This window comes from Ambystoma mexicanum, chromosome 2q (assembly GCF_040938575.1).
Source record: "Ambystoma mexicanum isolate Mex_15411 chromosome 2q, UKY_AmexF1_1, whole genome shotgun sequence".
Lineage (NCBI taxonomy): Eukaryota > Metazoa > Chordata > Amphibia > Caudata > Ambystomatidae > Ambystoma > Ambystoma mexicanum.
In genome coordinates, this window is record NC_090924.1 from 913,576,738 (window position 1) to 913,648,826 (window position 72,089).

Below are 72,089 nucleotides of genomic sequence, written 5' to 3' on the forward strand. Positions count from 1 at the left end.
GGTAAATGGTATTACCGGCACTTTTAACAGATACTGGCAGACTCGTAATGACTAAGTCCGGTGGATTGTGAGCACACATTGTGGACAGCATATTGCCTCACAGCCAGACAGGAACTGCTTGGATGGTCTCACAGACCTTGTAGCAGGTGGTTAATTGTTTTAGATGCCTACATCTGGCAGTGTGTGGCATCCCCAAACGACAATCTATGATCATAACATCCTGGAACTGTACACTGGATTTCTGAAGCTACAGGAGTAGTCTGCAGCTTCCATGACCTAATAAATCAAGTGGTAGGTTTGTGCTTCTAACATAAGACAGTGGACCATCAATGAGATCAGTCATATTTCCCAGAGATAAAGAGAGAGGATTGTCACAAAATGTAGATGACATATTAAAGCATATCACTAAGCTCAATTCAATTAGGAGACCTTATTAAATGTAGCTTAGTTGAATCGAGGAACACTTGACATCCTGTGCTGAGGAACCCATTCAGTGCGAAGAAGAAGGGAAAACCCAATAGCACCACTGAAAAGGCCCAACAGTTGCTTGTTGTGTGTTTTAACAGAAGAAAGCAACCAAGCAGACAGATAGATCATGATTGATGCTACATCCACAGTGGATGATGGGACTGAGGCTGGAGTAGAGCCTCTATGGCTATGCAAGAACTCACAACATTTACTGTAAAGGCTAGTACAAATCTTAGGTATAAGCAAGAAATGGACACAGTAAACGGTCAAAACATTGAGGCAAATCAAAGGTTTTTGGCACTGGAGGATGAAGTGAAGATGCAGAGACATAAGATTAATCGATTGTAGTCATAGCGGGCAAAATATGCAGTCATCTGATTGATGTTGAGGACTGTATACATAGAAACAATGTTCGTATGCTGGGGTTTACAAAGGGTGCAGAGTCTAATTTTATGGAATAATTTTTAAGACATGAATCTCTTGTTTTCAATGTCAAGTTAGTATTATAGTTAACAGGTTTAAAACAATCAAAGCATGCACACACCACTTTACACTAACTACACAATATACAATTCTCTATACATTTTAAATGTCCTTGCAACAATTAAAATGGCCCCAATGCTCATGACACTAGAGCATAACAATATAGAAGGGAGATGGATTTGGGGAAAGGAAAAATAACAGTTCAGTATTGTCATTAACGGACGGGTGTCAGCATAGTATGAACATATCTTTAATGCACAATGATTTCGATAGACACATTAAAAACCTTAATTTTAAAAAAAAAAACAGTAATTGTAGGGGATGTTAATCTGCCACCAGACTACATGCATTTGATCAGTTCTAATTCTAAGGAGAAAGACAGTTAGGACATGTTTAGCTAATCCTCATATCCATCCATTTATGAGCAACTGATGCTTGGAGAGAGAATGACTCCACCTCTGGTGATTACACATAGTTGTCCCTCATTTCCAAATGCATAAACCCTACCTGAAAATATGTTTCTGCAAGTATCCAACAATGTCAATCATGCAATGGCTGGTGTTTAAATGAGGGAATGTTCATATTACTCAGCATTCACCACTCAAATTGATGGTAACACATCCCCCAAAGTTAGAAATAACTTTTTTACGTTCTCATCAATGAAATACTAAAGGTGTGGCATGACTTGTTGGGTATCTTGTGGAACAAACAACCATTCACACAGGGCTACTGCAATGCAGAGGTAGTCAAGGTTAAGTGAAAGATGTCACCATCATTCCAGAGTCAGTTGGCTATTGTCCAAAAAGTGAAACAACTTCACTGACGGTCAGAGGGCACAAGTCGCTCAAACCTGAAGGATATCCTGCTGAATGGAGGACGCTGCCCACAGGATAAGGCCCTGTCAATACTGGGCCAATGTGACATTAATTTTTTGCATCAAACAGTTCCTGAGGGGATATTGGCTGGCGTATGTGACTGTGGCTCAAAAGAGCAGCAGAAAAGCAATCATAAGTACACGTGGAATGTACAACCTTATTGGGACTGTTCCCAAAGCTGCTCTCAAGGTCTTAAAGTATGAACAAGACTGCAATCTATTCATAGAGTACAGGATCAAGATGTGTTCATCCCTGAGTGCCCAAATTGACATCTCTCTGTAGACTTGAGTATTCCCCCACCTCTTCTCTTAGTCCTGCCAACCTCCCCTTCTCCATCTTCAGGTGCCTCCCAATGAAGCAGTGCCATGTGGGCTTCCTTTAAGGGCATCTAAAGGGTTCCTGAAAGCAGCATGCTGGCACTGCCGAACAGCTGTGTGATAGGTTGAGTGTTCCTTTTTTTTGTACTTTCATCTGATTTAGCTAGGTGATTTTCATTTCCACTATGAAGGAGTTCTTCAGTGGTTAATCTCTGTGCTTTTTGGGCATGTCCCGACTTACAATCACTATTGCCAGGCTGCATGGAGGAGCAGGTGGTGGGGATAATGACCGAAACAAAATTAAAATTCATGGGGCAGTGTAAAGGAGCCAGTAGAAACAACCCTCTATCAAATTTTAACTTATTTTCGCCGAAATACCAAGATGCCCCAGACCCCAAAAATAATTTTTATTGTTATTATTATTATTATTATTATTATTATTATTATTATTATTATTATTATTATTATTAATGTTAGTAATATTGATGATGATAATAATAATAATAATAATAATAATAATAATAATAATTATTATTATTATTATTATTATTATTGTTATTATAATTATAATAATAATAAGTAGAGAAGTTACAATTTACAAAATCAACAGAAAAGAGCATTTGTGGGGTCGAAGCTTGACTGTACAGAAGGGGACCTGACATTTTTACTGATGAGGGATTTCAGTGTCTGATTTCACCATTTCCTCTATGAGCATGGACTTCCTAGGAGGAAACCAATTACATACTAGTTAAATGTTCAAGGAACGGTTTCAGCCAGTTTGCTTAGATCATGGTTGTCCTGCCCAAATCTGTGCATCGGGTTTAGAGAGCATCACTGTAAGGGAGCCCTTATTGCATACCTTGTTTAAAGACTGAACTGGAGGTTTTCGACATTATTCAGGTATACACTGCCATTCTACCTTCACTCTGCTTTCATTGAAAAGGCACAAAACCACCAGTGAGCTTTCCTCATTTTGATAGCAACACCCTATTGTGCTACTCTGAACAATAGATTTTGAGGCAGAGTTGGAAAAATGAAGGGAAAGGAGCATTGGTTGCTTAGTGAGTGTGAACTTTGAAAGATGCCACAGCCATATAGACGGTAGTTGTAGCAGCCCATTACAGATCTCTTTTCCCAGCTCATGCATCTTTTAGTCAGATACTATGTGACGATTCACTAGTGTCCCATACTTCCCCCCCAGACGGGGCGCCCCACCCTAGGAACCTAGGGTGGTGAGGTTGCTACCCAACAGTCCCCCTAGGGTTTGTAATATGTGGGAGCACCTAATAGAGAGGAACTCCCCTCCTGGGGACAAGGACATACACCTGGGGAAAAGCCTCCTTGATACCCTATCCCAAAACCGCTTACCCTGGTTGTCTCCTCCCTCCCCCAATTGACAGAAATACCATGTGTGATGCTGAGACCACGACTGTCACAAGTGTAGAGAATACTGGGACAAGAAAGGGAGGAGGAAAAATATAACTGGTGGAAGATAGATTGCCTCAAAAACAATTGGAGACTACCAAAAAGAGGGATTGGAGGTGGGCATTGATATTCAGAAGTTTGTGCGACAAACAAAAAATTATTTCTGAGCTTTATAGAAAGAATCACCAAAAGTCAGTTTGAAGAACTCTTCCAGGTTGGCCAGGAGAAGGGAGTCATTCCCTAAACCAAGAGACAGCTGTGGAAACTAGACCGAAGTGGATCACCAGAAGAAGGAAGTCATTCTCCTGGTGTGGCTTGGCGCATTTTACTGAATATTGTTTATGTTATTTAGTTGCATGGGCAGAGTAGTGGATTTGAGACAGAGGAATGTACATAGTTTGCTTTTGACTGACATCCTTACGTGCACCCAAGGTTTCCCTAGATTGAGCTAGGGAAAATAGGGAAAGATAGGTTTATCTGTTTTTTCACTAACGTTTACAGCCCCAATAATGACTCCTCCTATTAAGAGTCCTTACCCTGCCTTGCTACAACTGCTCTGTTTTGCACATGTCATGTTGTGATATGATATGATGTGATATGGCATTTATAACGTGCCTATACACAAGTGTTTCAAGGTGCAACGAGGCAAGGGAGGGGGAACAGAGGGAAGACATACAACAATCCTACTAGGCTAGGTGTCATTCAGATCGCACATGTGCACGGGAAAGGGGAAGTAGGTAAAGTGCGGGGAGGAAGGGGGAGAGGACAGTGCAGTACATGGCATAAGAAAATAAATAACAATAAGTAAGTACGGCAGCAGGTGGCAAGTGCAAGGGTAAGTGCAGACATCAGGTGTCAAGTGCTGGTAGTGGGACTGTAGGGATACAGAAAAGAGTCCCCAAGTGCAGGGTTGCCAGGAAGTCAGTGCAAGAGAGTGACTGGCGGGGGGAGGGGACATAGGCCCGAGAACAGAGGGTGGCCAGGTCACCAGAGCAGTTTCAGTGTCAGCCAGGAAGTCAGCAAGGAGAGGAGGAGAAAAAGCAGAAGCAAAGAGAAAGATTTTGAGGATCTTCCGGAACCGAAGATGATTCTCCTCAGGTTTCAGGGAGGCAGGGAGGCTGTTCCAGAGGGAGCCCCCACTGAGGAGATAGATCTACCCCCAACTCTCTGCTTGGAGAAGCGTTTGACCCTAAGAGAGTTGGTGGTGGATGAGCGGAGAGCTCGTGAAGGAAGATGTTTTGGAAGAGAAAAAGGGAGGTAGAGCAGTCCCAGGTCCCAGAAAGCCTTCTGGACAATGCAGAGGGTCTTGAAGTTGATCCATGCAGCCACAGGGAGCCAGTGAAGAGATTTCAGAGCTGGAGAGATACGGTCCCTGGGCTTGAGGCCAAGGAGAAGTCTTGTAGTCCTGTTCTGGATAAGTTGTAAAGGTCAAAGTGTAGAAGCAGGAAGATTTAGAAAGAGCCTGTTACAATAGTCCAGCCTAGAGAGGACCAGAGCCCTGGAGACAGTGAGCTCCTGGGGAAAGTGAGAAAAAGGAATAATACTTCTGAGGAGGTGCAGCTGATAGTTTGACATCAGAGCTGTGAGGAGAGAAGGAGATGGTGGAGTCGAATATGACACCAAGGTTCTTAGCCTCACATGAAGGAGCAGGAAGAGGGCCCATAGTGGGCACCAGAGAGAGGGGGAAAAGAGGGAGCGGCTTTCCCAATGAGGAGGATATCAGTCTTACTGGCATTAATGCAGAGATCATTGCTGGCACACCATTACTGAATTCCGGCCAGACAGTCTGGTATGAGAGAAGAAGCAGAGGTGGCTGAGGAAAGCCTGAAAGAGAGCTGAGTGACATCCACATAACATTGAAAATTGGAGCATAAAGTAGTGATGCGGTGGACAAGAGTTGCCAGGTAGTGGTTTAAGGGAGAGAGGCTAGACCCCTGGGGAACGCCACAAGTAGAGAGAGAGATAGAAGAGAGGAAAGACCCCAGTGGGACCTAAGAGGGCTGGTCAGTGAGAAAGGAGATCAACCAGGCTAGGGCCTGATCAGTAATACCAAGGTTGTCCCAGAGATGATTGAGCAGGATGGCATGGTTGACCGTGTCTAAAGCAGAGGATAGATCAAGGAGAATGAGGGCAGAAGGGAGATTAGGGTCATGATTGGAGAGCAGGTCTTCACGGCTGTTCACGAGAGAAGTTGCCATGCTTCTGGCAGATCTGAAGCCAGACTGGTGGTCATGGAGGAAACCAACAGATTCAGTATGTAGATTAAGCTAAGAGATGGCCAGATTTTCCAAGAGTTTGCCCAGGAAAGGAGTAATGGAGATCAGGTGATAGTTAGCCGGAGAGGAAGGATCGGCCGAGGGCTTCTTTAGAAGGCTGTGCACACTAGAGTTCTTAAGGGGGAGGGGAAAGTTCCAGTGGCAAAGGAGTGATTGCAAAAATCGGCCAAGGCTGGAGTAAGGGTGTCAATTTGGTCCTTGATAGTTATGGATGAGCAGGAGAGAACCTGCTTTGATGAGACTTTCATAGATTGGACTTGTCTAGAAACATTGCCAGGGGTGAATAGGGGAAAGGAGGAGAAAGGAGGAGGAGTGACAGCATCAGACAGTCCAGGAGTGGTAGAGGAGGAAGAGGAGGTAGAGGAAGAGAGGGTGGACAGGATGTCATGAGTTTTAGTAGTAAAATGTGAGACCAAGGCCGTGCAGAGGGCCTGGGAGGGAATAGGAGAGGTAGAGACTGCAGCAGGATTGGCTGGCTCCTTGCAGATTTTGAAATGTTTGGCCGAGTTGTTAGATACCGCATAGATACAGGCCTGGATGTAGGCTCTCTTCTTAGAGAGGACAGAGATTCTGTACTGCCTTTGTAGCAGGTGGCAGGCCAGTTTTCCATGGGGTGCACCTGAGGCCCTCTACATCCTCTCTGCTGCCCTACACTTGCGTTTAAGGGCAGCAAGGTTGGAATCATACCAAGAGTTGCACTTGGATTTGGGCTTCAAGTGTGCCCTGCAGAGTGAATCAAGCAAGAGGGAAGAATAGAGAGAGAGAGAAAGAAAGAGAGAAAGAGAGAGAGAGAGAGGGAGAGAGAGAGAGAGAGAGAGAGAGAGAGAATTGCAGAGGTTGCGAAACATTTCTGAAGAAAGACTGGTAGCATCCAGGTGGATGTTCAAGTCTCTGAGAAGGAGAATTTGGGAGGTAGAGGCAAGGAGCAAGGAAGAGAGGTCAGCCCACTCAGAGAGGAAGAGGGCGACCTGGCCAGGCGGTTTGTAGATAGTGCCCACAGTGAGAGAGAGGCCAGGAGAGATGGAGAGCATGCAGACCAGGCATTCAAAGGAGGTGTAGTGCTGCATTAGAATGATAGAAGCAGGAATCCACTCTGGGAAAATCAAGTCTACACCCTTGCTGGGATGGTTGGTTCTGTGTTTGGAGAGGATCTTGTCGCCATCGGAAAGGAGAGTGTTACCATTTGTGACAGAGTTGGCCAAGTCTCGGTGAGACCGAGTACATCCGAATCAAGCACTTCCAGAATAATGGCAGATGTCAGAGCAGTGTTTGACAGAGGAACGAGAGTTGAAAGTGGCGATGTGGAGCAGGTTGCCACCTTTGAAGGACTTCCCTGGAGGGGTACAGGCCAGAGGTGCACCCTGTGGAAGTGTTGGAGGTGCCCGAGGATGGGCAGAGGGGGAAGGAAGAGAAAGCAGGGTAGTCAGAGAGGGAGAAGAGAGTGCCAGAGGGGTGGCAGAGGAGGGAGGCTTTAGGGTGGCCAGAGAAGCATCAATGGGTGCCAAAGAGGTGGCAGAGAAAGGAGGTGGCAGAGGAGCCAGAGAGGGGTAAGAAAGGAGAGGAAAGGAAGTTGATAAGGCACGGGAAGCGTTTATCTAAGAGGAGGAGATTGGCCTGAGGGCCCTGGACTAAGATGCTGCCATTTAAGTAGGTATTAATGATGGTCTTAGAGGAGTGGAGGGGGGCCTGGAGCACCTCCCACCGGGTGCCACCATTAATGGGAGAAATGGAATAATGGAGAGAGAACAGAGACCATATGGGGGGTCCATAGGTCTGGAGCGGGAACGACAAAGAGCAAGTCATTAAGGATCTGTCTGGAGCAAGCACTGGTATAGGTATCAATGGTAGGGAGGCCTGGGGTGGAGACCATAATGTCCCTTTTGAACTTCTTCGTACCAGACTTAGTGAGAGGGATAGGATAATCAATAGAAAGGCAGCTTGAAAAGATATGTGAGACAGAGAGCACCATAGGGGGTGCAGGGAGGAAAGAGGGGGATAGGGAGAGGGGAGCCCAGCCAGGGATGGGGGTAGAGGAGTTCACGCAGGCAGGGGCAGACAGGAGGGAGGCAGGGGGGGACCGAGAGGGAGGGGGGCACAACAAAGAACAAGAACAATAGACCTACAAATCAGAAAGAAAAGAGCACAACTGGGAACCTAGAAGTAGAGAATCCAGATGTAATAGAGAACCAGGCAAACCACAAATCACAACAGGAAAACTGGAAGTAAAGAAAGCAGATGCAATACAGGACTAAAAACAAAACACAGAGGTCAGCAGGGTACCTAGAAGCGAAGAATGCAGGTAATTGCAATGTGATGCCACACACTGTGGATAGCAAGACAATATCAAGAACTGTAGAGGGCAAACACCAAGTCAATACAATCAACAATACAGTCAACAAGGCACAGAACACAACAGGAAACTAGAAGAAGAATGCAGGCAATGCAAAGTAATTCCAGAAAAACAGTGGAGCATGAAACAGTGTCAGAATAGTACACAATAGATCGAAGAAGGAAGGGCTGGGATGCGAGAGGAAGGAATAAAAATGAAAGAGGGGGGAACTTCACCGGATGTGGGGATCTACGATGTGAGGGAGCGCATGCAGCCGTGTTGCTGGCTAAGTATTTGAGCACAGCACAATACAACAAGCACAGATTAAACTTTCCCAAAAGGGGGGAAAAAGGCTACGTTTTTGAGCACAGCACAATACAACACACACACAGATTCGACTTTCCCAAAAGGGGGGAAAAAGGCTACATTTAGCACAGCACAATAAAACACACACAGATTCCACTTACATGATCAGTCGCAGCAGGTCGACGGCTGGAGGCTATGTGCCGCACGCGGACACTGGCAGACACCACTGGAGCTGTCCTTATCCTCTGGTCCTTTGCTGAGGGGGCTTCCATGGCAGGGGGTAACTTGGGTGGCCGATTTAAAGGGGCTTCCAATCAATAGGAACGCTGTGGGATGGAGGAAGGGCCAACAAGGAAGCAACCGGGACAAACGGAGGGGGGAGCGTCACACACGCTGCAGTGCGAGATGACAATTTTAAGAAATGCAAAACTTACTGCGCCACAGAGCACCTGTTTTCACCACAGCACGGGAGAAGTTGACGTTGCCTGATGATGGTGGGGATGGTCTGTGGGGACAAAGTGAGAAAACACATGTTGGTGCATGCTTACTTGCTCTCTGAGCAGGGGTTCAGGCCCTGGGTCCTCCTGGTCCAAACAGGAATTGCCCTTTTCTTCGCCTGCCCTTTGCTTCAGATGTCCAAAAGAAAGAGGCAGGGCTTAGAAGGTGGGTGGGGCGTAGGCCAAGTGTCCTAGATCCAATTACACCTGCTCCCCATCTGCAAAGGAACAGAGGCTGGAGGGCTGCTTAAGTAGGGTGAAAAAGAGTGGCAACCAGGAAGGCTCCAGGTGGGCATGGCTTAGGCCAGGTGACCTAGATCCACTTGCACCTGCTCCCCCATCTGCAAAGGAAAAGGGGCTGGAGGGATGCTTAAGTAGGGAAAAAGAGCGGCAACCAGGAAGGCACCAGGTGGGCGGGGCTTAGGCCAGGTGACCTAGATCCACTTGCACCTGCTCCCCATCTGCAATGGTCATGCTGGAGTGTGCAGAAACGATATTGGGATGCCCCCAGATAAAGGTGATTGGCTGCATAATTCTGGACATTCTGGAGTTTGCAAAGAAGGGTTCGGTATGTCCCTAGCTAAAGGCCATTTGCTGAACAATCCTGGAAATTTTGGAATTTGCAGAAAATATATTGTGATGCCCCTATAGAAAGGCTATATGCATAGTTCACAAGGAAGAGGAACAGTGTCATGGTAGCCTGAACTTAATGAGGAAGACCCAGAAGGGGAACATGCGCACGCTACCATCAACCAGTAAAATGAGTATTTCACTGCTGAGTTGCTTTACTGTGATACTTTGAGATAGGAGTACAGGATGATACATAGTTTTCTATTAAGCAATTGCAGCAATTTCTGACCCTAACACAAAAAATATGTGGGCATAGATTACTTTCACATCACACGCCGATTAAGGGAGGAGATACCTACCATGTGCTAATGATATCACATCTCAACTACATGTGCCATGCATGGTTATATTTCTCGTCAAGCACCAATCACAAAGCTTAAAACATTTATCTTGACATCCTCTTGCCAACAATGCTCACAGTACGGTTTCTAAAACCTTTGGAGAGAGCTAGCACTAATTACATCGACATAATGAATAAAGATGTTATTACTCCCAGACAAGTATTAAAAACACACACACGCACGCACGCACGCACGCACGCACGCACGCACACACACACGCACGCACGCACACGCACACACACACACACACTCCATACATGTGTGCAAGATGGTTATGTTAGTGCCTGCGTATGTAAAACTAAATGTATCATCTGAATGTTGCAATGAATGCATTTTTAACATAAGTGAAAGCTACTGCTGCTGTTTTCTGAATTTCCTACAAGAGTTCTTTGCATCCCATACCGTTGATGTAATTACATAGAGTTTATTTGTTTATTTTGAGGCACTTACTGACACCGATTAGCCACAGTTTACCCTTTTGTGGACATGAGAGTGATTTTAACCCAATCTGTTATTAAGAATTCCCTAAAGAGAGTGCTGAAAAGTAGCTGCGTGGAAGACCCCATCCATCTGCCCCACTATCCATCAACAATGACAGGTGCTGGGAAACGCCTGCTGTTTGCATCAATTTGCTGAGTTCTACAACACTGGGAGCTTCATCATGGCGGGGGCCAAGACCTTTTGTCGTTATTCATTCTTGTTCGGAAAATCATGAGTGCACCCACTGAAATTGACTAAAAGGGAGCTCATCTTTCTTCATCGAGCAAGCCGTAAAACATCTGGGTTAGTTTCCTACTCTCGGGAACGGCTTCACCACTTTGGTCTGGGTGTTAAACATGCTTGTCAGAAATGAATCACAGTAAATTAGGGTATGCACGTCTTCAAAGCCCTTTGTAATAAGCACGCATCATTTGATGAGAACGCATTTTTTGGAGGCATAAACAGAATTTTATAGACATGCACCTGTGCGCATTATACATAGACCAGCCAAATCATCATATAACCAGGAAACATTTCACACAATAGAATGAGAGAGTCCCTCTTATTTTAAACCAGAAGAAATATTCTGATACATGGGCACATGCCTGCCAGAAAAGACAGCGTAATAAATAACATCCCACAGAGGGAAATAAGAACATCTTGGAGAACAGTGCACTTGCTAAAAACATGACCGCTCAAAGAAACAGCAATGACACCAAAACAAAATCTACCATCCAAGCAAAGGAATCCCGGCACAGACTGTTATGCATGGATATTGCTCCTCAGTGCAGGGTGCACTGAGCTAGAATGTGGTTGTAGACCCTCCTGAGTGGAAGAGTGGAAGAAATTCAGTACAACACGGTACTTGACCCATATTCGTTCTCTGTAGAGGGGCTCCTCATCTATCATAGAGGGAATCCTCCTCCTCTGATTCTGAGGCGCAATGCAGCTCCTCCTCATCTCCTCCCACCGTCTCTCCTTTCCTTTCCTTTCCTGTCCTGTCCTTTCCTTTCCTTTCCTTTCCTTTCCTGTCCTTTCCTTTCCTTTGCTTTCCTTTCCCTTCCAAATGCTGCATGTGCGCCACCACTAGAGAACTGCACTGATACTGGTGCTAGAGGTAATGGTGAACTTGACAAACATAAGAAAATAATCAGACACTGAGAACCAAAGTATGAAAACAAACCACCTCAAACAATTAATAAAGACAACAATGGACCAGCCGTGTCGTATTGCAGACCACCGAGTACGGACATTATATAATATCTTGCCGCAACTGCGAAGACTCCTAATCAAACATTATCACAACTTACCTGATATGACCAGATCAGAACTTTTTCCAACATAAGCCTCAGAGGCAGAGCTAGGACTGCTCGAAACACGTGTCAGGCTGTACACTGGTTCATGCAAGAAATCTGCAATCTAAGCAGTGTCTTATTACTTATTGTGTTGGCGCAGTGAGACTGGAAAACACCCTTCAGTACATTTCTTAAAGAGACTCCAAATCTATTATTGGCTAAATGAACTTGACAAATCAGCCTGAGAGGGATCGGATTGGTGGGACAAATTCCACGAATAAACCTGAGATTTGAGGCTCCCATTTGGATGACCAAACATCACATTAGACCAGTAAGTCTCTCAAAAGTTCGACCCGAGACTTGTCTGTGCTAAAATCTATCCAGAACTTGCTGTAAAGAAATAATCTTGCCTAACAGATCGGACTGGCCTTTCGGTCTGTATTTTTCAAAGTTCATTCAGGCATACTCTATCTGGACAAGTCTTTTCCAGGAGAATTCAGCAGTTGAAGCCAGTGGACAGCAGCAACTACCAAAGTAAGTGTGGCATGGGTTGGGAGTAGAGCAATCACTCGACGTCAGAAAGCCCTGCCACTCTACATTACCTTACCTAAGAACATAGCTTGCCAGGCTAATATCACCTGCATCATTCCCTCAGAGAACACTCAACACTGGCATTTGCCCATTACACATGTATTCTCATGTATAGGTATATGAAACCATCTGTATGGTAAAAAACGAAACCTACTGTATTTTATTCTGAAACCTGCTGCACTGCGAAACCTAGGCCTTTCGCCCAATATACAGGACTCAAAAACCTAGGCGTAGCCTTCATCTTATACATGGTTAATATACCATTAACCATCAGCCTGTGCCGGACCCAGACAGAACCGTGAATGTTAGCAAATGCCACACTTACACTTAGATAGATTTGTGAATGCTAGCAAATGCTGCACTTAGATAGATTTTTGAACATCGGCCTGCGCCAGACCTAGACAGTATTGTGAATGTTAGCAAATGCCACACTTAGACAGAATGGTGAATGAAAACGCCACACTTGGATGGAATTGTGAACATTAGACTGTATTGCATCAAGATAGAATTGTGAATGTTAGCAAATGCCATACTTAGACAGAATTGTGAACATTAGCCTGTGTCGCACCCACTCCACAGGACTCTCAAATCTAGGTGTAGCCTCCATCACTGTCAACCACAAGTTGAAACCCTCTGATTGTGGAACCTAAGCATCTCTCCCCCACTAAAAAGAACTTTCAAATCCAGGTACAACCTCCACCTTTGTGCACTATGTGGTGAAACGTAAAGTATTATGAAACCTAGGCCTCTCTGCCACTTGCAGGACACTCAAATGTAAGTGTGGCCTACATCTCTGTCTATTTTATGGTGAAGCGTAGTGTATTATGAGACCTAGACCTCCCCCCCACTACGCAGGATTCTCAGATCTAGGCATTTAGACATACTGCAAAGGTTAGCTGCCAGACAAATAACCCACTAACCAAAAAGCTCAAAATGTCTCCACACTTAACTCACACAAAAACTCACACAACCACATCTCGCACAGCAAGCCGCACACACTTCACCACATCGCAAAAACTAACAAACAACACATAAGCCACACCAACAGCACACGAGGACTGACATCGATCCGATACTCGCACCGAAGCTCAGCGCACAGTGTATACCGAACTGAAGTTGCCAACAGGACACCACTACTTTCACTATCCTAATCCCTCTTCACCTTACTAACCGTTCTCACCTTCTCGCTTGCAGATGCGCTTGCAGATGTGCCGGTGTGCAGTAAAATACCTTTAACATTCATCATTTAACATTGTTATGGTGGATTTCACCCACCTGCAGTGTCAAGGCCCTATAGAGAACTGCTGGGTAGGAAAGCGGGAAGACTGTTTCCCTTGGACATTCCTCCACCAGGAGAATGAGATGGTTTGCACCTACGTATACCGATGCATACCTCAGTTAATGACAGTATAATAATTTAAAATTAATGGCATTTACAGCTTTAGATGGGGACAATAGTGTACAAAATGTATTTTCTCTTTCTAACAGAGCCTATACTGCAGTAACCTTGAAGAATGTTTCAGGAGCATGTACTATATTAGATACCAAATTCCAAGTAAATGGGAAAAGCTAAGGGTAGCCAAATACCCTAAATATTCCAGTTTGAGACTGACTGCACAAAGACATTTACAGACTTGTATCATTAACAGGGAGCTGCCTTGAACCAAAGTGTTTGTATTTCAAAACAGTTATGTCCTGCCTTAGATTCCTCCCACTTCTTCTATACCTTTATATGTCTTGAACTAGCAACTGGGATAACAGATAGCATGTATCCAAGATAGCCCTCACGCAAGAGGTTACTAAGTGCCTTCGCCATATGTTCAACTTTTAAATACATTAACATTAATGGCACACTGGGCCTGGTGTCACCTGAACCTGGAAGATGGTAAAGGTCCATAACTCTAACTCTGCCTGTAGTAGATGCTTAGTTACACCTTTCCCCCTGAGATAGCTGCTAGTTAGTTTGGCTAAACCAGTTCTCACCCTGATACATTCAGCATTTTACAAATCAATATACTGAAAGCCCTCCAAATTACTAAGGCCTGCTTCAGCACTTCTCATGTCCATCATGCAACCACACAGCAGCTACATCTAATACCATGCATTGTATGTTCTAGATATTGGCATCACAGAAAAGCCTTTGCTTTGAACAGAGCTGGACATTCTTGAAAAGTTCTATTCAATTTACTGATAACTAATTAAGGAATAATCCCTGAGCGGGGTGGACATTACTGAGTCAGGTAATGCCCGGGGGCCCATAGTAACAAAAGTCCCGGGTCATTACCTGACTCAGTAATGCCCCCCCCCAGCAAGGAAATTATTACTATTGGTACCCTGGCTCGTTGGACCGGTGTACTAAAAGATTCTTTCTTCCTTTACAGTGTTTTTGCAAAGGTAGTAAAAGTAAACAAAAAAAATGGTCACCAAGGAAAGGGAGAAGTGATTGATTGATTGATTGATTGATTGATTGATTTTGACATTTCTAAAGTGCAACGTTCGCCCGTAAGCATCTTGGTGCTGGAGAGTGAAGGACCATTCGGATGAAGCCAGAAAAAAGCCAACAGCTAAAACAAAAGTGTCTACTACATGTAGTCCCTTCTTCCTTTCCATGGCGGCGTGTCACAGATCGGGAGCGGACGTGCTGGGGACAGAAGTGTTTCCAGCGCATCTGCTACCGAAGAGGTCCACAAATGCTTTTAAGTGGAGGGAACAGGGGGAGGGAAGGGACATCTGTGGGGGGAGAGGGAGGAGGGGCCAAGAGGTGCACTTACCTCATTCCCCGGGTGGGGAAGATGGCGGCCTCTAGCCCTGAGGAGGATCAGAGTGGCGGGATTACTATATGGTAATGTCCACGTTCCGAGCATTTGCATGGGCTGAGAGGCTGCCACCCCCTCTCCCTCTGCGTGGTACTAATCACAATTAAATAGGTATCCCTACTTCCAGAAACTTTTAAAACCCCCCCTCTGCCCCCACTTGATTTTTTTCCCTCTGATTTTGTTGGATTTGTCAATTGTCAAATCCCCTTTCATATCTCCGAACCCCACCACCTTCTTCACTATCCAAAGACTAAGCTTTAGCAACACCTTAGCCAGATCACAATACGCAGCATCTCGGACAAGGTCAGGTGCCAACAGACTAGTGGTGATGGGTGCAGTATATATTTTGGACAACTGCTTCTTGAATCTGAAGAACATACACATGCACTACAACATCAGAGGATTGTAACGAGTGAAGAATGCTAAAAGGAACAACCGTTGTTTTTTTTAAAATCAATACTGAAAAATATTAGGCACATGTTTTAAGGAAAAGAATTAAGTGTAGTACCTGTAAAGGTGACAATTCTATGTCTCAAATCTTGCACTATTATCCTAAAGGGGAAACAAAAGAAACAAGCAAGCTAAACGGAGAAGAGGTACATTACCACCATTTTAAATGCTAATAACATTTTCAGAGAGACTACAGCTGAATACAATAGAAAAACAAATAGCCAGTAGCCTTCCAACATCACCAATAGAATATACTCTTCGTTCAAAGATAGGAACAACGCATACTGTGTTTTCATGCCGTACGTACAACGCCCAGAGCGCAGAAGGCTGCATGCCGAATGCCACACAGGAGGAAATGGCGGCAGGGGCCAGGCAGTTGAGGCCAGGAAAGCTGGGGCGTGGTGACAAAGGGCAGCTGACTTATAAATCAAGGGTTGGGGATTGAACAGACACAGGCTAATAGTTGGGCAAGTGAGTGTGGCAGAGTGACTTTTTTCTGCCTCAAGGGGTCATGCTCCCCAAAAGGATGACATGCAAAGGTTGTGGCTAGGTGGGTGGAAGTGTAGGGAGAGCAAGCACCCGTGTGGCCACCAACATCACGGTCGTATTGAGATGGCATTTACTCGGTCAATGGTAAAAGCTGGCATGTATCATGCAACATTCAGATAAGGGCTTCATTCCAAGTTTGGCTGAGCAGTCAGATAGTGGTGGTAATTCTGTCGTTTTTTGGCAGTAACAGAATTACCACCATTTTTACAGCACTGCCAAAGTTTGCCATTAAAGTGGAGGATTTACCTACAGCATCATCCACGTTAAAGGCAAGAATTGGCAGTAATTCTGCCCAAAACCCTACGGAGTCCTATGGACTTCACATATGGGCACTAAAACCTGCCCTGCCACCACTTGTAATCCGATGGTGGTAACAGTGATTGATTTTTGTGGTAATTTGGTGGAATTACCACCACATTACCTCCAAACTCTGAATGAGGCCCTAGATCTCCAAAATAGGGATTATGTGCCTTACGTTTATGAACTGGAGCAAAGTAGCCAGGGAATTGATATTTGAAAACGTGCATACTTTAGCAAAAGAGCCTGGATTTAATGATGAGGTCATCATATGCGTAAACTGTGCCCAGAAAAGCATAGTGCAATGACGCTTCTAGTACATTTTAAATACAAGTTCTAGTGGCTTGTATTTTGTTACGATCTGCTATGCTCTAATATCACGGGACGGCAGCATTAAACCAATTTGGATCTGAACTCAAGCAAAATAGGTTGGTGTACTTTTTCAAGGTCGCTGGCGCACTTTACAATGTTTGTTCACTGCTTGATGGCTGTGAAGCTACAACATCATATATCTATTTGTATTTATTAACATTTATATAGCGCTTTACGCCAAAGCGCTGCACACTGCCTTTCTAGGCAGTATGTATTTCGGGCTTATAGGAAAGAAGTCACATCGCCACTCTCTTCGCGCTTGCTCTGTGCAGTCTATGGCGCTTCTTCCGTGGTCTCTGCTGGATTTTCACAGAGACTGTGGTCCAATGGACTTCTATGTACTGGCGTTTATTTCCACTTGCTGATTTTTCTTCCCTCCACAGTTGCACCTGTGAAGAGTTTCCCATTCTTGAAGACAAAGAAGGACCGAAAAGCAGGCTGCTTCCTCAAATCTGATAGGTTTCGATGACCAAATGTTTCTGCCACAAAATAGATTAGTTACTGAATTTGGTCATACAGGATTTGCCATATAAGCCGTTTCACTGGACGTGGAAAATGCCATCCTCAAGGCAGAATTGTGGCCCTTTGGCAAATGGGTTGTGCCAATGCATTTTTCATGAGCAAAGCTTTGTCCAAGAGTGCAGTGAAGGCACACACTTCTCAGTCTCTGGCAGGAACACTGTTAGATGCTATTGGTGATAAGGTTTAGTTGTTGGCCACCTTTTTCCTGTTGCTAATAGTGCCAAAAATTGGCAGAAAGGGGAGGTTTTTACCTCCAGCAAAAAGCTGGGGGTAAACATCCCACTTTCCGCCCAAACTTGGGATTGGGTAGAGGGCTAATGCGGTGCTAATAGCATTTTTGTTGCATGTTTACCACTCCGCCCGACCCCTGATGAGGACCTAGTGACAGCACATCAGCATGCCATTGATACAAACCAGCCAGTAGCTCACATTAGAAATCCACTTTTGCACTGCAAATTTGACCCACTCAGGGATGCAAAACAATTGTGATTTTTATGAACTTGTGTTTTATATTGTCGAACCATCTTTAGTGTCCGTCACCCAATGAAATGGAATATCATTTCTTAATAGACTTGTAATAAATGATTCCATTTTCGGAACCATCAAAAAAAATTGTAAAGCTGCAATACACATTCAGTGTTCCTAGATCACATTGTGGTCAGCTAATCAAGTACATCCCAGATCTTTTTGGGGGTGCACCTGCTAGATTACGAATATTCGAAGCTCAACATTTTAGACATGCACAGTCATTAGGTGTTTGCCCGGATCTCAGCCGTAATTCTGGCAGGATGCTGGCAAACAGACCTACAGTTACTGGCACCTGATATCCTGGTATTACTAGGATATTACAGGTGCCCCGCAACAACGGTCTTTCCCCATTTCATGGAGTCCACTCCATGGGGGGAATGGCCAGTATTACCAACGACCGGTATTTGCCAGTGGAGGCCCAATTTGTTTGAAGTTATGAAACAAAGTGAAAAGAGAGTCCAGGGGGAGGGGGTCATTCCCCCTGTCTTTGGCCCTCATTACGACCCTGGCGGATTTTTTCCGCCATCGACGGACTTTCCGGCCATGGCGTAAAGTCCGTTTACGCCATGGCGGATGGTGGACTTACCGCCCCATTCCGAGGTCGGCGGGGCGGTAAGTCCCCATTGACCCATTTACCCTTCCCCATTCCCATTTCGGCCCCATAGGGTATAATGGGAGTGGGGAAGGAGTTAATTACGCCACCGTAAATTACGGTGGCGTAATTAACACCAAGGTCCCATAGCGCCATGGATTTCTCCGCCCGCAAAAAGCGGGCGGAAAAATGACCATGGCGCTTTGGGAACTCGTAGTTGGCGGTAAGGGGTCGGCGCAGCTAACGCTGGCGTAGACCCCTTACCGCCAGGGTCCTAATGAGGCCCTTTGTGTGGGAAAACACACTGAGAGACAGACAACAGGAGAAGGCAGTCATTATCCTGGTAATTGAGTTTACAAGGAGGATCAAACCAGTGATCCAGGGAAAGGGAGTCATTACCACTGTTGGGAAGAAGTTATAAGTCTAATGGACAGAGAAAGGGATGTTTGATGTTTGACACAGGACACCAGGCTCTTTTTAGTTGCAATAACATCCTGACGGGCCCATTAGCACTTTTAGTTGAGGCAGGGAAAGCTCTCATAGATATAGATAAAGATAGGTTTTCTCTTTATTTTGATCTTAAAGAAAAGTCTATAGCAATCGCTATACCACCTGTGTGTCAGTTTCCTTCTTCTGCACTCTTGAAGGGAGGACAAAAATAGTAACATAAATCTTAACAGAAATATTCAGGAAAAGAACAAGCGGTCTAAGTAAATATGATTCAAGACAGAAAAGAAGAAGCAAGAGAAACACAAGAGTACTTCAGGCAAGAAACTAGGATTCTAAAGACTGTAACTGGAGAATGAAAACTACAGGCTCGAATCAAGGTATTTCGACCTGAACAACAGACTGGTAGCAAGAAAACAAAGGACAGAAACTCTTTGCTAGAATCCAGAGAAATATAGATGGAATCTCTGGACAGTGATCAAGAAAACGGCTGCCAGAAACCCTGAACTGGAAACAGGCAAACTGCAGGCAAAAAGGAAGGAACTGCAGGCATGGAACACAGAAATGATGGGCAGAGAGCAAGGGCTGCAGGGTAGAGAGCAATGGCCTGCCGGGCAGGCGGCAAAAGTACTGGAACAGCAGCATGTTCTGGCAGGAGCAAGCAACACCATTCAAGAAAAAGGATAAGGAAACAAGCTGAATGCAAGAACAAAGCGTTCCTGCAGTCACTTGTAAAGGTACTGACACACCCTGTGTTGAAGCAGGCTCGATAGCATCACCGAGAGTCTGACACCAGAAGGTAATCTGTCTCCTCACTCTCTGGACTTGCCAAACTGAAAGCGCTTCTGGATATTTTTGTTCATATGAATTGCCAGGTTTCGAGAATTTGCAAAAGATGCATTTTGGTACATGTAGTTTGTGGAATGTAATACAGAAATTCCAATGTCTTTCAAGGAGAATAAAAAGACAGAAATGTGAATAGACATAGTTTTACAAGAATTATGATAATGAATTGTGTGCCCCGGTTAGTCCGAAAAGTGCTCCTCCTAGTGTTCAGTTGATAGAATTGTGACAATGACGCCTGAATCAAAATGTATCTTTCTAGGCAAAATTGCCAAAAACCCTTTGTTATCTCGGGTACCTTGCAAGAATGCCCTACCCAATTTTGTTGACATACTGGACTGCGGAAATGCTGCCCATTCTCAAAAGGATACATCAATTTGCCCTATCAGTGTCTAAACTCAAAGACTGAACCCCAGAAATTCTATGTTCTGGATCACAACTAAGAGTGATTTCTTCCAATTTAGGATGAGTAGGAGCAAGATTGTGATCTCTAGATGACATGCTGCAGTGTGCTTAGATGGAGGCATCAACAGGTTATCATCCAGATAGATGATAAACCAGTTACCTCGCAATCTCAGCGCTTTCACCACTGGTTCCTGACCTAGGTGAAATACGAAGGGGAAGACGACAGACTGAATGGGAGAGCAACACATTTCCACTTCCGATTGTTCAGTAGCAGAAAAGACATTTGGTTCTCAGAGGAACTCGCAACCCTATGCATAACCATGCATTCCGTAGAACACACTTGGAAAAATACCCTACTCCTCGTAATCTTGGGCCTTCCGCATTGCCTCCAAAACCCCCTCATCCTCACGAAAGCCAAATACAAGAATCACCGAAGTCAGCTCCAGCTCTAAAAAGCTCTTTGCCATACTCAAAGAACTTGAACACCCGGCACCTACTCCCTCTCTTATTCATATCAACAAAGCCTGGTGCACCACCTTGAAGAACAAAATGGACCAACTACAAATCAAAATCCTTTCGAAGAAACAACAACTCCTTTCAAATCCCCCTCCACCCACCCAGTCACCTCAGGGGGCCCTCTACCATCAATCCCCCAATTCCACTCTCAGCCATCTCCATGGAAGAAATGACCACCACAGTGCAATACCTTAAGCCCTCGAATAGCAGAGGTGATGCCTGCTCCGCCCACATTATCAAACTTAGCAGCCACACAGGTCCCGGCCCTAACCGATTTTGTCAATGCCTCTTTTGCTTGAAAACGGCTTGAGTCGCTACCCTGATCAAGAAACCTTCCCTCGATCCAACCCCCGCTACTGACTACCCACCCATCACCACTGTATGTTTCGTCCTCAATATTCTTGACCGCGTGGCATACTCCGAAATTCAAAACTACATTGAGCAGCACCAGCTACTAGATGCCAAACAATCTGGATTCATACCAAACCATAGCATCGACAATGTTCTCTTGCATTTCAAAATCCAACTCAATCTCACACGTGACTCAGGTAACCTGGCCATTCTACTCCTCCCAGAACTGTCTGCCGCATTTGACCTCATTGACCACGACGTCCTCTGCCAACTACTAACAAATTTTCACTTTTCCCACTAGGCATTTCTCTGGATCAAATCCTTTCTCAGCGAGCGCACATCCAAGGTCTTCATAGGAGACCACTCTGCCGACGCCATACCTGTCCCATGAGGAGTCCCTCAAGGTTTGTGCATTTCCCCGGCACTTTACGACACCTACACCAAACCTCTCTTTTGATCACCTTGACGCCCTGGAATACCCTCCACAAACTTTACAGACAACACGCAAGTCCTGCTGCCAATCTCAGGGGATTACACTCAGGATGTCAAAGCCATCAACAAGACATACTGTGTCATACAGAATTGGATGGAAACCCACAACATCTGTCTCAACAAGGAGAAGACTGAGCTGCTCTTCATAGGATCCCTTCACTGGCTAAACTCCCTAGACCCTTCCTACTCTTCCATACCCATTGATGGGACAACCATCCAGGCCTCAAATCACGTGAAGATATTTGGCCTATATCTAGACGCACAACTCAACATTGGTTGCCAAATTAACGTGCTGGCCTCCTCCACAGCCTGCACAGCTAAGTTCATCTCCCTGAGCAGGAAATTCATCTTACCCACTAACTGCTTCACCCTTGCACGTGCTATTATCAGCATTAAGCTTGATTACTTCAATGTACTGTTCTCCTGCACGTCATCCAAGAACCATGCAAAACCTCGACTCCTACAAAATAAGGCTCTCAGAGCAGCCCTTCTCCTTCAACTCACTCACCTTATCACAGCAGCAAGAAGGGAAGTACACTGGCTCCTATAAGAGCACAAATTGACTTTAAAACACTAGTCCTCGACCACTGATGTGTCCGCATCAGCATCCCTTCCTACCTGATCCCGTGCATTGCTGCTAAGCCAATGACTCAATATCTCTGCTCTTCAATCAGCCGTGCACTACTCATTCCCAGATTTCAGCGAAAGTGAGCAGGTGGCCCCAGGTTCTGCATGACTGCCCTCACCACCTGGAGCACACACCCCGACCACATCAAAAATGAACAATCTCTTATGGTCTTCAAAAAACTCTTAAAACCGTGGCTATTCAACAAATACATATAAACTATCTTCATCTGTTTTCACTTGTATGCACTGTTCACAGCATTGCACCAATCCTGTGCAAGCGCTGTGATACCTCTGGGTCTCTGCACTATAAAATGTGAAAATGAATAAAATATAATAAGATGAAGGTAATTCTGATGGGAGATGTGAATAAGAATCATCAAAGACACATCGTTGTGTTCTCCTATTGATGAATAGCTTCCATTGTCAAATGATTGTATTCTAGGAAAAATGTCAATTTCTGAGGTTGATCACAGGGTGACCGCCTTCCAATTTCTTCATCACTAAGAACGTTTTGCTTGCAAACCCTGAAGAATTCTTAGGAATTTGTCTGATAGCTTCATTTTTTAGACGGTCCTGAACTGCCTGGTGAAGTAGAAGAAACGTTTGTTTGGAAAAAAAAACAATCAGGATAGAGAGAGAAAGGTGTTGACTGGAAAAATAACTTGAAACCCTCAAATGGTCTGAAGAACCTAAGGATCATGCGTGATGTTGCAACAGGAAGGGAAACACCCAGCCTTCCTGCCTCCTATTTTTCCAGGGAAGAAAGATGAGGGTAGGGAAAGAGCCTTACCTCTCTGGTACATTTATCTTTGGAATTCAGTATTGTTGACAATGGCCCTAGAGTGCCACCCCCTGGTACGATGGGAAGAGAAGAAGGTAGTAGCCTGAGAATTCTTATAGGATTGCTGGACTGGGTGCACTTGCCTCTGGGCTCTTGATAAGGTAACAACACTTTCCTTTCATGGTCTGTCCAAAAACACAACCTCTCAAAATCCTCTTCAGGGAGGATTGAAATTTATCTAAGGAGATGGGCTCATTACATGTATGGCGGTGTGGGAAACAATTGGCAGTAATGGAACTTCCATACTACGAGTATGGCTCTGGAATGAGGGATTTATCTCCAGCATCATGCTGGAGGTAAATCATCCCACTGTCCACAGGAAAAAAGCCCCATAGAGTCAAATGGACTCTGAAACAATTGGGATTCACCCCGCCACCACCACTTGTAATCTGGTGGTAATTCTGCTGGACCAAGTGACAGTAACAGTAATTCAGTTGGGTGGTATCCTGGCAGATTTACTGCTGGAATACTTCCCAACTCGTAACAAGGCCCTCTGTAGACTCCTACTTACTTGAAAATGGGCTTTATAAACATCTCACCAACTAATAGAGTGCCTGCTTCAGTATCTAGCTCTCAGGATGCCAAATCAGCCAATTCTGAGCCTATAGGCAGCAGAGTTCCATTTCTATGCTCAACTGTAAGGGTTACATTAGTGTTTCCCAAAACACAAATCAGGTCTATTCACGGAGGGGTACTGGGTCAACTGGGACCCCTTTTTCCATATGATCTTCTGTCAAATCAAATATTTTTCATAGCTACCGTGGAATAATAATGATTTATTATTTATGTAGCACTTTCGTCAAAGTGCTGTATATTGAACATATTTACATACAGGTATCACCCAAATGAAGTTGGTACTCATTATCGACTTTGGAAGGATGAAAGACTGAGTTGGAATCGCTGGGATTCAAACCTACGACCTGCATATCATGCATAGATCCCAGCATTGTGCGTTCAACCAGCTTAGCTATCTTACCGGCAAATGTTTAAAATCTTATCCTAGCACAACGCGTCAGCCATGGACAAGCCATTTCTTTGGGTCCTTTCCAGACCTGGACATAAATTTAACCAACTGGGGATATAGTTCTGGAGAGATAGAAGATTTGCAAAAGGTAGGGGGCCTATGGCATTCTGTGTGCATTTATTTTTCTTCTCCTTCATTTCCAGGTACACTCTCAACCTCTCATCCAAGGATTTTCCCACATGAGGTAAAGGAATCCCATCCTGGATTCAAAGGCTCACCATCTCAGAAGCGTAAAATAATGAGACACCATGCTAGTCTAAAACCCTTTCATAGCCTCAGATGCTTATTGAAAAGGGGAAGCATTCCTCTAACATTTGGAGGATGCACAGCCATAAAAACAATGTTCTTCTGGATCCAAAAACTAGATCATGTGTGACAGGGTCAGTAACCTGACAGCATCAAAAGGAAATGAGGACCGCTCTCAGTCTGGGGTGGGAGGCCTACCAGCGTGGACACCATAACCAGTCCTACCCTAGAGGGGGACGGTGGCAGCAGGGCCTCAGTCCCTGTCCTTTTGTTACGTGCTATTGTGCTTGTCAGTAGCACCACTGTTGATCACCCCTTGCGTATGTTGCAAGATGCTGGTCAGTTTTTCTCTGTTTTCTCCAAAAAAAACTACAAATAGTAGCATGTGTAGTCGTGGTCCAACAAATGCTTCTGGCGAGAGACGGTAGGGAGGGAAGAGAAACCGCTATGAGGTGAGATGTCACAACTAGTGTCAGAGCACTGGTGCAACACTGCAATCCACTCCATACTGAAACAACGCTCACCTGGAATAGAACTGCTGAGGGCTCCCCGACAAAGACTGTAATCTGCTCCATAACAGAACAATGCTAACCTGTATTAGAGACACAGAGTAGCTCCTGACAAAGACTGCAAACATAGACTTTGGGAACCCTCACATGAACTAGAATATTAACTATAGCGGGCTACCATTGACAAACTTCCGGGGGCCTGCATGCAAGAAAGGGGTGGGTCTTAGAACCAGTTAAATGTATTTTGCTGATGTTAACATGTCCCCAAAGGGGATGGCAGGGATGAATCACCTCTGGAAACCAGAAGAGGAGAACCAATGGTGGAAGGAGGTGGGACGATAAAAGAGGGCATAGGAAACAAGAAGGTGTTGATTGTTTGGGTGAGGTAAGAGGGAGTGGAGGTGGTCCAAGAGACAGAAGGAAGAAGGATGGTGTAGAAGAGCGTGGAGGCAGTTCATAGAAAAGGTGAGGTATTAGTTGGTGAGAGAAAGTGGTATTGTGGTTTGAGAGTGCCTGTGAGTTGCATGATGAAATTGGTAGCAGGAGAGTGAGTGCAAGTGTGACTGAGGGAGATAAAGAAGTGTGACTGAGGAGAAGTTTGGTTGACAATAGTAGTGGAGTGGAAGTGGGAGTAGTAATAGGTGTGGAGGAGGAAGTAAGGGAGAGTAGTAGTGGTGTGGAGGTAGGAGATGGGACTAGCAGTGGTGTGAGGCAGAAGTAGGAGTAGAGTGGGTATGGGACAATAGATAATTGAGGATAGGAGAGAGTGGTGTAAAGGGGCAAGAGTAGTCGTGGTGTAGGAGGGGAGAGATATAGAATGTAGGGCGAGAGAGGGACCAATGGAGGGAAAGCTAGAGAGAGAGGGAAAGCATGAGACAACAAGGAGGAAGGGAAGGTTGGAGAGTAGCAAAGGCCAGAGAGAGAGTAAATAAGGGAAAGGAGTAGGAGGGCATGGAAGACTTGGTGAGTGACGGTAGTGATTGTAGGATACTAGTTAGCTAGGATCCTGATAGGTTACCCTGAGATTGTTTCCAGATGAAATCTAGATTGATAAGACATTTGCCTTTAGACCATCATGAAAAGGTTGGTAGCTTTTAGATAGAAGGGGTTACTGATCACCAGTCCCATTCTGGTGTGGAAGGATGCCTGGGTTAGGGTGTGACTGCTCATCTCTGCATTAGAGAGAGAAAGTTAGAGAGAGAGAGAGAGAGAGAGAGAGAAGAGAGAGAGAGAGAGAGAGAGAGAGAGAGGGAGAGAGAGAGAGAGAGAGAGAGAGAGAGAGAGAGAGAAATATTTAGCCCTTTTCTGATTTAAAAATACAAATCCTTTAACAACATCTGTGACCTGGTGTATTCTTGAGACCATCTGTGACAGGCGTCAGAGAAATCAAATTCTCCATTTGTCCCACTCCCCAAAAAGGGGGTCCATCAATTGTCCATCAGATCCTGGACCTCACCAGGAATCAAATTATAAATCTATGTATTTTTAAGGGATCCACTCAGTTAACAAGCTCTCATGTGTTCACACTGGTCATCTGTTCACCTCATAAAACATGAGTCCAGCACAGGGTCTGTCCCTTTCTTGGCTCTGTGAGCTTCAAATATATTTTAGAGATTGAGAGATAAGGCAGTGCTTGACCTTTTGGTTTGCTGTAGAAAAATCAATGATCTCAGCACAGATTTTTGTTAGGTTCCTATGAACAGCAAATACATGATGCTTTAAGATTCTGACTTTTCTACATGGAACTTGCTCCAATGTTTTGAAATACAAAATATATATTTTTTCCATCTTCATTCTCGCATTTTCTTTTTAAAAACAGCTTTGACAAGCCACCAGTTTCCTTAATCTGCAGTGTTAAATGTATTTACTTCTGGCATCTTGAGTTTCATTTGCTATGTTTTCCTTTCCTTACAGGCTGCAGAAATGTGTCCACTTCAATGTTTCCATTGCAGCTTTCATTTTGCGAAAAGTGCCTTTCATTGTTTTATATTGTAGTGAAAGACAGACCTCTGGTTTGGGGTTTTTGTCATTAGAATACAGGGCCCATTTTGTGTGTGTACTCTCTGTTTTTCTATTAATAGCATTTTGATGTATGGCTGTTGAAAATTAAATACTGCCCTTTTTGTTTCACAGTCAAATCTTGCCTTACATATTCCTGCACATTTTGGGCCGTACATGGCCAGGGCAGTTTATCAGTCTTAAGGCTGTATTTACCCCATAGATTCCCCCCTGCTCTTTCATCATGGTAACACTCCTGGGAAAGAGCATGGACGAGTGGGATTTTTATTTATTTTCAATTTAACCATCATTTTTTCTTCCTTCTTTTTGATCCAGAATACTGTAACAGGTCAGAGTTTGGTGAGGTATTCGTAAACGGGGGGTTATAGGGGGAGTGTCCAGTTTTTTTCTCTATAGACTGAATGGAAAAAACTTTGCTCACTCCAACAGGTCAAACCACCGGACTGATTTTCACCAAATTTGCAGCAGGAGCAGCAGCTTGGTCCCGAAAGCGTGCTTTTGTAAATTTGGTGAAAATCTGTCCAGTAGTTTTTAAAAAAATGTAGGTGCCATCAAATTAGTGATCCCTGGCCCGATCCGCAGACCCATTTCCCTGATTGCACTGCTTACCGGACTCTGATTGGCCCGGATGACCGCGTCATGTCTGCAGAAATACAACGTGCCTGCTGATTGGCTGGACGGAAGTGTGATATGCATCATATTTTTCAAAAATGTCTGCCATGTTGTATCCGCAGATATTTGTGGATAGCACAGCGGCGAACAAGGCTGGAAACATATTTTGGGGCATCTGGTGGTGGGAAGAGGGGCTGGAAAGGGTGGGAGAGTGAAAGATAGGTCATATGATATATTTGTTTAGGTGGAAGAATAGTGTGGTGTGTTTGCGGGTCCACAGGTGAGCAGCTTACGTGTTGATTGCAGGCAGGATTCATTAGGGTAGGGGTGTGGAATGTAGATGATGTGAGGATGTTTGTATAGGCTGTATTATGCTTTGGTGTTCGTGGCCAGCTAGTAGACTCTTAGGTGCATGGCCTCTGGATCCAAGAGTGTGCTGACTGGTTGTACCTACTGGAATACTATGTGGACAGGGCCTCAGGTGGTTGGCTTATGTGTGTGGGTTTTGGCAGTGTATAGATTGATGGGTGCATGGCTGTATTATGTTGTGGTGATTGTGACCAGCTAGTAGACTCTTGGGTTCTTGGGTGTATGGCTGGAGGCCATGTACCCAAGAGTATGTCAACTGGCTGTAAGTAGTGTAATAGTATGTGTACAAAAGTGGACACTGTTTGTGTCAGGTGTTTCGTTGGAGTGTCTCGAGATTCTTTGGTGTATGATACTGTATGCAGTGGGGGTAATTGTGGCCAGCTACTATAGTTCTGGGTGCATGGCCGGAGGCAATTCACTCAAGAGTACAAGAGTGTGCCCACTGGTTGAAGTACTTTGAAGTACTGTAATGGTATGTGTAGAAAAGTGGACAGGGCCTCAGGTGGCTGGGTTATTGGAATCAAGAGTGTGCTGACTGGTTGCACGTACTGGAATTCTATGTGCATAGAAGTGGACAGGGCCTCAGGTGGCTGGTTTATGTGTGTGGGTTGTGGCGAGTGAACAGATTGTTGGGTGCATGGCTGTGTTATGCTTTGGTAATTCAGACAAGCTACTAGAGTCTTGGGTTCATGGCCATAGGTGATGCACTAATGAGTCCAAGAGTGTGCCCACTGGTTGAAGTACTGTAATGGTATGTGTAGAAAAGTGAACAGGGCCTGAGGCGGATGGCTTACGGGACTCAAGAGTGTGCTGGCTGATTGCACGTAATGGAGTACTATGTGTACAGAAGGGGACAGGGCCTCAGATGGATGCCTTATGTGTTTGGGTTGTGGGCACTTAGCAGGTTCTTGGGTTACTGTATTATGCTGTATTGGTTGGGGGCAGTTAGTAGAGTCTTGGGTGCAGAGGCCATGCATCCAAGAGTGTGTCCATTGGCTGGAAGTACTGTAATAGTGTGCCAACTGAGGTGGATAAGGCCTCAGACGGCTGTGTTATGTGTGTGTGTTGTGGTAAGTGGGTAGGTGTTTGCATGCTTGGCTGTATTATGCTGCAGTGGTTGTGGCCAGGGCTTAGACTCTTGGGTGCATGGCCGGAGTCTGACTTGTTTGTAACTGGTAGTAGGCTGGCTGCCCTTTTTGTAGCATCTGATTTGTTCTAATAAAACCTTTCTATTAGTGACAACAGTGTCGGATTTAGCCATATCTGTATTGGGTGTTTCAGAAGTAGATGGCAAAACCTCTGTATCTGAATCAAGATCAGAACTAGTAGGACTGGTATTCCTGGTGCTCCCTCGTGATCTTGATGGGACTGTGTCATATTTGGTTTAGAATGTGTAAACATGATCTTGTATATAGTCTTGGTCATCTCTAAAGTATTTACGAAATTTTCTAAGTTTAATCTCATCTTGGAATTCTCTTAGAATCTCGTTCATAGTGTCAACAATATTGGTTTTAGTAGCTTCAGGATTAGGCATAGCTTTAATCTCTTCTTTAAGAGCATCTATTGCTGCAATAACTTGAGTATGCTCCTTTTGAGAATGCATGATTAGTATTTCTATCATAGTTTGGGAACTTTGCGTAAGATTTGCTTCCCATTTATCCGCCAAATCGGCGTCTTCGTCATTGGTGAAGTTGGGAAAGATAAGAATGCGTAGACCAATAATTGGCTAGGGAAGCTTGCTCCCAATATGTATTAATTTCTTTTTTTGAGAGACGTTCCAATTTGATACATTTCTGCCTAAGTATTTCTATTGAGATAAGAATGCTCCTGAATGCATTGGCAGTACTTCCTCTAGGCGCAAAAAGAGCAGCCCGATCATGTTCCTTATTAAATAAGTAATCAACCATTGTTTCAAAACAGAAATAGTATGGTTATCAGCAGCACCAGCATGTAACGAAAATTACAGAAATAAGATAGACTGGGGGTTTTGCGTAGCCAGTGTGCTGGTTAATACCAAAATTTAAAGCAAGTGAGATGGCCTGCTGCTCAGATATCCTTCCACTGATGTCCCCTAGTAAACACCAGTACAGGTAAACATAGGATTGAGTACGGAAGGAAAAATCAGTGCGCAGATCCCAAAGTTCTAATTGTGGAGTCCATGAAACGAAATGCAAAGTAGGCTTCAAATCAAATTTATTGTTCGCTAAACAGCCGACACGTGTTTCGACCTTTCAGGTCGTTATCAAGGCTGTGAATTGGTCCACAAAAATAAAATAATCATGTATAAAGATAATCAAACCATAAATATTAAATTCAGACATGGTAACACAAATAGCAAAAGAAAATCACATACCAGTGTTTCAATGAATGGATATAGCAAATGAAAACAAAAGAATTCCCCAAGGTAAAACAAAAGAAAAATAAGAATTAGGGTATGCTAATTTAGCGAGAGGAAAAACATATTCCATTTTAGTAAACAATATGTATGTGGAAAGTTGCAACATACCGTGATTCCAATGAAATAATGGGCAGGGTAGTGTTTTGAGCAAAACAATTGCTACCTAAAGTAATGATAAAGTAACCATTTAGAATGAAATCACTGATGTCGGTAGAATAGTAAAGAGAAATTGTCCAATTTAGGCAAAGATGCTTTTATGAAAAAGGAGTAAAGATAACTTACCCTCCAATGGATATATGTCTCAGTACAAAAAACATGTGTCTTCACAAGTACTATGCTTGAAACAAGTGGACTGTGCAATGTGCTCAGTTCCTGTGTTTTTTTGCATAATCATTGGGACTGTGGGGAAAAAAAATCCACGCAGGATTTTTAAAAAAATATCTGTGTTAAGTTGTTGTTATGTGGAACACTCTGTTTCAATGATGTCTGCACTGCTTACAGTAATGTTTAAGGTGCCTATCTATGTGGTATTCTGGTTATAGGCACTGTTGCAGTAGGAGGAATTCAAATAGTGTATGATTTTCCTTTTGGAAGTGGTGGTGTCATGGGTGTTAGTCTTAGCAGTGCACAGTGGCGGTGCGTGTTATGGTTTCTTAGCTTACCATAACTGGCAAATTTCTATTTTTTAAAAAATTTTACTTATAACCATAATATGAATTGTTTTTCATTGAGTAACCATAACGTGCCTTTAACAAAGTTGTTTCACTGAATTTGATAGATTTTTAGTAGAACTGGTTTTATGACATTATTTGGACCTTCATCATACATTGAACCATCTCATCAATATTAATTGTTCAATCAATGTGTGCAATCGATGTAATGAAAGTATTATTCAACCATAGGTCTCATCTTAAGCCCACTTATTAATTAACTGTGAATATTATGCAGATTTTACATCCTGCGCTATCAATTTTACCTTCATGAAATTTGATTTTAGGAAATCTTTGACTCTCTACTTGCGCCAAACACTTTTAATAATACTATTTTATGGCCTATTGCAATTAATCAATGTGATTTAAAATATCATCTGAACACAACTTTTAACTCCACCCTACCTCTGAATGTGACATAGAAGTGGACAATTGTTTTATTCTGGTTTCTTCATTTTGAAGACCTCTAGGCTAAATAAGTATGTACAATAATTTCCTGACACCCTCTCTGATTCCATGCAATGCTTGAACTAACGTGCAATTAGTTAACTTCAGTACTCTAGTTTAGCACAGCCATCTTAACATTGACTAATCCATATTATTGTCAGTTCTTGTGTCAGCATGATCCAAAATATTTAAATCTGTTTTCACCATGTTCATAATCATGTCTTTTAAATGTTATTATCTAACTTCATACATTGTAATACTGTATTGAAAAAGTAGAAATTTGAACTAAATCAATTTCTAATAAAATAAAAGGAAAAACCTAACTTTGAAGAAGTAAACTACATGCCTCTGAATCCTAGAGGGACTGAGATGAAGACGAGGGCTAAACGGCATGTAGATGTAGTAGTCAGGCAATTGAAACCAATGGCTCACACCTGAAGCCAATTTCCAAATCTTTGAGGCATAAAAGGATGCAGCTGGAGAGGAAAGAAGGCAGGAGCTGGAGCAAGAGTTGGAATGCTGGCAGAACTAATGGTAGCAGAGCAAGAGACTGGCAATTCACAAGGAAGTGCGATAACAGAAAGGATGCTGGGACGTGGAGACAGCAGATTTCACCTGCAACTTCTGAGAGGATCCTGTGGTCTCAAAATCTGCATTGCATGGCTGCATACAGGAAGATGTTCTGAGAGTGGCGTTTTCCCTATGTGCGCCGAGCAGCTGTCATTGCAGAGCCTAGGCCAGTAGCAGATGGCAAGCCACGAGAAATAAGGAGCGAAGAAACTCCCAATTGCCATAGCCGGAAAAGAGGCACCCATGCTGCAGAAGGGTGTGGGTCCCAAGTGTGCTCAAAGCAGTAGTAGAAGCTGAAGAAGTCAGGAAAGTGAAGCAGCCCACAACTGCAGTGTTCATGGAGCTGGTGAGTGAAGCTTGGTCTTCAGGTTTACTCAGCAAGCCTTGCCGGTAACTGTTACTAGCTCACAAGTAACTTGCGTAATTATAAAAGAAAGTATAAATTGTTCTTCATTGTAGAAAGCATTTCTAACAATGGAAATGTAACACGTGTTAATATTAATGTTAAAGGATATTTGTATCGCGCACTATCACCACCGGAGTGGTCCCCTGGCACTCTCGTGCACTAATAGTGAAAGCTGTAGTGTTCGCGTAAGAAGAAAAACATCTTATTTCCATTGTTGAACCATTTACTGTTGCCAATGTGGTTGTGTGTCCCTAATTAAAAGTGAACGCCTGCTAGAAAAACCTACTATTGACATTCTCAAGAGTTATAAGTGTATGCAGCAACAAAGGTAGGTCGTGTGTGGCCAATTGTGTTTCCCGGAGGGTGTTTGATACAATCTCAGTGATATTACATGGGAATACAATCACTTGCAACCCTTTAAGATTAGAGATCTATCTTAAAGAGTGGTTGCATGCACCTACATTTCTTTTCCCTTTGAAGACTGAACCTTGTAGAATTCTGAACAATTATTTTTTAAGTGCAGAAGATTTTGTACTGACAACGAGAACACGCATTACCCAAGCCAAGAGGTGAACCCTTTTCATATTGAAACAAGTCCTATTTAGATCTATCCCGTGACCTGCGAGGTTGTTAAAGGTCCAATGTCCTCTGAACAAATGTGGCATTGTTACCTGAAGCTGGAAAAGTGGCAATACAGCTTCAGGGTACTTACTGGAACCAAGAAGGTGTGAACAAAGCTGGGGGAGGGAGCTGGGTGCTTATGAAAAAGATTAAGAAAACAATGCTGTAATGTTGAAGAGTGCTGAAGTTGATTAAAAGTCAGTCTTGGGGAAGAGGCAGGTTATACTTGTGGCAGTAAGGCAGAGAGAAGACGCAAAGAGGCTGCCCTTTTCTTGGAGCATAGGAAAGACGATATGTGCCTTGCCTACCTGTAGAGGTCGATGTGTCTTGTCTTCATATGCCTAATAATTAAAGTATAAAGTTGAAGCAGAAGTACCTGAAGTGTGGTGGTGTATAAAACAGTGGTATGCTAAGTTGTCAAGCGGAAAACAACAACCCAAAGAGAAGCAATGTGACTATTCGTTGAACTGTGACAAATAATCTTGGAAAGAAGATATCCAGGATTACCATTGATGCTATTTACTTGGCTGTAATTGGAAGGAGATCTTTTCAACTGGAAGCTGAAGAATTCTTACCAGTGGAGTTTTGTTTGATGAACTTTTGTTTTTGACTTGGCACATACAAGAACTGGTTTAAGACTTGTCTTTCCTTTTGAACATTTTGAGTAACTGATACGAACTGGTTCAAGACTTTTATTTTCTGTTGAACATTTTCTTGAAGTTGACTTTGAAACCCTGGGAAAGGGATTTACCCAGGACAGGTGAAGGTCATCCAAAATACTGTTTAACTGTTTAATTATTGTTTATTCTTTTATTCTGTTTATGATTACCTTTGAATGTTTTGTAGTTTAGTGTGAGAGGCAATTTCCCTAATTAGCAGTGGTTCCCTTAGTCTTTAGACTAGGTAGGGAATTCCCAGACAGTGGCTTGATTATCAAATTGTGACTTTAATAAAATGTCTGATCTTGAGAAAACTACAAGCAGTTGTCAGCCTCGCATTATTGAGCCCTCATACAATATTCATTGACAATCATGAATCATAGATTACCATTTTAATTCAAATTACCCACTGGTTATATATTTTAGTTTTCATGCAGGTTTTGGTCTTAGCTTTCATTCCTCAGATCATTCCCCAGCTCAAACTCCAGTAGGCTCCTCATTCACTCTTAAAGCTAGTCTGAGATGACAGCTTTGTAACTGATTGATATGGACCCATTTATCTTCTGTCTGTTCTCCCTTTGGGATGCAGATCTTACAGGCAACAGGCAATATTTTGTCCACAATCTCAAAACTACTAATTTCCATTCCTTGGTCTGGTTTCTCTGGAAAGTGTACAAATAAACGTTGTTACCTACCTCGTACTCCTTTTTCGTGATCTTCAAATCACAGCATGATTTCATCCCTTCAGCTAACTTCTCTAAGTTGCACAGGGCATAAGCAAAAGCATGCTGGGGGTATTTCCTTTGGTTCTCGATATACTCATGTGTAGTGGATGTGTTAATCAGCGTCTGCACTTGAGTTCTAGAGAGCAGATGGTGAGGTTGCATCATTTTTCATCTGATCATAAGTTAAAATGGAGACATTTTAGTTGCAAAAGATGGTGTAGACCTAATAGTCATAAGGACAAGCAGTAATCGAATGTGCCAACTGCATCCATAGTCAGCCAGGAACTTCTTAAGTATGCATACAATTGTCTTTTTATATCTCTCAGCCACTCTGCTTGATGCCAGGGGAGAGGTGATGTGGAGTTTTCTTTTTACCTCTAGAATCGCTCACATCTTGGCCATCACCTAACTGGTAAAATGACTTCCTCGGTCTGATTCAATCCTTTGCGGGAGTCCGAAATCAGAGAAGATGTGGTTGATCATTAGCGCGGCAGCAGTCTCTGCCTTACAATTCAGGGCAGGAAGACATTCTACGTACTTTGTTAACAAGCATGTTACAGTCAACATGTACTTGCTTCCTCTAGAGGATCGAATCACTGGCTCGATGAAATCAACTTGCAAATTTGACCAAAGCAGTGTCATTCAACTTTTCTGTAAGGGAGCTCTGTGTGTGGGAGCATTTGGCTGAAACTGAGAACACACGAGAAACCCCTTTAGATATATGTTGAGGTCCTGGCCCATATGTAGCCAGTGTGCAACCTCTCACATGATTTCTAATGTTGTGTGAAAAGCCCTTTGACTGGCAGTGGCTGCGCCATGTGCATGATTCAACATCAGCCTCCGGAATGAGGTAAGTACCACTCATTAGTCACATCCAGATAGGGATCTCTGTACCAACAAAACATCTTGGATTAAAAAAAAAATGTGAAAGTTTCATCAACACCCAGAGATCTTCTTTACTGGCATAATCTGATTCTGTTTGAGGAAGATTAATGGGGTCGACTGAATTTTCCAATAATAGGGTACTCTTTTCGTGCAGAAATTAAATCTGCATCCTGGGCATGTTTACTCCACTGAGCAGTTGCAAGTTCACTTTTGGCATGAGTTTGAGACCTGGTTAGAGCTGTGACTTGAATATCATCCAGCAGGGATTCTGTGTTGATGAAATCCCCTTGCAAAGCTCCAGTTTTAACCAACTGGTCTGCCAGGTCGTTCTCAGTCTTATCCAGACCCTCTATTTTGGAATTACCTCTTATCTTTTTCCATTATATGGTCATCCCATTAGAGGTCACCAGATCATAACACTGGATCAGTTTTCCATGTTTTAATGGTTTATTTTTAGCACATAGCATGTCTTTATTCTTCCACTGCATCAGGTATTTTATGAACCCATTCCAGACATAATCTGAGTACTGACTCACTGATAATCACTGGATTATCACCACTTCTTTGAGTTGGTGGTGTGCTCAATTGAGGATGATGTGATGTACGGCCATCAACTCTGCCACCTCACTACTTCAGGGTTCTTTATTGCAACCAGCAGAGGGTTCAAATGTGTCATTAACCCAGGCATTCCCAATGTAAGCCACTAGCTCTTTTCCCCTGTTATTGCGAACATAGTAGGAGCACCCGTGCACATAAACTGTGGCTATCTCCAGCAAGTGTCTTCTTCATAGACCTTGTGTGGGGAAGCTTGTGTGGAGAGGCTAAGTATGCCTTCATATTGTTTTTGGTTATTGGACTGTTTTCCTTGTAACAGTTTTCTTGAACACAATCATGTAAGTCAGCCAATCCTGGCACTGGAGGAATTTTCTTGTTTTGGCCATACCTGACCTCCACAGGAAGGCCATGCATGGGCAGAATCCAGGAACTAATTTTGGAATTACTTACATTCCCAGCCTGAATCCTGTCACTTTGTAAGTACAGTAAGGTTGGTGCGGAGTTTCTACAATGATGTTGTCCCCCTGGATAAACAGTTGCCAGGAGTGCCTTTTCAAAGTAGTTGAATTATTTCTCCACACATCCACAGAAGACAAGGTTTTGCTTGTGTAAGAGATAACTTTGTTGACCATGTTGTGCTTTTGGTAAAATACTGCTGTCAAGCAGATATCTGGAAACCCTGTCTCCAAGAAGAACTCATTATTCTAAATGGTGTAAACTAAACAGGAAGCTTGAGAAAGGCTTCTTTTCACTTGTATAACTTCCTAAGATTGCTCCGGACCCCACTCCCACTTGACTCTGGCCTTTAATAACTGGATCAAGGGTTGAGTGACCTCTGCGTAGTCTTCAATGAACTTTCAACTATAAATAGCGAGTCCAAGAAGGCTTATCAATTTTCACACATCACTGGGGTCTTTCAATTTTAATAAGGATCCACTTTCTTCGCCTGGGGTTTGAGACCCTCAGGGGTGAAATTTTGCCATAAACAGTTAACTCTGGTCTTACACCACTGTGTCTTCTGAAAGGACAACTCTAGCTTTCTGAAACTGGTCCAGAACATAGCAGATTTCTGCAATATTTTCTTCCGCAGTTGGGCTCTTGATCAAATAGAACAGATTTCCCTTTCGCCCATGTCGGGCAATTTCGGGAATTTCTATATCCAAATGGTGTTCGGATCCACATACGTTGCTACCCCCCAAGGGTAAAGTCAAACTTGTACTGGTGTTTCCTACTCATGGTTACCGTCCAGTAACCCTTGGTCAAATCAATGGCTCCATACACTTTCGACCCTTGGATCTGTGCCAGCCTTTGATCGCTTTACGGCCATCTAGACATGCAGACTTGTTTATACAACTCCCTCGAGTCAGCACATAGTCTCCATTGCACATTTGGTTTTAGTATCCCCAGCACTGGGTTGTTAAAGGTACTGTGGATCAGACAAATGATCCCATGGGATTCCAAATTCTTAATAATCTCATTGAGTGACTCCAAGGACGCGAGTGGTAACCGGTATTGTTAACAAACACTGGAGCCATCTTTGACTCTGGGGGTATGGTGGTTGAATTAATATGTGTGCGGTCACAGTCATATGAATCTACCAAGAAGATCTCCTGGAAGTCCAGAAACACCTGTCTCAGCTTCAGTCTCACAGGCATCAGTAAGATTGGGCCATTCCTCCTCCATCTGCCGGAAACCTGGAGAGACATTGGGCTTGGAAATGTCAGCATTATCCTTCTGTTGTCTGGAGAGACTCTTTTGATGGTGTTTACCTGGATATGAGGATATGAGGTTCCTTGGATTCAAGGTAGTAGTTGTTGTTGACACTAAATACAACCTCATCCTTCCTGATGTCACAGGTTACCTTTTCCACCCCATAAGGGCATGAAAAATTCCTCCAATCAGGGGTACAAATCTTTTCTCGAGGAATACCATCACTGCTGTTGAAACAGTTGTTCGGGATTGGTTCGATAATTACATTTCCTAAATCAATAGACTAGTGTTGGGCAACAACTGCCATTCTAATAGAGGTGTCTGCTCCCAAAGTGATACTTGGAGGGTTGCTGTTATCCACCGATATTCAAATGGAGTTGTGTTCTAGATACTAAAGGTGTTGGATGTAAATATGGAACTTGTTGTTGCAGGTGAAAGTTCACATTTATGTAGCTATCCTTATGTTTGAGGTTCTGCCCTCTCTTAATTCTGAGGGGAATGGTGAATTGTCATACCTGTCCTGGGAGGGTAACCTCTTCTCGCACTTGAGCTTCAAACACATAAGGCAGAAATTGAGCTGGCCGAATTGCTCTTTCAGCATTGTCAAAGCCCATGGGCGTTTTCGTACCCCTTGTTCGTATTTTGTTGTTAATTAGAAAAAGCTAATTGTGAATTGATTTAGAATGTCACCACCCAAATAAAAGTCAGAAGTGACATCCCTAACAACCCAAAAATTGTGTTCTATAATTTAGTTGCCAATGGACATTTTTAGTTTACACCTGCTAAGCAGGAAATGCTTGAACATTGGTGTTTCTAAACCCATTTCCCATTCATCAATCAATTTAAATGTGGAAACGGTCTGATCTTTTTGGAGTTGTTTGAAAAATCTTTCCCCGATGAAGCTTTTTTCCATTACTCAGACATACTCTTGTGAACACTGGCTCCTCCCCGTGATTTATCTGAATGGGGAAAAATACGTGTTTGATATTTTTCTGAATGTCGGTCAGACTTTGGGCTGGTTTTTCATCTTCCTCTTTCAAGGGATTTAGTGTTTCCTCTGACTTTTCACTTGTATAACATTTCAACATGCTCCCTTCCAGTGTAGAACGCCACTTGCAACTGGGAGGAAGGTTGATTTCCAATAGTTGAGAAGAGTTCCCATCACTAGTCTGTTCTCTCAAAGAGATGATGGTGATCTCTAGGACTTGATTGTCTGCAAGTGAAATTCCACTTGCTCGGTACGTTGCTCAATTATATGGCAGGTGCCAGTCAGACTCACATAATTTGGACTCCTCTTGAGTTTTATGGGCCGCTTAGTCTGGGTCCAGAGGACCTGGTTTGTGCAGTCAATCAGAGTTGAAAACCTCTGAAGGTAATCGTTTCCCAGTAAACAAGGAGTGCCCCATGGAGTCATGACTATCACCTGGTGTTTTAAACAATGTCACCCAATTCTTTTCATTTCTAGATCCACAGTCCCTTCGATGGGAATATCATTTCCTATCAAAGTTTTTGAGTCCCCCCTTCTCCTTGGCTTTCCCAGGTTGAGGGATCTATTGTCTTGGAACCAGGGAGAAGGAGGAGGGCTCCTTTGAAAATTAGGATTTGGAGGGTACCTTTGAAAAATTCAGGTTTGAGGTTGTGTGGTACTTCTCTCCTGCAGGAAGTCTGGAGGGAAGTTTCCCAGAGAAGTACCTACCTTGTTTGGCCCTCACTTTGTGCAGGGGAGTGTACACATACCCTAGGATTGGCTTTGTACCCTTGTATTGAAGACTTACATAGGTGGCAGGGTCTACCATTTTATAGAGCCTCCTCTGCCTCTCATTCTACTTATGAACTGGTGGAGTATGTTTTAGCCCCCCCCCGTTTCCAGGTCTAAAGGAAGGTTAGTTTTAATCTCCACCTTTGCAGCAGCAGGTGTGGTAGTTGGCTTTGTGGTTTTAGGGTTATTTTTATTGTGAGTGGGTTTCTCAATCTCACATATCCTGGTGGCTTGCTTTGTTGCCCAATCTAGTTTCCTGCGATTGTGGAAATGGAAAACTAATTGGTAAATTATATATTTGTGAAGAGCGTGGAAGTATGTGGTCCCAAATCCTTTGATATTCATATTCACCCGGCTAGAAGTCTGAGCAAATGCACATTTTTAATTCTTGTGCTAACTTCCTAGGTGCCTGATCTTCACCACACTGTAAATTTTATGCAGCCTTGCGGGCCTGTTGAGGGTCCCTGTGGGTAAACATTTTTTTCACAATTGCTGCCTTATAGGAAGGTCATTTATAATGATCCTAGTCTTCCAGTCCTGCTAAGAAACTGGTGTATTCCAGGGGACACGTCCATTTCACAAACTACATGCTATTGACATAATTTATGATTTTGAATGATGACATCATTTGTTCATAAAGTTCCAAATGTTCCCACACTGATTACTTGTTGTTCTTGTGGTATGGGGTCATGAAGCTCTTTATGGCTTTAATTTACCTGATTGTGTCTTTAACAAAACCCTTTCTGTTTTGTATTTCTTTTTCGCTTCTGAACCTGAGCCCATTCTACCATGCAATCAGTGCTGCTATTGGCATTACAGTCTCTGTCTCCTACATGCTCCCTATGGGGAATACCTCACAGAATCATTGGACCTGGACTCCTCCCATCGCCTATGCCGCAGTGAGCTCTCAGGGTCCCTTTCCCTGCCATCACCTTTTGGCACAGGATAGAACACAGTCTCTTCTTCAGACTGTTGCTAATTGGTATTATCCCTCCTACTAGGTAGTCTGAGGAAATCCACCCATTCACCTGAATGCATGGAGATTTTTAAAATGCATGTCCTAGGTTGAAGCTTTTGCCTTTCTCTTTCAGCTAAGCGGGCTAGGTGGCCTCTTTGCAAGATCATTTTCTGCATATCTAAATCTCTATGATCTTTTCCTCATAATAATTTTCAGGTTCAGAAGTACTTGCTGGACTATCTTTGGCCTGCCCCAACACACTGATCGGACCACCTTCTCTTCTATTTGGTAGAGGTGTGTATCCATCAATGTCAGATAATGACTGGCCTTCCCGATCAGATTTTCTAGGAATAGGCAGGCCCATCTGCTTCATGTTTACCTGTTCTCTATAAGTGGTATCCATGAGATCAGTCCCAATCTGTACATGGGTGGTTGTAAGTAAATGGAATGAGGTCCTTGATGGGAGAGGCATCTCTCCTTGGTATAGCACCCCATCTCACATCCTGGTTGGCCAGGGTGTCCCCATGCCTGTTTGTATTTTCAGTTCTCATTATTTAATTCCTCACAGGTGTTTCTCTCTGCCAGGATTTCCTGCGTATATTTAGAAAGTTGAGCTTTGAACTCTGACACAGAGGTTTGGCTGGCTTCAAGCACACTGATCTGAGCCACCAATTGATCTCTTCTTTTCTGTACTTCATTCCTTTTTCCTTCACCACTATTCAGTGAGAAAAAATATCTCTTCTGCCAGGAGTCACTTTCCCACTTGCTATAGAGACTGTGCTTTTAAATCAGGGACTTCACTCTACTTAATTTTTCAAGACACTTTTCTGCCCCAGCACAAACCCAGATATTAAGTTTACTTTGGAAACCCTCTGCTTTAAGGCAGGGTCTGGGAATAGAGGGCAGTAGGGATTTTCAATTTCATTTTTTTATACACCTCTCCACTTTAGGGCATTTTGTAATTGGACACATTAAGGTAAGGCATACCCACTTATTGTAATCTGACTATACCTTTAATCTGCGCTGGGAGAGAGACTGGAGGTTTTGAACACCCTGAGCTCACCCACGTTCTTTGATTACATGGGAGTTCATTAAATTATTATTTAATACAAATATTAAGGATCTACTTGGTCTGCCCACCCAATCAATAAGGGGAAGGTATTACATGAAATGGATCCTGACAAGACTTGATTCTGTTGGACAAGTTCACTTCCATTGAACAGCTCTAGGTTTTGTGGTCAGGAAAAGTCAAGTCTTCTGGATACTCAGGGGAAACATAGAGTCCTGGTTAGATGTCCTCTCCAGGTTCAGTCATAGAGACCTACAGAATCCATCCCTTTATTTTCTTCTCCAGTAACCCCCAGATATTAGTCTTCTTCCCGGTCTAAACCACCTCCCAGGCAATGTTGCTTCTCCAGCAGTCCCCACTCACATAATTTTAGACAGCAATCTCTTTTCCCATTGTGAGTCCCCTTATAAAATCTGAACCATACCCACAACATATCTAAATGGTCAGGTGCCAACTTATTGGCTCTTACATTGGACTAGACCTCTACTGTTCTCCCCTTTTCTCTGACGGGTCCCTTTTAGTTAATAGCCTCCACTCCTGGGAGTTTATGACTCCACCCCCATTAAATGATCTTTATGAACAATTTGAAATGTGCAGCTAAAATGTACAAGATGGCAATGTATTTTCAATTTACAAATAGGCATAATAAAATATAGATATCTGTATTGGTCTAACGATGCCAGACTTAATGAAATGAGTTTAGCGTCGGGACGATGTTGCATATTCGAAATGGCAGATTTTGCAATTTGTTCAAAAAAATATAACGGTTATCTAGACGAGATTTTCTATACAGGTCTAATTCAACAAACGCTGCTTCTTGAATTTTCTGGGATGTTTTTGTAGAGGAACAGGTAGACGCTATCGTGCCAGTTCCTGCTCCCTCACTGCCGTCATATTGGAACAGTCGTAGAAAAGCAATAAACGGGACCTCCTGTATCGTTCCCAGACCGCATTGATCGTATGAGAGATGGTATGCACTCAGGTAGCCATACAGATTGTACCCTTGCACTGAAAGTTTGGAAGGATGTCACAAGGAAGAATGTTACATGGAAGGATGTCGCCTGCCAAGATGTCTGAATGCATCAATGAATATTATGGACAGACGTAAAGTGAGGTCTGACGAGGACAAAGTGATGTCATGAAGAAGACATATGTAACCTATGCTAAAGCGATACTTAGAAGTTAGGATGTAACTGAAGCACTAAGAGTAACATGTACCTAAAGCTAAAGTAATCATGGATCTAAAGAAGATGAAGTAACTTAATGACCAATAACTGTAAATACGCAGTAATGCAAGGTAGAAAGAAAACGTATAGAAGCTTGCTGTGGAGGAATATATAATGTGGCAAGGATGGCATTAGTAGGAAAATGGGCGATGGCTCACAGTGAACTTAACCAAGCTACTTCAGAAACAAGCCAAAGCTGCAGAATCAAGAGATGCAGAAAAACAACTCTGTGTGCATAGACGACAATAAGTCAAGGTTGGCCCAGAGTTAAGGATGCTATTTTTAAAGCATAAGCACAAAGGGAGTACATGGATAAGCTCTGAATGTGGGACATTCTTCATAGATGAAGGAAGAACAAAACCTCTGTGAGAGCCAAACTGCTGGTCAATTTAAAGCATATTAAGGTCCTGTGAGATAGTGTGAGCAAGTCTCTAGAGGCCAAGAGGAGCAACAGAAACCTCCATGATTAAATAAAAAAACAGTAAATAAGAGGCTGAAATTGACACATTTGTGATCTCTTCACATGTGGCTCAGAAGTTGAAAACAATGGCCATTCATTAGATTCTTAAGCTAAGATAGTGGTGTGCTCACACTCTCATGACTCCGTACAGGTGCTGATCTTGGTTGCGCAGTACGGGTGTATACTGCATCATTCCTATTCTGAGTTCTTCACCCAAGATGGCCGATGCTTTGACTCCTTTCACTAGTCCTACCTGCATGCTAGTCTCTTGGGAGGAAACCTCTCGACTCTCACCGCGTCCAGCTTATCAACAGTGGAGAACTGCTGAGCGATGTGTCGCTACTCCAGCAACTGATGCTCCGAAGTTTGTACCTAATTATTTCCTTGAAACTCTGTACTGTTTTTTCCCTCTAGTCCTCCCGATTCTCTATTCCGTTGCTCTGTGTTTTCACAATCTCTTCCATTACCAGGATTATTTGCTTTTCGTCTCCTTCCGTCTTTCCGATGTTCTGCGGAGACAACAATTCCCTTGAAACGGTAAGCGTTCCTCTGCACTGCTGATTGAATCCTCTCCGTATTTAGTTGGATTTACCATCTCTTTTTGCCCACTTACAGCAACCCGCTACACGTTTAAACACCCTGCGACTTTCTGAATTAAGCCGCCTAAGCTGCAACAGACACGAACATCAGTGCAGGTTAGGATTCACCCAATACGCACCTGCTTTCAGTCCTCTACACTATATCCTTCATTAATCAACTGTCTCTTTACTATACAGTTACCTCCTGCATTGATATCAGTCCAGAACTTCATCCGTCGAGACACAAAGGTTATCTCAAGAGACATCAGAACACCTCCTGCGCGTCTGCTGAGATCCCGAAACACATCGAACTCTAATTCAGTGTCTAGGGTTTTTTACCCCAGAGGGTTTCCCTGGGTCCTCTGTCCCCCTCTGTTCCTTTTATTTAGGTCAAGGGAGGCAGGGGTCTCAGGGAGATTTCTCATTATCTGCTGCTTCATTTGATCCAGGTTAGTGGGTATCTTTTTACATATCAGTTCCTCGCAAGGTATTCAAACCCCTTATGACAGATAATGACGCACATACAACCGACAACATGGATCAAATTCAGCAGCTTATGCAGGCTATGCAGGCACTTACCCATTAGGTGCAAAACCTAAAACAGGAAAACACCTATCTCAGACAACTGGTGGCCCGTTTGACAGTTGGTCCAGAACTCCCTCCATCCTCCTTGCCAGGGGCCAAGTATGATAGTAGTCCATACAAATTAAAGGAATTCTTGGACAGCTGTGCCATCCAATTCTCTTTTAAGACTACCTATTTTCCAACAGACCGGGACATGGTGGGATTTCTGATTTCCCATCTATCTGGAGCAGCACTCGCTTGGGCTACCCCCCTTGTGACTTCTAACAACCCCCTTTTTGATGCCTACCCGGCATTTGTAAACAGCCTTAGAAACATGTTTAGTCGTCAGGAAATAACAGTTACTTCTCAGGAAATGCTTCAGGACCTCCGCCAAGGACAACTCAGTATTTTGGACTACATCACCAAATTCAAGCAGTTGTCAGCAGAGACAGCTTGGCCCGATGATGCCTTGTTAACCCTCTTCCGGCGTGGGTTGACAGAAGAACTAATAGACGAAATATCCCGAGTGCCTCGACCCACTAATCTAGCTGATATGATCACACTCACGATGCAGATGGACTATAGGATACAAGAACGACAACATGAGAGACGGAAAGGAAGACCACCGCGACCTAGATTAGAAGACCTGCCTGTCTCATCCCGATCTGTGCCCACAGAGGAACCTATTCAATTAGGTGCTGCAAGAGGACCCCTATCTTAGGAGGAAAGGAACTGTCGACGAACCAACAGTTTGTATATGTATTGCGGATCATCAGAACACTTGCTTCAGGGCTGTCCTGTTGCTCCACCACCGTGCAATCAACCTCGGAAGCCGGGAAACGGCTGAATAAAGTTGTAAGACGAACCTCGACTGGGGATCGCGTACAAGGTTCCTCGAACTCTGCTATTTTATTTCAGAACACTGAAACTATGGAAACCCCTATGGTGGTGATACTTCTTCAATTAAATGCCAATGACAGGATAATCCCGAACACCCCAGCCTTAGTAGACTGCAGAGCAGCTGGCAACTTCATGGACGACTTGTGGGCCAAAGAGAATGGTCTAGACCGGCATTTTATGTTCCTATGTGAGGGCCTAAGACACTTGAGGATTATGTATCTCAAACCGCTGTTCACCCTGTACGGGCTTCGCACTGTGAAAGAGGCCACAGCTTTTTGTAAAATAACGTGTAATTGGGACGGTGTTTACTTTGTCTCCAAGTACATTCATAGGGCCTGGCTAAGGAGGCTTCACCTAGCCAGGCCCTAGGATGCTAGCCTGGCTAAGGAGGCTTCACCTAGCCAGGCCCTAGGATGCTATCTCACTGTGGGCAGCTTTTGCTGTTGCGAACAAATGGCTTTTATGTGGCACTTGTCTGGGAAACTGGTATTTTATCTTGTAATATATAATATGGAAATTGTACTACGACCAATTGTGAACAACTGCTAATTTGGGTGTAACTAGCGTGTGTTTTAACCAGTCTTAGCTTTGGACAGGCCCCAGAAAGCACCCTTAGGCATATAATGCACATGCCTTATTTTAATATGTGTCTATTTTACCTGTATTGGAAACCTTTAGGATGTGTTTTTATATTGTACTTTGTGTATATTGTATGCTGCCCAAAGACTAAGTCGAATAAAGGTTTATACAACAGTTGATCAGTACAAATGCCAGAGAAATATTGTAGTGCACTGGTGCAAAGTTCATTCAACACTGGCCAGTATGCGTGAAAGGGGATGGTCGCTGCATACAACCCAGACTACCCTTTTCAGTGAATCCCAAAAATGTGTGGGTGGGTGTTTCTATAGAGCATCAAAAGCACTGGAGCCCAAAGCGAGGCGTGAATGGAGCCTGTCATCCTGGTGACAGCCCGTACACATTAGTACAATGCCTGCCATGTGCACGGAGTGGTCAGATGACATGCCGGATCAGGGGCTGTCTACACATTCCCTGTAAAGATGGATTCAAATCTATTTCAATGCAATGTAAAGTGTTTCAAAATATTGCGAGAAAAACGGTAAAATACATATTTCATACATTAAAAAATAGAACTGAATAAAACATCGCATAACCTCAAAATAAATTTGCCGCATCGAAATATACATTCACGTCAGAATCACAGTGCAAGAATAACTTCCCATGGGTTAGGCACACATCAGATTCTATGAAAGGACACTTTTCAACAGTGATTTAATGCGTATTTCCTTTTTTGAACTCATTGTTCCAAGCGATATTTATGACCATGAATACTGCGTGGATGCCCCGCAGCGGGCGTGGGGGAGGGTAGTGTGGGTGCACTCCAAACACCCCGCAGTCAAAGGAGCTGAGCTGAGAGGCATAAATAACCGCGCAGAGAAGGTCTGTGCCAGACACGGTGCTTAAACGCGACTCGAGAAAGTACACGAAAGGTTTAATTTATTGAGCCCCGCCGTTTGCTTTCATCCAAATGCTTTTCTGAACAAATTAATAACCCCCTGGATCTTGGTTTGGCACTTTCTGGGGATTCGTGTTGCTTGAATATACGTTTGGTGTTCTTCAGAGGATGTGATGAGTAATTGTTGCAACAAATTTACAATATAATAAATAGCTGTAAGCAACATAGAAATATGGATTAAAACTGGGCAGCATTAACAATTTTTTCATTGTTACAAGGTTCGGTGTTGTCCTTGCCATTTAGAGGTAAAAGGAGGCATGTTTTAAAGGATCGGGGTTAGAATCCGGTGACGGAAATGTTCGAGGAAAAGATGGAGATCATTTTTCCCAAAATAACCTTCGGTCTTTTCTCCCCTGTACATTTCTGAACTGGCCTTGGCCCCATCCACCCCCCTCCCACTTACCTTGCCGCAGTACACTTCGCTGTGTGCTGCTGACTCGCTGTGTGCTGCTGACTCGCTGTGTCCCTACAACGCCTGGTTCCTTTCACTTTCGTGATCGGGAACCAGTGCCACAGGGTCTTTTCCTTTTTCTTTTTTTACTTTTTGGGATGGGCTGCGGGTCAACCCCGCTCACAATATAGTGAACAAGGGTGCAGAGGACAACCCCACAGCCACTGCAACCCTTAGCACCAAATGGGGAGTTTGGTAGAACTTTTCGGCCGTTTGGATATTTCCGAATGCCGAAATTTGGCCAAATCTCCCATTCAGGCTTTTTTTGCTGGCTTTTTGGACCTTTCTGTTCTAAATATGTATGTGTAGTAAAAACGTCTTTAAGACACTTGACACTTGAACTTTTTAAAAATAAAAAATGCATTGTTTTATAACCATGTAACAACGACTTGGTGGACTAATGCGCCCACTGCAGGGATTTGTGTTGGACATCATGTCAAGATGCTGAAATTCTGACAGCTCCACGCAGACCTTCATCTTTCGGATTATCCCCTATCCGAGTTTTGTCATTTGAGTTTAAGTTTACGGTGGCTTGATTTGTTCTTGCAATTTGCATATAGTTGATGGACTCTCATTGTGTACGGTATCACGGGCCATCAATACGTTTCCTTCTGTTTTGCCATTCTTTTGCTCTGTTTTTCTTCTTCTGTTCTGTCAATTATTCTTGCCATCATTTCATTAGCATGTACCAGTTCACTATTTTGCAAAGTGCTAAGCAAGCCCTACTGAAGCAAATAAACACTAAACAACACAAAAATGTTAGGTTAGTGGTTTTTATAGCACACTCCGCTGCCATTTGCATGCGATCTTGTGGCTGTGATATTGTCAAAACATCTTCTTGATCTCTGATACTTAATGACAACATTGGTAAACCAAAGTATACAGTGCCATCCTCTATGTAATATCACAGAACACGTATACTTATTTACATATTGGGCCTCATTACGAGTTTGGAGGCAGCCATGCCCTTAGAAGGGGCATGGCTGCCTCCAAACTCGGGTCCGAGTCCGTGGTCCCTGAATGGGGAAATACCGGGCCATTCCAACTTTGGAGGGCCCAATATTTCCCCATTCAGGGAACCCAGACCCTTGCGGGACGTGCTCTGGACGTTTGGTCGGACCAGACGTCCTTTCCAGGTCCCGCGAGGGGGCCAGTGAGCTAACAACAGGTGCCTTAATGACAGGCCCATTGTTAGCTCCCTGGTCCCCTCGCGGGACCCGGAAAGGACGTCTGATCTGACCAAACATCCAGAGTGGGTCCCGCGAGGGAACATCGTAATAGGGCGGAATGGGTTTAACGTCGCCGGCACCTTTACCGGCGCCGTTAAACCCATTCCGCCCGCCTCGTAATGAGGCCCATTAACTTATCAGTTGTCCATCAGCATGGCCACTGAATGCCATCCACAAGATGGAACCCAGACATCCTATGCTATTTTTAATCCAACTTTGAAAAGTGATCATCTAAACGAGCTACGTGTGTACCTCTGTGCTGGTGTTTTTACTTACCCCTCTAAAATGATCTTAAAATATTCTTAACAGCTTAGAATGTTGGCAAGAGTGGTGGCTCGTCCATATTGGGCAAAGGGTCGCAGACATGCCACCCTTTATGGAGGAGCCAGAGGGAAGGCGTGAAACCGGAGTGCGCCATCAGCTGCAGAAGAAGCTGGGAGGGCGCTCCTGGGCCTGCACATGATATGTGGGAACCCTGATTTCCCTTTGTGTAAGCACCCCAGTCAGTGCATGCCAAAAGAGACATGCATGGCTGAGGATGTTTTGCTTTCACAGCCTTGCAGGGACCACTGTACACGCTGGCTTGGTTACTGCTGGCCGCTAGGGCATAGTGGGCACTGCTGAACATCGGTGCCCAAATGGCCTTTAACAGTCATTGGATAGCCCGCTGCAGGAAACAGGACTTAGGGAGAGGTGTGTGATACCAACCCTGTTCCCTGATTCCTGCGTGGAGATTATGTGGGGATCGGCCACCTAAGAGGAGAACATTACTCAGCGAAAGATGGAGTATGGAGTGTAAAAGGCAAAGGGAGCACAGTTAGGTAAAACTAAATCGTAGTGAGTGGATGAATGTGTGCGTGCATGCAAGGGGGTTTGGGTGGGGGGTTATTTCTGTCTGTGTGAATGTGTGTGCTTGTGGAAATGTATACAACTCTGTTTATCGGTATCGATACCAGCACTTCCTGTTTTAATGTTCTTCCTTCCTTGCCATATATCTCTTTACACTGCTTCTCAGGAGGGGAAATTAGACTCTAGTCTACCTCACCACCTTATCTCCTCCAGAAAGATTCTGAACTAAAACTCATAGTAATAACTAGCCTCTCTCCCTACGTAAAAAGCAGCACCACTATTCTGCTCCCTCCTATATGTAACTAAACACTTCAATCTGCCAGAGGGTTCCAAGTGTCCCAATTGCCTTAGGAAATATTCCCCTCCAAATTGGCCCATAACCTCCGTCATGGTAAACTTTATGGAAATAAACAAGCTTCTTTGTGCACCCGCATGTGAACTCACTAACGCAAAGCTGAACACCGAACATTGACCGGAACGCTCACAGATTTGAGAACTAACAACAATCAGAACAATACTGGGTGCTGGCAGCCACAGCCTATCTGAATTTAAGATTGTGTCTAGGCAAAGTGAAACTTTGTTAAGTAGATCCATGCCAAGTTGCGTTCCCAGACAGAAAACAGTTGATAGATATGTAATCCCTCAAGGGAGAGCCAATCATAGTGCCCACTTACAAGTGGCAAGCAGCTAAAAATCATAACTCACTTTAGCATCTCATGGGTTGGTGCATGAGTGGTTCAAAGGGGGCAGGAAGAAATTAGGTATTTTGGATTTAGGAGCTGGAAGTGAGAGTAGGTGCATTGTGCATGGAGGAGCAGCCTAGAGCACGGGTGTAGAGAGGGTGAATAGGAAGTGAAGGAGAATGATAGAGTGGAATGCAGGAGGGGGTAAGACCATCAGAGAGAGAAGAGTTGGAAAAAGAGATGAAGGTAAATACTCAGTAGAAGTAGAGCCCATCAGAGAAAGGAAAGGGAGGGAGAAGCGAAAATGAACATTTTGGAGAAGGAGGGGAGACTTTCAGAGTGAGGAGAATGTGGGGGTATTAGAAGTAAAGAGGGATAGTCTGGAGGGGGCACACCAGAGTGAAGAAGGATAGAAGGTGATAGAGGAGAAGAAGAGGAGGGAATCGGGGGAAGAGCAAGAGTAGCAAAGGTAGAGGAGGTGGAGATGAACGATAGAAAGGAGGAGAAGTAGAGAAGTAAGAGAACATAGTGGCACACAAGTTGGGGAGAAAGAACGAGTTGCAGAATCTAACAAATGAGCAAGATAAGACCATAGAGAGAGATCAAGAGCTGTGAATAAGGAATAGAATAGAGCACTTTGGATCACCAAGAAAGGTAGGTGGAGTGAGAAAGACCAAAGTGGTGAACAGGAGGAAGTGACCAAAGATGACAAAAAGCTGAGAAAGACTTGCGGAGGTCTACATTTCTGGAGAAACTCCTATCATGATGTATGAGTAATAAACGAGTAATACCCAGGAAGGTTTATGATGGCCTGTCAAGCAGTTAAGCATAACAATCCCTGGGCTCACTACAATCTGAAAAGGATCTTGAAGACTCCTTATCTGTAGGGCACGGCCTTAAACTACCTCTCAATACGTACAGTACTGATTATAGTGGACAAAACAGCAGTGGATTTGTCTATAGTACATTGTACGTTAGGTTGTTTCTCAACCCCACTGATTGGTTGGCATTATATTCCAACTTTGAACTTTTGGCACTTTTAGCAGCACATACGTGAAACGAAACGTAGGTGTTTAAATCCCATCAGACTACTCCCCATTTTCCCAATTAGTCCATCATCTCACATTGGTAGACCATCAGCCAAAGTCTTCCGTTTGTCGTTGACCTTGTTGCCTGCTCACTGTCATGGAACATTCAAGGGAGTGTGTGTCATAAGGGGGGTTGCATACCTTGAGAGGAACTGATATGTAAAAAGATACCCACTAACCTGGATAAAATGAAGCTGCAGATAATGAGCAATCTCCCCAAGACCCCTGCATCCCATGACCTAAATAAAAGAAACAGAGGGGGACAGAGGACCCAGGGAAACCCTCTGGGGTAAAAAACCCTGGACACTGGATTAGAGTTCGATATGTTTCGGGATCTCAGCAGACGCGCAGGAAGTGTTCTGATGTCTCTTGAGATAACCTTTGTGTCTCGACGGATGATGTTCTGGACTGATATCAATGCAGAGGTAACTGTATAGTAAAGAGACAGTTGATTAATGAAGGATATAGTGTAGAGGACTGAAAGCAGGTGCTTATGGGGCGAATCCTAACCTGCACTGATGTTCGAGTCTCTTGCGGCTTAGGCGGCTTAATTCAGAAAGTCGCGGCATGTTTAAACATGTAGCGGGTTGCTTCAAGTGGGTGAAAAGAGATAGTAAGTCAAACTAAATACGGAGAGAATTTAAACAGCAGTGCAGAGGAACGCTTACCATTTCAAGAGAATTGGTGTCTGTGCAGAACGTCGGAAAGACAGAAGGAGACAAAAAGCAAATATCGGCAATGTCTCGCGTTGCCACAAAAGAAGGGTGAGAATCCTGGTAATAGAACAGATTGTGAGCACAAAGAGCAACGGAATAGAGAATCAGGAGGAATAGAGGGAAAAACAGTACTGAGTTTCATGGAAATAATTAGGTACGAACTTCAGAGCGTTAGTTGCTGGAGTAGCAATGTGTCGCTTAGCAGTTCTCCACTGTTGATAAGCTGGACATGGCGAGCGTCGAGAGGTTTCCTCTCAAGGGTATAGCATGCAGGTAGGACTAGTGAAAGGAGTCAAAGTGGCGGTCATCTTGAGTGAAGAACTTGGAATAGGAATGATGCAGTATACACCCGTACGGCGCAACCAAGACCAGCACCTGTACGGAGTCATGACAGTATTCCCCCTTCACAGAGGCGCCCCGCCGGGCTTGCCCAGATGGAGCTGGTGGAAATGGCGAACCAGGCGGGTTGCATAAACCCCAGATGCAGGCTCCCTAGACCTGTCTGCTAGTAACCCCTCCAGTCCATTAGATACTGAAGTCGACCCCTGTGGTAACGGGAGTTGCAGAAACCTCAAATTCAGGACCTGTAGCGGTAGACACCGAAGGGGGATGAGAAGAAGTCCCCCGCTAAGAGCGATCTGGGGAAGCAGGCTTGACCTGAGACAAATGAAACACAGGATGAATACGGGACCAAGAAGGAAGAAGCTGAAGACGCAGAGCCACAGAGCTGACCAACTGAAGGATAGTAAAAGGTCCAAAGTAGCGGGGAGACAATTTTGATGGAATTAGGTGGTGAGGCAAAAACTTGGATGACAACCACAAAGGATCCCCAACAGCATACGACAGAGCAGGCGAACTCCGGCGATCCGCAAACCGCTTCATACAGTCCTGGGCTTCTTGAAGGGAGACATAGACAGACCGGTGGCCTTGCTGAATGTCAGCAACGAGAGCATCAGCGTCAGGTATCCGTAAGGAAGATGGAAAAAGAACAGGAGCATAAGCCAGATGGAAACCGTAGGAACTAAAGAAAGGGCTCACTTTCAGAGTTGCATGTGGTGAGTTATTGTGAGCAAACTCTGCTAAGGGAAGGAGTTCTACCCAGTTATCTTGAGCATCGGAAATGAAGCAACGTAGATAACATTCCAAAGTCTGGTTCAAACCCTCGGTCTGCCTATTGGTCTGCGGGTGAAATCCTGAGTTGAGTGAACATCTAAGGCGAAGGCGGGAACAGACTTCTCTCCAATATTGTGAGGTGAATTGAGGACCACGGTCGAAGGCTATGGCATCGGGCAAACCACGATGAGCAAAGATTGTGCTAATAAATAGCTTCGCCATGCGGGCAGCCCTGGGAACTCCTGGCAGTGAAACAAATTGAGCCAATTTGGTGAAGTAGTCGATGACAACCATGATGGCTGTGTGGTGTTCTTACAGAGGTAGGTCTGCAATGAAATCGGTTGATATAACTTGCCAGGGCTTGTCTGGGATAGGTATGCATGATAGGAGAGCCGATGGGTACTGATGGGGAGTATTGGCCTGAAGGCAAATGGATCAGGACGACACGTAGTCACATACGTCTCTGACCATGTCAGGCCACCAAAAATGCCTTCTAACCAAGGTAAGAGTATTGGAAATACCTTTGTGACCTGCTGCTAGGGAGTCGTGACACATCTGCATGGTTTCTAACTGGAGTTTAGGGGTAGGGGTAAACAGTTGAAGACCGTGAAAGAAATACCCTTTTTTATTAGTTAGATCATTCTCCAATGGTATATTCTGGCATTCGGCAGAATGTGTCCTTGTGTTCAGCCTGACAGCTTGTAGAAAATCTGTAATAACGTGTATGAATCTGGCCTTGGGGAAGATCCTTTCTGACTGGAATTTGATGGTGGCATGGTCTTTACGGGACAAAGTGTCTGCCCTTAAGTTCTGTCTGCCTGGAAGGCAAGTGAATAGGATGTTATATGGTGATAAAAAATGGTCCCATCGGGCCTGTCTACTGTTGGTAGTGTGGGTGTTTTGTAGTGCTTTCAGATTTTGATGGTCGGTATAGACTTCAATCGGGAATTGGGACCGTAGCAAAAGATGTCTCCATTCCTTGAAGGCCTTCTTTATAGCCAAGAGTTCTTTTTTGAGGACTGAATAGTTCAGTTCAGACAGGTTTATCATCTTGGATAAATAGGATACTGGCACTTCTACCCTAGAGTCATTTTCTTGTAGTAATTCAGATTCTATAGAATGGTGTGATGCATCAGTTTCCAAGATGAATTTCTTGTTCTGATTGGGCGTGATAAGGATGGGTTCTCGGGAAAAGGCTTGTTTCAAATAATGAAATGCCGACTGGACCGGGGAATCCCACTTAAACGGTGTCCCTTTCTTTAGCAGTCGTGTTAGGGGCAGGATTATATCAGAAAAGGAAGGGATGAACCTTCTGTAGAAATTGGCAAATCCTACAAATCCCTGTATTTCCTTAACTGAGTTGGGTCGTGGCCATTCTAATATGGCTGATACCTTGGACGGGTCCATGGTGATCCCTCTAGCGGACAATATGTATCCTAGATAGGAAACACTGGGTTGGTGGAATTCACATTTTTCCAGCTTGCAATATAAGTGATTGTATTGGAGGCGTTTTAACACCAGGTGCACATGACGGACGTGCTAATTTTCGTTCGGAGAAAAGACCAGAATGTCATCTAAATAGATTACCACATAATGAAGAAGAATATCGGCAAACAAATGATCCATGAATCTTTGGAATTTGCCGGGTGCATTAGAAAGACCAAAGGGCATTACGTGATATTAATAGTGTCCAAACGGGGTCTGAAAGGCGGTCTTCCACTCGTGCCCTTCGGCAATGCATATTAAATGATAGGCTCCTCATAGGTCGAGCTTCGTGTATATTGTGGCTCCTTTAACCGCCTCTAAGATGTCAGGTATAAGGGGCATCGGGTAGCGGTCTGGGATGGTAATCTTATTAAATCCACGATAATCCAGGCAAGGGCGAAGCTCATCTGTGTCCTTCTTAGGCACAAAGAATAAGGAGGCGCCAGCCTGCCGTTTTGCAGGTTTGTCTGAAGGTATTCCTTTAATACCGCCTCCTCTCTTTGGGAGAGCATGTACATCCGCCTGAAGGGGATAGGCCGATCAGATATCAGTTCTATGTGACAGTCATCTCTTCTGTGAGGTGGAAGTGCAGCGTATTGGGGAGAAGAAAATACTTCATTGAAGTCTGAGTAACACGAAGGGAGACCACACATCTAATTCATTATCTTGGGTGTTCCTTCTTGAGGGCATGAGGGTACAGTACGGATGCCAATGGCTCAGTGGGAGAGACAATGGTTCATACAGTATTCTGAACCGAGAAATTTGGTTCCCGCCATCCAGTTGACATAGGGATTATGAAGCTGGAGCCAAGGTAATCCCAGGATAACGTGGAAATGCGCTGCTCTTATGATGTCGAAGCTGATCTGTTCTGTATGTGATGCAATCGTGCATGTGATTTCCAGGGTATGTTCTCTGATGGGACCTGAAACCAAGGGACTACGTCTATGCCCTGGATCGGAATGGACACCGGTTTGGTGCGGTCCAGACCATTCTCTTTGCCCCCACAAACAGGACTTTTTCTGTCGCGCATATCAGCCCAGTTCTGTGTGTATTTCCGGACTTTTAGACAGGTCAGGTGAAACTCTGTGCATACAGGGAGTTAGGACATAGAGGTATCCCTCCTATCCCTGGTCTCCCTTGTTTGCCAGGTAATCAGTGCCCAAAGATAGGGACTGGCACGAGTTTTGTAAGTTGACATCATTACAGTGGTTATCTTGGATTCCCTTGTAAATGGTCATCCCTGTATTGTCTCAGGCCTAAAGTGATCAACCGCTGTTTGACATGAGTCAACCAAGAGATGCAATGATCTGTGTCTACTTTTATTCCATAACTCAAGGCTTCATGGTATTAAGTGAGCTGTGGGGCAACCCTTATCCGCAGCCAATAAAATACAGGTCTGTAACCTGCCTCTCCATCGATTGGGAACATTTTGCATTCTGAACGCACAAGTGCAGTGGGGTTGCTACTTCAGGAATTTATTTGGTGCACAGGGGTTTCCTGTTGCTGCTTCCCCAAATCTGAGATCCATATAGGGCACAGGCCTTAGCCTGTGCCCTATAAACTTCAAATGTTGGTCTGAGAGGGCTGCCCCCATGAACAAATGCAACATTATTTTATGGAGCCACTATATTTTTCCAAACTGGAGATGGCCTTAAGCAATTGTGAACCCCAACTATTATTACCTGAGAACCAAATGCCAAGGTAGTCGTATCAGGGGACCCATTTCTCTTTCTGCCTGCTACCTTTGAAATCAAGATTTTTTTCCCCATGTGGCAGGCAGAATACCATAACTTTAGTTTTGGTGATGTTTATTTCTAGACCCAGCTTGACACATTTATTTTCAAAGCACTGATGGGATTCATGTAATCCTACCGGGGATGTTGACAGGAGAATGGCATAAAAGAATGCAGGAATCTTGTCATCCCCGAGGCGGGTATCTTGGGCAGATGCAACAAGTTCCACTATAGCCAGTTGATATAAATGCAGAAGAGCAGAGGGCCCAGAACACAACACTATCTGACCTCTCTTGCTACATCCAATGGGTTGATTACATCGCCTGCTACACTCTAGCGTACCACTGCTTTGTTGTTACTACATAGACGTTGAAGTAGTTTCAGGAGTTTGTCAAGGATATTTTTGGCCATCAACACCTGCCACAGCCACCTCCTGGGTATCGAAGGGGGTCTTTAAATCAACAAAGGCTACATACAGTCTTGCCTTCAACAATACAGTATACTTCTGTACAATCAAATGCAGACGGAATCCCTGGTCCAGCATGCACAATCCGGATTGGAAACCCACCTACATTTGACCTAATAAACCCTCAGAGTCAACCCAGGCCTGTATATATTGTAGAGCTGCCTTTGCATAGATCTTACCAAAACTATCCAGAGGGGATATCAGACAATAGTTTTCAGGCTTGCCCCCACTTTTTGTATATGATCCCTATCTTGTGTTTCAAGGACCTGGAATTCCTCAGTGCGAGTTCATTCGCAGACCCAATTCAATATAACAAAATATGTATTTCAGCAATGTGTATTGCCACTGACTGACTAAATTCCTCCACTTACTCTGTAACCTATGGGAACAGGACACACTTTTGCGACTAACCTGCATATGGGCCCCACAAAACAGAATAGGTTTCGTAAACTGTGTATAGTATTTGCATACATATACCTAGGAATGAGACAAACTCCTCCTTAACTTTGGGGTAGCTTTATCTATGGACCTCACCAAAGTTGTCTTTGGCTTCAATCCCCCCGTTACCTAAATGTGCCCCAAATATTCCATTGCTTCATTGTCATACCTCTCAACCTTATAGAGCCCCAGGACAGGTGAAAACAGACGATTTTGTTTTGGGCAGGTGAGAGCCTATTGAATTATGGGTGGGTAAAGGGCTTGGTGGGTGATTGAACTATTTCCAATACGTGTGACTCCCACCCAAATCTTCTGAGCTGAGAGTGATGCATTGTAGAGCCTACATTTATCTGCCTTGAGAGTGAGGCCATGCTGTAGCAGGATGCTTACCACTTTCTCTTGGAATTTGAAATGCTCATCCATGGTGTCGGAGCACACCAAAATGTCACCCCAAAAGTACAATACTTGGACAATTCTTCAAAGATATATCCATTAGTCACTGGAAAACGGAAGCCACAGACACAGGCTGAATGTCATTCTAATGAGTCTTTAAAGGCACAACAGTGTCAGAAATACTGTTATGTAAACTTGGTGGTATGTGTTTTTAATACCTGAAGTGGAACATCTGCTGTATTTGCTTTTTGTTGTAGAAAACTCTCCTATATTGGCTAGGGGATGGGAGTTGCCCAGGATGGCGGCATTTAGAAAATTAGTCCTTTGCACATGTTTATGGAGTCATCAGGGATGGCAGCCAGAATTATGGGTGTGAACCATTTGAAGGACTCTGCCTCTTTGAAGATGCACCTGCAAACCATGTCCTTGTGAAAAGTGCATGTATTATCATGCAGCCTGATTAGGATCTTTCTCACTGTATGCTATACTAGGGGAGCTACTTTCTTTAATTGTGTGCTACGTGTTCTCACCTCATTGAAAAGTATTGATAATTTTGGATGCACGTCTTTGCATGCCAACATGCATGAACTGTTCTGAAGCACTGGGTTATCATGACAAGCCGGAGAAATGTGTTTTTTCCAACTCAGGATTGAGGGTCCCAGTTCTGCTATATTGACTGTGTCATTAATATTGACGTTCTTTCAGCATTAAAACAACCCAATATCTCTATCTGTTGTCTTGCATATACTCGAGGTGCTAGCCGTGTTGCCTCCAGGTGTCCCACTTCTAAGTCAAGTTTCTCGTGGTTCACATCAGTGGGAAGTGTTGTGTGTTATGACCCTGAGTCAGCCATAAAACCCAGGCACACACTCTGAACAACTGTCTCACAGATAGGCCTTTGGATGTTCTCAAAGCTATAGGCCTTTCCCGCCTAACATCATTAGTACTCTTTCTTTGATAGCAGTACATACTTGTTACACAGTCTCTCTATCATCATCTTCCTCTTCAAACATTACTGCCACTTTGCACTTTTTGTGTTTTTGTTTTGTGTCTTTTGGGCTCCTTCACTTTTCAGAATGTGTTGTAATGCATTGTGCACCTGGATTCTTTGCATACTTGAACAAGGGAGGGAGCACTCCTTCCAGGTCTTGATGTGTCTGGTGTCGCCACAGCAGAAACATTGAACACAACTACCCCATCTAAACCTTTCTCCTGTCCTTCAATGCTTGTTCTGTCAGAAGCGACACCATCCTTTGGGCTATCATGTTGTTTTAGTGAGGTAAATGGTTTCTGTAGAATTAACTTGATTCTACCTAATGTCCTGAGGGAAATCACACATTCCTCCTTCGGCCTCTCCACTGTTTTGCACTGAAGAGGGGAGGCCAAAATCTACTCATGCTCTCCCTTCCCCCAGACGTATGAACAGGAAGAAGAGCAGAAAGGATAAAGAACACACTCACCATTCTGCAACAATCCCACATGCATCAATGATTGACAGGTCTGCTGAAAGATACCCACTTCACCAAACCTGCAACCTAAAAACAACACAAACCTTGCACAGGGTGAATGAAGAACTTCTGGGTGCTGTCAGAGACACTTCAGTTAACAGTCTTGACAAAAGTGCTAAGAAGACATAGCCACGTAAGACATGAAAAACACGTGCCATCCACACACTGAACCACTCACACATGTGATTACATGAAGAACACAGATGCGCAGTTCTGTAGTTTAAGGACAGAAACACGTATATACTGTCATTCCTTTTATTATTTTGTCATTGGTCTAAATGCAGCAATACCGCCATGCAGAAACTGCAATAGTTCCTGTTTAAAAGCTTGCAGATGCTCTCATGTAATTAACCCTATGGAAAAACAAAATTATTTGGACCACCTAACAGCGCTATAACTAATTAATTCATGCATTATAAAATTCACAGTGTAAGCTTTGCTTGGCTTCAGGAAATTACTGCCAAATACACGTGTCTTAGTGAAGTGGTGCTGGGAATGCGCGGACAATGGAATGCACATCGCAAATCCAGGCTCTCAGGAAAGGTCTTGTGCTGAGACAACATTCCTCACATTGACTGACAGTACACTCTGGTAGACAACCATTATTAATTCTAAAATAAAATACAAATAATTCAGAACTGGAAAAGCCCAGGGTATGAAGCAGCACATGTGGTTCAGAGGAAATGATAGCAAGCCAAGGATTTGACTCTGGGAATGAAGGACAATTTTTGCAAAGCAAAGACATGATTTCGAACACAATTGTAACAAGAAGGCCTGCATGTTGCATCTGAAAGCAGGTGCATTCCAATGAGACAGTTACTTTTTGCCTTGGGAAGACACATTTCGAGCTGGGAGCAAATTTTGTCTCAGGCCTGGAGACCACAGCTCTAGCAAATCACCATTCGAAACCCCAGGGGTGGGGAGTTTTGAACACTAAACTGATGGGAAGACATTCACACTGTAACATTACAGAAACTAGATAATTGCCAGGCCAGCCTCTGACAGATTAGGACCAGTATTCAGTCAAAATCTGGAAAAAAAAGTCGAATGACAATAATCTCGAAAAATAAATCTCCAAAAAAAAAAAATCAAATTCCCTCGTTTTTAATTATATATTTATTTTGGGGTCCGGGAATAAAAAAAAATGGGTAACAAAAAAAATGTTAAAAAAGGGGGATGGGGGGAACCCCCCATTTCGAATAAAAAACTTAATTTTTTTTTTTTTAAATTCGACCTTTTCACTATAAACCAGTAGGACCAATGAAAGTAACCTCTATAAGGGAGCTATATGTGGCCTGTCACTCAGCACCCAATTACAGGGTCAGGTAGATTTCTGGGAACTGGCCCAAGCTGTGATGTCAGCAGGACACTGTTTTCTTAGGAAAGAGCCTTCAGCCAGGCTCTCACTCAGTGTGCCTGGACCTTTCCTCCGTGCACAGATCTCTCTGTGTTTTTGGCCAAAATAAACCACAGTTTGAAACTTGCTGTTTGTTTGGGCTACTGCATTCCTTTTTGGCAAAAGAGGAGGTGTTGGGCCACCCATGAGTTCTCGATCCATGGACTCCGAGTAGCCCTACCCTACCAGGGGGTTCTCTCCTACCCAACAGCTCTCTCATGCAGAAGGTACGATAGTTTTACATAATCACAGTTGCTGCAGTTATATAATTTGTCTGTCATCAATACATGCTCATCATATTCCTTCAATGCCCCCTCCCCACCGCTCCAGTGGAATGGGACAGAGGTGCCTGTAAACATGTTGGCCTTTGGACCCGAGGCAATGCATGAATATTTCGTTTGGCCTGCTCATGAAAAATCTGGTCCATTCAATTTTCTCCACACAGACATTGCACTCTTCCTTTTACTGTTTCCAGGGCACGCTTGGATTTCCTGGATGTGGAAGGGATTTCAGGGGCAGATGCAAGTGCTGCATGATATCTGCAAAGTTCAATTATAAAGTTTCCTGCGATAAGTGAGAAAAGGATGGTCAGGAAGTGATGGCCGTTTCCTTGGGTAGGGCAAAGAGGTGCCTTTCACTGGGATGAGGGGTGTATATTTGATGAAGTGTTTGACTGGAACCAGCATAAAACAGTGGTGAGTGATGCTCAAAGGTGTTGCTAAGGGGGGGCTGAGTGGGCTATAGCCCCGGATCCTTTGGTTGTAGCCCTGATTAGAAGCTCAGAGGCTACAACAAAAAGGCAATCTAGCCCCAAGTCCCGACAGTTCCGACATTAGCTTAGCCACATATCTTTTCCAGATGTAGAACCCCTAGGGATGCTTTTCACTATAACAACCTCTTCATGTAGTTTTAGTAAATTTGAAAAGTCTCAGCATTTTATTCATTTATTTTTCATCTCCATTTATTACATACTAGCTGTCCCCGGCCACGTGTTGCTGTGGCTCAGTGTGGTTAAATGGAAAAGACAGAAAAGAGAAAGCGCACGTTTCTAATATGTTTAATTTCACATTGCTTGTGGGTAGTTTTTGTTTCTCCATTAAATTTCAGAGCCTTGCAATAAGGACACACTTCAGTCATGGTGCCGATAAGAACATGCCAGCTCAAACTGTAATCATCAGCTGGGTTGTACCGGAATGCAAGGCGATTGTAATCGTGTGATTGCTGAGCACGGAGTTGTGTTTGACGCTGATCTGCTTTTTCTCGTTGATGTCGTGATCGCCGGGCTCGCAACTGTGCATCCTGAAGTCTGGCTGCACATCGCTCTGATGCTTCCTCGGCACGTAAGTATAGCGTGTGTTGCTTTTATGTCCAACAGATGGCGCTGTTTTTCAGTAAAATATTTAGTATAGCGTCTGTTGCTTTTACGTCCAATAGATGGTGCTGATTTTCAGAAAAAGCATGTTTTTGCCTGTCACAGGTGTGACATCTATGTATAGTAGGTATATAAAAACACACCCCTATTCGAATGCAATGTTGTGTTAAAATTTCAAAGCAATCGGTGAAGAACCTTCGAAGATTGAAGATTTTGAACAAACGAACATGTACATTTTTATTTATATAGATTGCACTTTACATTAAGCTTCTCTGTGCTGTCCTTGTTTCCTATTACATTTAGACTTTTCTGGGCACATTTCCTAAAACCCCGCAGGCCCACATTGTGGCGGTCACCATCACATCCATCTGTAGTTCAGGCTTTTGAGGTTTCCATACCAAGGGATGCAACTGGACACATTGCTCTGGGAAGGCTGCACGCAAGCGCGCTGACATTGTGAGGAGGCATTTGGAGATAGGAGGGCCAGGGTTGGACATTCAGGGCATATAGTTTGATGATGACAGCCACATGCCCCCTTTTTATGTTTCCACACCCTATACACACATTACCCAGCTCACCTCCACCTACAGTTCTTACTGTGACTATGCCCTGGTATCCTGAAAAGGGACTGCCTTCGATGTCTGTTTTTGTTTTCTACAAAACTCTTCTGATTGAAGTGCAAACCTAATCAACAGAATACATACAGAAATTCAAACTGCTCTTTTTACATTTAGCTAATGTCACAGACCTCCACTGTTGAGGTGCGTCATGTCAAAGATCCAGGTGCACCAGCCCCCGATGTAATTACAATTAGAATTTTGATTGAAGGGTGTGTCCTGGACTTTAAGACAATGATCCTAGGGGATGATTCTGGGCTGGCGGATGTCAGCTCCGCCCTTAAGATGTGGTTTTTTAGAGCAACCATTGTTGCGAAAGGTTGATCCTGCGAGGATGGAAAGGTCGGATCCCTCCGTCATTTGAGGAATGGGTTCAGGAAATGCACGGTCTGTCTAGAACAGAAAAATTGATCTACAAATTGAAATGTAAGTTGTCTTTATATGAGAAGATTTGGAATATGTTCAATGACTTCTTTTGATTTGGATGTTTTTTCCTATTATCTTTCTGTACTATGATACTGTTTTTTGTATATACTTGTAAATAAATAAAAAATAAATAAAAAAACAATCTAAAATTTATTTTTAGAAAGGAATCATGGATCCGATCCCGAAATGGGCAAGTCACACACAAAAATAAGATGGCTACACACCCCTGGCACTGTATGTTCCTGTCATCTAATAGATATGGTTACAACTAGAAACAGAGATTACAACCACTGTATGTCTACCTAATGAAGCAGTTCGAAAACAAACATTTGTAGTGACATCAAGAAGAGTAGCAGATGCCACTGACATAGCTGTATTATGCAAGGATTTTAAAACAATAGCCCTTTTACTAAAATTCCAGTCCTCCAAACCACCAAAGTTAAATCTAAATGCCCTAATACCCGTCCACCGGACTCTTAATGTGACGAGCTCTACTCTTTTCTGCCACGTTCCCATCTTCAAATCGAGACTCATTGAAGGATCTGATTAAAAATGATTGGCGAAAAGAACACGATTTGCCAAGAATTGCACCAACTGTCGGAATATCCTTCTCTTATTAATGGTCTCATGGATAGCGGTGCTGCTTTCACAGGTTGTTCTGATAACCTCAGATTAAGTAAACCTCAAATTGTAACCGCCATGTCAAACGACAGTGCCGGTACAGCGTCTGGAACACCATTCTGGAGTGGTGTAGAAAGGACCACTTCATGTTCAAGAATACTACTAGGTCTGCAAGGTACTCTGCAGGACCACAAACCATAACCTGTTGAATCAGAAAGGTACTACCAGAATCACAACTTTTCTTTTCCTCTTGAATTATTACAGAGCCTTGCGAATGAGTGGGCTATGCAGAAATGCTTAATTGAGACTGATTAGTTTATTTAATACCCATGCTGTGGCTTCTATGGCACAGAATCTAAGTGCCATCACATTTTCATATGTGGGGAAGAGATCTATTATGGGCACTCCAAACATGCTGCAATTTTAATGAAATGCTCCACTGGATAGGCATAATTCCAAAACAGATGACCATTTCCTGCTGTGTCCATTGCAATGATGTTGTGAAACCCCCTTATATGAATGGCTGGAAGTGATTCCATTTTTATCTTGGCCAAAGCCTCATCATCGTTGTCTGTCACATATCTCCTTGACCACCATCAGTTCCCTGGCTGATGCCTTCATATTGTGTAGCACCCTCTCTAGCCTGTCCTTTAGCTTCTGAGTTTTTAGCACTGGTAGGAAAACATTCCCTTTCTTTGCTTGGGATCTGGCCCCTCTGAACAATAGTTTCTGGTACAGAACCATATTGGACTTGATCATATGGATGGGACATTCTAGCTCATTTGAAAGTGCACCAACTTCCAATATGTCCCTCATTGCTTGTGTCAATAATTTGGCAAGCATAATCCAAATATGGGTGTCTGCATATTGCCTCGAGGTGGAGAACCCTCATGAACGGTTCTATAACCTTTGTGAAGATCCCATGTGCTGTATTGTCTTTAATGCAATGTAAAGTGGTCTTATATAGTGCCCATCTGCCAATAATTTTGACATTGATGAACACGTTTCTGTAAGAAAGTAGGGTAGGTTGTTTTAGTTGGTTATCGGGACGGCAGATGCACAAATCATTGGTGTTAGTAGATGCACGTTGGAAGTACCCATTACCTGTATGCCAGTATGAAATTCTCTGTTGTTTTGATCTGGGAATGGGGACAGGTTAGCCGTATTGGTTGTCACTGGGATGTGACTGTAGAAATTATTGGTTGTTGATTGAAGGTGGATAGGATCTGAGTCTGTTAAGTACACTATATCTGGCAGTCATCTCAAAAGGTGTGGGATGTGTAAGGGTGCAAGATTTTAGTAGTGAGGAGTTAGTTGAGGGATGAAAGGTTTGGATGGAGAGGGGTCGGGGATTAGCGTGCTGTCACTTATTGGCTCCTGGTTGTAGATTTTTCTAACATTCTAATATTCAAGGGCAGACCAGTGTCACACAGCAGAGGATCTATAACTCAAATTGATTTCCCATGGAGGGCTTTGCAAAGAATTTCGCAATTGCTTTTTGTAAAGTAGCCCAGGTTTCTGGTGCACAGTTTTTAGCCTGTTGATATTATCTTTCATTTCTTTAAAAATGGTTGAAAAGCCAAGTCTTGAGCTGTTCCCTGAACGTTACGCTGTTCACTTTTAGGTGGAGATGTTTGGGTAGGGTGTTCCAGAGCTTTGTGGACAGAATTGAATCCTTCTTGTTTACATTTGAAGTTAGAGACTAGTACTAAGCCTCATTGCTGGACCAAAATGTTCTGGAGCAAGTACAGTGTTGAAACGTACTTCTGAAGGAGGAAGGGCCCTTTCAATGGTATGAATGATGGGTGATGCACACGGTTTTGAAATTAACCCTTTTTATCATGGTCAGACGGTGCAGAATATTGCCAGTGTGGTAGTACTAAGTGAAAATCTCTTTAAATTTAACCCAAAACCGAAAATGGTCAGTTTAGAAAGACCACTCAGAGTTGTCTTTCTAAACCAACCTCTCCTGCCCCTGCAGAACATTAATGTGCACAGGGTCTGAAAGGTGTGGAAAGGACAGAAGAAGGAAGATGTGATATTAGAGGTAAGTGTGGTGTGTGTGTCTGTTTGTCTGTCTGTATGTTTGTCTCTGTGGGCTGAGCGTAATGTTTTTTGCAGGGAAGTAGGGGACTGGGGAGTGGGTAAGTGTGTTTGTGTTTTTACATGTGTGCTTATATGTGTGTCTGTGTAAGTGGTGGGGATGGAGGGGAAATGTTTTTGGTTGTTAAGGGAGGCAGTGGGGGAGCAAAGTGGGACGTTGGGACTTAAACCTTCTGATTTACAGGAAATCCCACCAGCACAGGAGAGGATGGGGTGGACAGAGAATTGGGAAACCCCGGAAATAGTGCTGATTCCGCATTGAAGGCTGCACACAAATTGGCCAGAAAAAAACGGTGTGCGGCCTTCAAAATTCAGAATGTACACATGGAACCAGAGTGATATGTTTGAATGACTTAATTCTGAGAAGTAGTCTTGGCGGTGAATTTTTAACTCTTTGAAGTTTCCTTATTAGGTGAAGTGGAGTCCTTCATAGAGGCTGTTTGCACAGTCTAGTTTGGACAGTTTCAGAGAAATTATGTTAAGGAAGGTAAGGTGTGGCATAGCAGGATCAGTTGGGAGAAACAGCTTCTGACAATGGCTACGATCTGTGGATCAAGAGTGAGGGTGTTGTCCTTTGTGGTTCTGAAATGTCATGCTTTGGTCAATAGGATTGGGCAAGGGCCCAACTTGTCAGGCCAGGGAATTGTGGTGGAGTTACAACCTGTACCGTTGCAGATCATTACTTCTGTTTTGCTAGGATTTGGTTTTAGACTGTTTACTGTCATCCATGCACATACCCGTGCAAGGCAATTTTTAATGTCTGGAGTGTTTAGTGATGGGTGGTTCAGATATGTGTAGATTATTTGTATGTCATCCACATAGTAGTAGCAGTTATGTTTTCTTCAGGCATAGGATGCAGTTAGCGTTGGAATCTCAACCTTATTCATTACCATATGATCTATTTTTTTCCCTCTTCTGTGCTCGCACAATGAACTCCTCCATCAATGACAGCAGTTTCTTTTTAGACTTGATAAGCATTGGAGAAGAATAGTGCTCTAGTCTTGGCCTGCTAAGGGCTTTACGGCCCCTATGTCTTCCACAAGATGTTTTCTCACTTTCCCTGCTTGATTCCCTCAACCTTGTGCCATCTGTGCAGGATACAATTGGCTTGCATTTGCAGTCATGTGAGATATCAATCGGAAACACAGGTAAAATTGATCTATTAAATTACTTATTGGAAATCACAACTGTGGGGGGACCACCATTGGGTGCTGTCCATGATGAAACCCTTTTAAAATTGAGCTACCTCCTCCTCCTAAATTAACTCAATAGCAATGTTTTAATCTGTGACAAACACAAGAAAAGCAAACCCACTGATCCACATTCTGCGAGTTGGGGGGATGAGTATGATGGCGATAGAGAGAAATGAATCTCAGTCCCCTTGGCGGCCAACAGTCCTACCATCACTCTTGCTGTTGCTCCAGTGCCTGACATTTGAGAGAGTGCAGCGTTCCTATGCAAGCTGATTCAAGAGCTCCTAAGACTTCAATAGCACTGTGGCAAGAGTGGGGAGAGCGACCATTCATGCATTAAAGTTTAACTGTACTTAATGAATATATTCAGTGAGTGAAACACACAGAAATATGTGAACGACATGACCATTTTACATTTTGGTGGTCATTGTATGTTATGCTGTCATAGAGGTTAGTTCCCACACCAACTAATGCAATACATGTAGTTATTACGAATAACAACTAGGAACAATGGTAGATTATGCAGTGCTCTGCTTTCCGAACTAAATTAACCAAACCCATTGGATCATAATACTGTCCCTAGCAAGTTGCACTGGGTGGCAATGGGACCATATGATAATCTCCTGCTGATCTGATAGCGAGTACCTTTGCCTCCAAGCAACTCATACGCACCTTGGGACAGAGAACAGGGGATCCAAAAACAGCTACTAGATTGGGTTAGCAAATCAGTGAGAACATAAACAGTTGCCCATTCACAGCTCTCTCCTCACCCAAGCAACTCGGGCAATTGGTCCAGAAGGTGCTGCATGATATAACAAATCACAGCTCCTTAATTGAAACAATGATATGGTAACTCCAAAGACAGTCAGGAAAGATATCAAGTTGACCTTCAATTACCCTACAAAGGCTTGACAGAAATATCACACTCATGCTGATTACGACCTATGCTTGCTAAAGCCATTCAAAAGTTCAAATCAATAACAGCATGAGCAAGGTTCATTCGGACAACCATGAGATCAGAGTCAGTTTGGAGGATTTCGATACTTGGATAAAGGTCCCAGGAGAACCACGATCTGTCATGCAAGGACAGGGCTAGTAAAATGATGTGGCCCGCTCTGAAGTTGCAATTCCACTGAAAACGATGGAAAATGTGAAGGTTAAATCCATAGGAAGAACATCCCAAAATCTGTGGCATTCGTGAAGACAGAGATGATAAAGATATGATTACTGTACTTCATACATTACTCCCTCAACTACCCTTGCTGTAACTGGCCTAAAAATTAAATTTGTAAAGGGCACACTGTCCTGGCCCACACACACTCCACCTCCAGAGACTCTCCGAAGGCATTAAGAATTATATTATGTATGCTCTGATTGACCCCAGTAATGAAAGTCCTCATTCTGCTAAATGTTTGAGCACACCAAAATGGAACAGTCAGAACATCCATATCAACCAGAATTTCTCACAGGACAAAGTAGGCAGAACTCATTGTTAGTGATGCAACCCATTCTTCACTCAATAGGTATCAAATATGAGGTATTAAGCACCACAATAATGAAGATCATGCACAGGAGTAGGACTTTATTGTATGAATATACAGAGGCCCTATCAGTTTTCCCAGACCGAATGAAAGTATGCCTGCTCAAAAACATCAGGGTTGCAGGAGGTCATTATTCAAAACCAGAAGATGCTCACCAAGGTCCCTTCCTCCCCTTGTCTGTAAAAATTAAGAAGAAGACTCAACTCTCTTTCTCTTGGTGATGCAAGACATATTTGCTAAAACAGCAAAGTGAGCATTTATGAGCAACAGTAATGGGCACATTATTTGTTGGACTGGCGATTATGGAAGGAATGGGATTAGGTGGGAACTTCATATCAGCAACGTCTTGGGCTGCCCCTGTGTGGAGGGCTTGCATTGGTATTTATGTGGATCACTGCACAATTTAGAGGGTCAGCAACAGGACAGCAATCAGTTGTTTTTCCGGACCACCTAGTTAATAGATGAAATGGCAAAGGAAAATGCTCAATGCAGACATGATGATCAGAGAAGGAATACGCAGTATCCATCATTTACATAAAGGTAAAATGCTGGGAACCAATGGCTTCCAGGTGGAATTATGCTCAGCAATGACAGAAAGTATGGCAGCTCATGCTCTCGATTTATTTAATGCTAGTAAGAGAGAGGGTATTCTCCCTCTGGGTCTTCGGTCAGACATATTAATGGTTATTACTAAAAATGGCAAACCAAGGGAAATGTGCAGTTCATAAAGACTGATTTATCTCCTTAATGGGGAGACTATTTCTTGGCCACCCCGCTGCAGGGCAGGAGCCCCAACGTTCCCTCCACAGCTGGACATCTACGCAGCATCCAAGCTGCAGGGGCAGCAGGAAGTGTGATCCTTCTACACCTTCTACACCCGACAACATCAACCCTTGTGTGCAGTCTTTAAAATCAACTCCCGTGTGAGTTTGCTTTAATTTGCTTTTTTACCAGGCTTGCCATGTGCATCATTGCACCCCCCCCCCCGTGGAGCATTTACACCGAGTCCCCGGCTCCTAAAATGTTCGCCTCACGAAGTGCGATACTTTTGTTTATATGGGTTGCCTAGCAACCTGATCAGCGTGACTATTTGTCCAATCGGGTGCGACCGGAGGCGGAAGCTGGCCCCTGTTATGGTAATACATGCACAGATCTCCTTAGAACCTTGTGCATGTAGATTCCATTTGAGAGTGCCTCGCCAGTTGATGCTTCCACTGCAGCTACCTGGGGGCCTCAAATAAAGCTCTTCTCTTCTCCCATACCTTGTGCCTCTTTATTTCATATGGCGACGAGGCACTGTACCCCGAGGCCCCCGGGAGCGTATTAGGTCACCTGATTGGGAGCAGCCCCCCCCCCCTTTTTTCGCTGCCGCCGACTTCTGCTGCCAGCGCCTGCAGCGGCCTGCCTGTCAGCTGTGGACAGCCAAGAGGAACAGCCAAGAGAGGCCTCGACATCACCTTTCAGTTCTCCACCGTCTAGAGCGGCGCACATTGCACTCCTGCCCTACTCCAAAAGTGCTTCAGACAGCAGGAGCTGTCCATCTATCAGGTCAGAGGAGGGGGGAGGACGAAGTGAAACTTACACTTTCCTTTCATTTGGCATTTTATGTGTAAAACGGACAAAATGAAACGTACGCTTTCCTTTTATTGGCATTTTTTGTGTGTAAAACCCTCACTGCTGCCCTGAGCAGAACCCTGCATCATTTTCAAAAGCTGCTAGCTGTTGCCCAGCAACACACACACAGCATTAGCAGTCTTCATTCTCTCAATGGCTACTCTGACTTTCCGGGACTAATCACTCGCTATCTTGGTCCATTGTGACATCACAACTGAACATTCCATCAGGTCTTCCCTGAACCAGGCAACCTGTGCTCCCAGCCCATTGTGAGGTCACAATCTGTACTAAGGACCATCCATACACTGAAGCCTAAAGACTCTGCAGTACAGATACACCTGGGCATTCTCTGAATCGGGTCCCACCCTGCCATGCAAGCAATTCTATAAAGACTGTATCTCAGCGCCTCCTTGCTAACTGCCAACAGTACTGAAAACCTCTGCCTACACTACAGCAACTGGTGCCACTCAACGCCATTCCTCACCACTTACAACCTAGAATCAGGCACACCACCATGCAGGGCGTTCCGCCTCCCACCAAGTTTCTTCCATGCCCTGGGAGCCCAACCTGCCCATGGGAACAATCGATCGATGGATTCCACGTCTACCTCAGAGCCATTGGGAGCAGCAAATTCAATGATGACCTCAAGGAGGCCACCCTCTTGAACTGTATAGGGGCAGAAGCACTGAGACTTTTCAGGACCCTTCCCGAACCCGGCAACATAGGAGGAGATGGCAACCGCAAGTTTGACATAGCATTGGCCAAACTCAATAGTCATTTTGGCAACAAGACCAACGTAGTACTGGAAAGATACAGGTTCTTTTCCAGAAAGCAGCTCAAAGGCGAGTCTATTGATTCATACATAGCGTCCCTCAGGGCGCTTACGTCAACCTGCAGTTTCATAGGTGTCTGTGATGAGTATTTGAGAGACCAATTGGTGCTGAATGTGGCTGATCCACGCATCCAACAAAAATTGTGGCAAACCAAAATTCCCACCCTGGACCAAGCCACGGAGATAGCAAGGAGCATGGAATTGGGAGATCGATGCATGAGGGAAAGACGTGACCACACGACCAGTGTGGAAATCAAATGTGTCAGCCCTGAGTCCGAGCCTTACGAGTCTCTAGTAGCAGCAGTAAGAAAGGCTCCGCCATCAAGGGGTTCGAAATTTGGCTCAAGCAGAGCGAGGCCATACAACTCCCAGAATCCAACGCGCTGCCAGAGGTGCCGATGGTACAAGCATGCAAATCCTGACAAAGAATGCCCCGCCATCGCTGCAGAGTGTTATAAGGGCAGCCAGATTGGACACTTTGCCAAAGTCTGCAAGAAAACACGGGGAAAGACAACCAGATATGGCAATCTCACCAGGCGACCTTTCATCAGACCGTCCCCTGTGAGAGTAATCGAAAGCAACCAAGAGCACAATGACATGTTATCTATCAGTCCAATGCAACAAAAGGTACAAATACTCACTGTAACATCCCAACAACAGAGCAACAGTCCCTGGGTCAAAATGCAAATCAACGGCATATCATTACCTGTAATGGTAGACACTGGCTCCTCCTACACCATCGTGGATCTCAAGACCTTTTTGAGTGTACTCTCTGGCAAGATACATGACCTGCGAAGCACTTGTGTAAGAGCTACCGGTTATGGAAAAATGCCCATCGAGATAATGGGATATGTGTGGGTGAACCTCAAGTTCCATGACAGAGAAACATATTGCAAACTCTTTGTAGCCAAAGATGGCTCCTCCGTTGTGGGATGGGAAGAACAAGCCGCTCTTCGAGTAGGAATACACCCTGGAGAAGTAATCCCCGTGCTGAGTGTGCTCAATAATGATATGGACATCAAATCTAATCTAGCAAAACAATTCCCCAAGGTGTTCTGCGACAAGATTGGACTCCTAAAAGGTTTCCAACACAGAATAATCCTCAAAAGAGGTGCTGTCCCAGTGGCCCATCGAGTCCGCAGTATTCCCTTTGGAACAAAATAGGCGTTGAAGAAAGAACTTAAGCGCCTCTGCGATGAAAATATCATACAGCCCATCGAAAGTTCAGAATGGCTTGCCCCAATTGTCTTAGTAAAAAAACGGACGATTCCATAAGAATGTGCGTCGACTTGAGAGACCTAAACAAAAACATATGGGTTGACAGACACCCACTTCCCAATATATCTGAACTCCTATCGACCATGAAACCTGCAAAATACTTTACAACTCTGGACCTCTCCTCAGCCTATCACCAGATTGCTTTGGAAGAGAGCTCAAAGAACCTAACATCTTTTGTCACACCTCTCGGTGCATTCATGTTTAACAGAATGCCATTCGGACTCGCTTCAGCCGCAGCAGTCTTTCAGAGACTTATGTCACATCTATTTGGAGGACTTGATGGCATACACTGCTTCCAAGATGATATACTCATATCAGCCAGTACAGAAGAAGAGCACAACGCAAATCTTGTGGGTGTCCTACAGGTCATACAAAAAAGTGGGCTCACACTCAAATTAGAGAAATGCAACATAAAGTGCGACAGAGTTTCATACCTGGGCCATTCCATTGACGCCAACGGCATCAGCCCC